We start from the raw sequence: 51,905 nt of genomic DNA on the forward strand, positions 1-51,905 counted from the left end.
TGCTTGATCAGTGTTGATCCATACACTGCATGCAGTCGATAGACATAGTGTATCTAACCTCGTGTAGACTAGTCAATTCTTAACTTAAAGACTTAAACTCAGGATTCTGTAAGTGGCTGTCAATCAAGACATGTGTTTACTTATAGCTTCCTTGTGCCAACCGGAAGTGCCTTTAATGATGTCACAGTGGCAGTTTTGAAGGGTTAGAAAAGTCACTTTTCAAAACTTCATATGTGTGACCAGGTAACCTCCTAAACTGTAAATCAGTCATTTCTCCCAGCAGATGTCAAAGAAAAAGCTCTCACACGCACACACAGCAAGGATGGAGTGAAAAAGTGTGGTTCTTAAAGACACAGAGAGCAGGCAATGGCATAAACATAATGTCTAGGCCGTGCCGAGTTCAACGAGATATCCCGCTGACCGTAGCTCGCCGGTCTGAGCGCAGCGACCATTAGAAAAGTAGGCCCAAATGAAGCCTGCCCTACAACGCCATTTGCTTTTGGGTGACAGTGAGAGAACCGTTAGGGTGAGAAGCACAATTCGACCTCAGGTATGTTCCTAAGGTCCTTCCGATCCGTGCAAGCCTAACGTTGACCGTGTGGCATTAACCCTTAATAGTTAAAAGAAGGTGTTTATCAAATAGTTTGCATTGATTTCTCTCCCATAGGAATACATTGCCTTTACTCCCTAAATTCAACCTGAAGTCTATATGGGTTATGAATGCTGTATGAACCTGTCTTTGGTAACAGTCCATCAGGCCAGTATGAGGTCTACCTGTGTTGATTCTAGGCTTCCTGGACCAACTGGAAGTGGTTAAAATCACCCTAAAAGTGTTTTTCCATTACCTGCCTGCAGTTTGATAGACATAGTGCATTCAACCCTGTGTAAATCAGTCAATTCTTAACGTAAGGACTTAAAACTCAGGATTCTGTAAGTTTCTATGTCAATCAAGACATGGGTTTACTTATAGCTTCCTGTGCCAACCGGAAGTGCCTTTAATGATGTCACAGTGGCAGTTTCCAAGGGTTAAAAAGGTCAGATCTTTTCAAAACTTCATATGTGTGACTAGGTAACCCTCATGAACTGTAAATCAGTCATTTCTCCCAACAGATGTCAAAGAAAAGCTCTCACACGCACACACAGCAAGGATGGAGTTGAAAAGTGGTTCTCAAAGACACAGAGAGCAGGCAATGGCATAAACATAATCTCTAGGTTAGGTGCCGAGTTCAACGAGATATCCCGCATTTGACCGATTTCGCCCGGGGACCTGAGCGCAGCGACCATTAGAAAAGTAGGCCCAAAATGAAGCCTGCCCCACAACGTCATTTGCTTTTGGGTGACAGTAGCAAGGAGAGAACCGTTAGGTGAGAAGCACAATTCGACCTCAGGTACGTTCCTAAGGTCCTTCCGATCCGTGCAAGCCTAACCTTGACCGTGTGGCATTAACCCTTAATAGTTAAAAGAAGGTGTTTACTTCAAATAGTTTGCATTGACTTCTCTCCCCATAGGAATACATTGCCTGCACCCCTAAATTCAACCTGAAGTCTATATGGGTTATGAATGCCGTATGAACCTGTCTTTGATAACAGTCCATCAGGCCAGTATGAGGTCTACCTGTGTTGATTCTAGGCTTCCTGGACCAACCGGAAGTGGTTAAAATCACCCTAAAAGTGTTTTTCCATTACCTGCCTGCAGTTTGATAGACATAGTGCATTCAACCCTGTGTAAATCAGTCAATTCTTAACGTAAGGACTTAAAACACAGGATTCTGTAAAAGCATAGCCCAGTGAGGATATGTGTTGACTTATAGCTTCCTGTGCCAACCGGAAGTGCCTTAATTGGTGTCTCAGGGGCTGTTTCGAGGGGTTAAAAAAGTCAGATCTGTCCAAAACTTCATATGTGTGATTAGGCAACCCCATGAACTGTAAATCAGTCATTTTTCCCATAAAATTTCAAAGGAAAACTAAATCACACAGACACACAACTTGGAAGGAGGGACGTATTGGGGTTGTAGAGACAGACAGTGCCTCCAATAGTTAGCTTTGTTCGAGCTAAAAAAGAACCGTCAGACCTAGAGTTCCGAAACTTTAGAAACCTGTTCTAGACCTCGGGTCGATAGTGTGGTGAGTTAGGTGGCTCTAGAAGGTTCTCGGACCGAGAAATAGCCTCGTACATTTGCAATGATTTCAATTCATTTTGACCATTACGAAAATGGCGACATTTAGAAAAAAGTCTCAGAGACACAAGACTAGGTGCATTGGAACCGGCTCGGCCCATAGAGACGGACCCCAACGTTTCGGTCCGATAGCTCATTCAAGGACCCCATAGCAAGGCATGGAAAAAAGTGGATTTTCAGCACCAATTAGGGTTTTACTCGGGCACCGAAGGACCTATCGAGCCGAAACTCGGGATTCGGGGTCGCCACATAGGCCTTCACATAATGTCTGACCTGACCCGCAGCTAGAACGTAACTATGTGTTTTACATTTTTTATTATGTTTTAAACTAAAGGCGCTGTGAATTATGGGCCTGCTCTGACATATATGATAGTTGGCTTCTAAATGAGTTGGAAAAAGTGGGTTTGGTGTCAATTGGTATCAGTTTGGTGTCAAAATGACATCTAATTGACTGATGGACACTGACTTGCTAGTTGACTTTTGTACATTAGCAGTATGTTTAAACGGAGAGGGACCATCACCAAAAGTGACATTCTGAAATCAACCCTAACGAGCCATGGAGATGAACCAGAATCACTGCCCAGCTATCCCGAGTTCATCGGGCCAGTCAATTTCACATTCCTGCAGGATTTTTATAGCATGACAAATTCGTGATGGTACCTGCCCATTGAACCATATTGCAAATGCACAGTGACTTTGCAAAAGTGAGAAAACATAAACAAATGGACATGATGAAATCAACACAACGAGTGATGGAAATGTACAACTATCACTGCTCAGCCATCCTGTGTTCATCAGACCAGTCAATTTTGCATTTTTGAGCATGTCAAATTTCATATGGTAAATGCATTGAAACATATTGCAAAATGCGCGCGCACTTGCAATATGATTCTATAGTGAAAAACATCACCTAATGGACATGATGAAATCAACACAACGAGTGATGGAAATGTACAACTATCACTGCTCGGCCATCCTGTGTCCATCAGACCAGTCAATTTTAGCATTTTTGAGCATTTCAAATTTCATATGGTAAATGCACATTGAAACATATTGCAAATGCGCGCACTTGCAATATGATTCTATAGTGTAAAACATCACCTAATGGACATGATGAAATCAACACAACGAGTGATGGAAATGTACAACTATCACTGCTCGGCCATCCTGTGTCCATCAGACCAGTCAATTTTGCATTTTTGAGCATTTCAAATTTCATATGGTAAATGCACATTGAAACATATTGCAAAATGCGCGCACTTGCAATATGATTCTATAGTGAAAACATCACCTAATGGACATGATGAAATCAACACAACGAGTGATGGAAATGTACAACTATCACTGCTCGGCCATCCTGTGTCCATCAGACCAGTCAATTTAGCATTTTGAGCATGTCAAATTTCATATGGTAAATGCACAGAAACATATTGCAAATGCGCGCGCACTTGCAATATGATTCTATAGTGTAAAAACATCACCTAATGGACATGATGAAATCAACACAACGAGTGATGGAAATGTACAACTATCACTGCCCGGCCATCCTGTGTTCCCATAGCGAGCATTAATATCAGAATGACCGGTAAATGCATATTTTTATTTTTGGGTTACCAGTTGCACAACAATGCACGTGCATTTGCAAATGATTCTATAGTGAAAACATCACCTAATGGACATGATGAAATCAACACAACGAGTGATGGAAATGTACAACTATCACTGCTCGGCCATCCTGTGTCCATCAGACCAGTCAATTTTGCATTTTTGAGCATTTCAAATTTCATATGGTAAATGCACATTGAAACATATTGCAAATGCGCGCGCACTTGCAATATGATTCTATAGTGTAAAAACATCACCTAATGGACATGATGAAATCAACACAACGAGTGATGGAAATGTACAACTATCACTGCTCGGCCATCCTGTGTCCATCAGACCAGTCAATTTTGCATTTTTGAGCATTTCAAATTTCATATGGTAAATGCACATTGAAACATATTGCAAATGCGCGCGCACTTGCAATATGATTCTATAGTGTAAAACATCACCTAATGGACATGATGAAATCAACACAACGAGTGATGGAAATGTACAACTATCACTGCTCGGCCATCCTGTGTTCCCATAGCGGGCATTAATATCAGAATGACCGGTAAATGCATTCACAACCATATTTTCATTTTTGGGTTACCAGGTGCCTATTTTCAATCACCAGTTGCACAACATGCGTATCCATCAGAATATTTTAAACAGTCCATAGCACTCAGGACTGCCCCATAGATAGAGGGCCGTAGTAGGGTACTCCCATAGCGGGCATGGATAATAGGAGTCCCGGTAAATGCATTTACAACCATATTTTAATTTTTGGGTTACCAGTTGCACAACAATGCACGTGCATTTGCAATATGATTCTATAGTGAAAAAACATCACCTAATGGACATGATGAAATCAACACAACAAGTGATGGAAATGTACAACTATCACTGCTCGGCCATCCTGTGTTCATCAGACCAGTCAATTTCACATTCCTGCAGGATTTTTATAGCATGACAAATTCGTGATGGTACCTGCCCATTGAACCATATTGCAAATGCACAGTGACTTTGCAAAAGTGAGAAAACATAAACAAATGGACATGATGAAATCAACACAACAGGTGATGGAAATGTACAACTATCACTGCTCAGCCATCCTGTGTTCATCAGACCAGTCAATTTTGCATTTTTGAGCATGTCAAATTTCATATGGTAATGCACATTGAAACATATTGCAAATGCGCGTGCACTTGCAATATGATTCTATAGTGAAAAACATCACCTAATGGACATGATGAAATCAACACAACGAGTGATGGAAATGTACAACTATCACTGCTCGGCCATCCTGTGTCCATCAGACCAGTCAATTTTGCATTTTTGAGCATGTCAAATTTCATATGGTAAATGCACATTGAAACATATTGCAAATGCGCGCGCACTTGCAATATGATTCTATAGTGTAAAAACATCACCTAATGGACATGATGAAATCAACACAACGAGTGATGGAAATGTACAACTATCACTGCCCGGCCATCCTGTGTTCCCATAGCGAGCATTAATATCAGAATGACCGGTAAATGCATTTACAACCATATTTTTATTTTTGGGTTACCAGTTGCACAACAATGCACGTGCATTTGCAATATGATTCTATAGTGTAAAAACATCACCTAACGGAGATGATGAAATCAACACAACGAGTGATGGAAATGTACAACTATCACTGCTCGGCCATCCTGTGTTCATCAGACCAGTCAATTTTGCATTTTTGAGCAAGGTCAAATTTCATATGGTAAATGCATTGAAACATATTGCAAATGCACGTGCACTTGCAATATGATTATATAGTGAAAAACATCACAAAATGGACATGATGAAGTCAACACAACGAGTGATGGAAAGGAACAACTATCACTGCCCGGCCATCCCGAGTTCATCAGGCCAGTCAATTTTGCATTTCTGCAGGATTTTTGAGCATGTCAAATTTCTTACGTCATTTGGCCCACAAAAATCCTTATGCACAATTTAAAAAAATATATAAAAAAAATATGATAATAAAATTGACAAAAGTATATTCATACAGTTCTTACACATGTGTAATTGACAAAAAAATTGAAAGAATTTCAAAAAACGGTCCAGAAAGCACTTTTTTAAGGGTGTGTGAAGTTTTTTTACAAAATTTTGACATTTTTGACTTTTGACTTTGACTTCCTATGAAATCATATTGGAATTGGACAAAACATATTCTTTATGCGCATGTAAAAAAAAAAAAATTATGATAATAAAATTGGACAAAAGTATATTCATACAGTTCTTACACATGTGTAATTGACAAAAATCGAAAGAATTTCAAAAACGGTCCAGAAAGCACTTTTTTATGGTGTGTGAAGTTTTTTACAAAATTTTGACATTTTTGACTTTTGACTTTTGACTTCCTATGAAATCATATTGGAATTGGACAAAACATATTCCTTATGCGCATATAAAAAAAATTAAAAAATTATGATAATAAAATTGGACAAAAAGTATATTCATACAGTTCTTACACATGTGTAATTGACAAAAAAATCGAAAGAATTTCGAAAAACGGTCCAGAAAGCACTTTTTAAGGGGTGATAAGTTTTTGAAAAAAGTTCATTTTTTCAAAATTTTACTTTTGGACATTAATTTGGGTTACATATCCAATATGAAAAACCCCGGTGGAGCGCATTTGCCCCCTGTTGAATTTTTAAAGTGTTACAACTGGCAATTACCATATGGCATTTGCAATACACTTTGGATGAATCAACGCCGAATTGGGTGGTATTGGCCAATGTGTATATGGTTTGTCCGATGCCAATGACATGCCATTCATTTTTGTCCAATACAGGGGGTATTCCCTTACTATCTGTCATGACTTGAGCTATTGCAACATTGTATCAAATAATCATTTGATCCATTTGGAAGCTGTCACTAGCAAACTTGCAACATTGTATCAATGGCTTATTCTGGGCCCTCAGAGTTTCCTGCGCCAGTGAGCTTGGGACAGAAATCTGTTTTTTAAGAGGTTTCCACTGGATATATGGGATCATCAGATTGTGATATTTTGCTCTTTCACACTGAGGCTTGGTGATTGGGAGTGTTGGAAAGATTTTTCAAATACTGAGGAACTATCATTTGCAATGGATGTTAAAAAACAGACTTCATCGACTTGTGTGAGGCAAAGAAAAAATGAGTGGCTTACATCGTGAGTTAAGACCAGTGGCAACCCGTCGTTGATGGCAAAAATATATATAAATATATACACTGCATTCGTAAAGTATTCAGACCCCTTGACTTTTCCAACATATAGTTAGTTATGTTAGTCTTATTTTAAAAATGTATTCCATTTTTTTTAACTCATCAATCTACACACAATACTCTCATAATGACAAAGCAAAAGCGTTTTTTTAAGACATTTCTTGCAGATTTCTTAAAAATAAAAATAGAAATACCTTATTTACATAAGTATTCAGACCCTTTGCTGTGAGACTTGAAATTGAGCTCAGATGCATCTTGTTTCCATTGATCTTCCTTGAGATGTTTCTACAACATGATTGGAGTCCACCTGTGGTAAATTCAATTGATTGGACATGATTTGGAAAGGTGCGCACATGTCTATATAAGGTCCCACAGTTGACAGTGCATTTCAGAGCAAAAACCAAGCCATGAGGTCGAAGGAATCGTCCGTAGAGCTCTGAGACAGGATTGTGTCGAGGCACAGATCTGGGGAAGGGTACCAACAAATGCCTGCAGCATTGAAGGTCTCCAAGAACACAGTGGCCTCCATCGTTCTTAAATGGAAGAAGTTTGGAACCACCAAGACTCTTCCAAGAGCTAGCCGCCCGGCCAAACTGAACAATCGGAGTAGAAGGGCCATAATCAGGGAGGAAACAAAATTCTCTGGTCTGATGAAACCAAGATTGAGCTCTTTTTGGCCTGAACCTGGCACCATCTCTACAGTGAAGCATGGTGGTGGCAGCATCATGCTGTGGGGATATTTTTCAGCGGCAGGGACTGGGAGGATCGAGGGAACGATGAACAGAGCAAAGTACAGAAAGATCCTTGATGAAAACCTGCTCCAGAGTGCTCAGTGCCTCAGACTGGGGCGAAGGCTGAACCTTCCAACAGGACAACGACACTAAGCACACAGCCAAGACAATGCATTAGGGGCTTCGGGACAAGTCTCTGAATGTCCTTGAGGGGCCCAGCCAGAGCCCGGACTTGAACCCGATTGAACATCTCTGGAGAGACCTGAAAATAGCTGTACAGCGACGCTCCCCATCCAACCTGACAGAGCTTGAGAGGGAAGAATAGGGGAAATTACACGAAAACAGTTGTGCCAAGCTTGTAGTGTCATACCCAAGAAAACTTGAGGCTGTAATCACTGCCAAAAGTGCTTCATCAAACTGCTGATTGGTTCCAGGTTTAGCAGTGTGGCAAATTTGCCTGAGCAGACAGTGTTTAAATATACTTTTTATGAGAAAATGTTCAATAATTGAAGGTGCCAACAGGTGTTATAGTCATCATAAGAATGTTTTACTGTCAAATATAAAATATCAGCTCCTCCCACGAATCGGGATCGATCAAGTTCACATTTTTTGGGCTTTGGCCCACCACCTAGTGTGCGTTGCCAGACTGGTCTCAAAGGTTTGACGTAACATAGCAAATGCAAATCCTCGGACACTCAAATTTGTAGGATATGTTATGTATGGTATGGTTACATAAGATAAAAGGTTACTTAAAGCAAAAATGAAAGGAGGGTGGGCGGTTGGAGGTTGGTTGGTGTGGATGGTAGGTGTATGTTTTATGTGTAATGTAATGTATGTAATGTGTACGCCTAACCAATTGTGCTATTATATGTTTTTGTTCGCGTTATTTGTAACTTATTTTGTACATAATGTTTCTGCCACCGTATCATAGGGCAAAAAAGAGCTTCTGGATATCAGGACAGCGATTACTCACCTCGGAACTTCAGATACCCGACAAGGCCAAAATCCCCATCATTGGCAAGAGAAAGACACGCAGGTATAGACACGCAGGGCGGGGTGCCTTGTAAGGATCCGCCGTTGGCGAGTGGGAAATCTGCTTGTTTCAAATCTTATGTTTCACCGAATCGTGGCTGAATGACGACATGGATAACAGTCAGCTGGCAGGATATAGGCTGCACCAATATAGGCTGCACCGGTCTGTGTCTATTTGTAAACAACAGCTGGTGCACGAAATCTAAGGAAGGCTCTAGATTTTGCTCGCCAGAAATAGAGTATCTCATGATAAGCTGTAGACCAGACTATTTGCCAAGATAGTTTTCATCTATATTTTTCGTGGCTGTTTATTTACCACCACAGATAGATCCTGGCACTAAGACCGCACTTCGTCAGCTGTATAAGGAAATAAGCAAACAGGAAACAGCTCACCGAGAGGCGGCATTCCTAGTGGCCGGGGACTTTAATGCAGCGAAACTTAAATCAGTTTTACCTAATTTCTATCAACATGTTAAATGCGCAACCAGAGGAAACATTTTTTAGATCACCTGTACTCCACACACAGAGACATGTACAAAGCTCTCCCTCGCCCTCCATTTGGCAAATCTGACCATAATTCCATCCTCTTTGATTCCTGCTGACAAGCAAAAATTAAAGCAGCAAGCACCAGTGACTCGGTCTATAAAAAGTGGTCAGATGAAGCAGATGCTAAACTACAGGACTGCTTTGCTAGCACAGATTGAAATATGTTCCGGGATTCTTCTTGATGGCATTGAGGAGTACACCACATCAGTCACTGGCTTTATCAATAAGTGCATCAAGGACGTCGTCCCCACAGTGATTGTACGTACATACCAAAAACCATGGAGTACAGGCAACATTCGCACTGAGCTAAAGGGCAGAGCTGCCACTTTCAAGGTGTGGGACTCTAACCCGGAAGCTTGTAAGAAATCCTGCTATGAATCAAATCTATTTTATTTACATAGTCCTTCTTACATCAGCTGATATATCAAAGTGCTGTACAGAAACCCAGCCTAAATCCCCAAACAGCAAGCAATGCAGGTGTAGTAGCACGGTGGCTTGGAAAAACTCCATAGAAAGGCCAAAAGAAACCTAGAGAGGAACCAGGCTATGAGGGGTGGCCAGTCCTCTTCTGGCTGTGCCGGGTGGAGATTATAAAAGAACATGGCCAAGATGTTCAAATGTTCATAAATGACCAGCATGGTCAAATAATAATAATCACAGTAGTTGTTGAAGGTGCAACAAGTCAGCACTTCAGGAGTAAATGTCAGTTGGCTTTTCATAGCCAATCATTGAGAGTATCTCTACCGCTCCTGCTGTCTCTAGAGAGTTGAAAACAGCAGGTCTGGGACAGGTAGCACGTCCGGTGAACAGGTCAGGGTTCCATAGCCGCAGGCAGAACAGTTGAAACTGGAGCAGCAGCACGGCCAGGTGGACTGGGGACAACAAGGACTCATCATGCCAGGTAGTCCTGAGGCATGGTCCTAGGGTTCAGGTCCTCCGAGAGAGAGAAAGAAATAATTAGAGAGAGCATACTTAAATTCACACAGGACACCGGATAAGACAGGAGAAATACTTCAGATATAACAGACTAACCCTAGCCCCCCGACACATAAACTACTGCAACATAAATAAATAAAATACTGGAGGTTTTGACAGGAGGGGTCAGGAGACACTGTGGCCCCATCCGATGATACCCCCGGACAGGGCCAAACAGGCAGGATATAACCCCACCCACTTTGCCAAAGCACAGCCCCCACACCACTAGAGGGATATCTTCAACCACCAACTTACCATCCTGAGACAAGGCTGAGTATAGCCCACAAAGATCTCCGCCACGGCACAACCTAAGAGGGGGCGCCAATGCTCTCCGAAGAACCATCAATCAGGCAAAGCGCCAATACAGGTCTAAGATTGAATCGTACTACACCGGCTCCGACGCTCGTCGGATGTGGCAGGGCCTGCAAACTATTACAGACTACAAGGGAAGCACAGCCGAGAGCTGCTCAGTGACACGAGCCTGAAAATAAAAGAGAGCCGCACACTCTAGGAGCTCAGATGCAAAAATGTAATTACCAACGTTTCGACAGCCATGATGATGAAGACAGCTTGGCTGTCGAAACGTTGGTAATTAAATTTTTGCATCTGAGCTCCTAGAGTGTGCGGCTCTCTTTTATTTTCAAGTTTTCTACTCCGCTAGCCAGCACCTCGTCTTAATAGGTGTGCGTTTAATTTTCTTCTAGAAAGTGACACGAGCCTACCAGACGAGCTAAATCACTTCTATGCTTGCTTCGAGGCAAGCAACACTGAGGCATGCATGAGAGCATCAGCTGTTCCAGACAAATGTGTGAGCTCTCCGTAGCCGACGTGAGTAAGACCTTTAAACAGGTCCACATTCACAAGGCTGCTAGGCCAGACGGATTACCAGGGCGTGTGCTCCGGGCATGTGCTGACCAACTGGCTGGTGTATTCACTGACATTTTCAACATGTCCCTGATTGAGTCTGTAATACCAACATGTTTCAAGCAGACCACCATAGTCCCTGTGCCTAAGAACACTAAGGTAACCTGCCTAAATTACTACAGACCCGTGGCACTGATGTCCGTAGCCATGAAGTGCTTTGAAAGGCTGGTAATGGCTCACATTAACACCATTATCCCAGAAACCCTCGACCCACTCTAATTTGCCTCTCAAACAGATGATGCAATCTCTATTGCACTCCACACTGCCCTTTTCGACCTGGACAAAAGGAACACCTACGTGACAATTCTATTAATTGACTACAACTCAGCGTTCAACACCATAGTGCCCTCAAAGCTCATCACTAAGCTAAGGATCCTGGGACTAAACACCTCCCTCTGCAACTGGATCCTGGACTTCCTGATGGGCCGCCCCCAGGTGGTGAGGGTAGGTAGCAACACATCTGCCATGCTGATTCTCAACACTGGAGCTCCTCAGGGGTGCGTGCTCAGTCTCCTACTGTACTCCCTGTTCATCTACGACTGCATGGCCAGGCACGACTCCAACACCATCATTAAGTTTGCATACGTCACAACAGTGGTATCGGGATCACCAACAACAACAAGACAGCCTATAGGGAGGAGGTCAGAGACGTGGCTGGGTGGCGCCAGAATACCACCCTATCATTCAACGTAATCAAGATAAAGGAGTTGATTGTGGACTACAGGAAAAGGAGGGCCAGGCACACCCCCATTCTCATCAGCAGGGCTGTAGTGGAGCAGGTTGACAGCTTCAAGTTCCTTGGTGTCCACATCCCCAACAAACTAGAATGGTCCAAACACACCAAGACAGTCATGAAGAGGGCACGACAAAACCTATTCCCCCTCCGGTGTCCTCTATATTGGATCTGTCATAGTCTTTATTTTGTCCAGAATTGTCTTCCCAAAAACTGGGCTGTATTTAGTCCATCCGTTTTGGTCCAAATATAACCGAAGGTCAGCTTGTGCTCATTGAAATGCATAACATACACGAACACAATTATTACATATAGTATACATTTGATACTTTTTTTGATATACACAATATAATAAAATATATTGATTTAACATTTATTTTTTTCAAATAGCTGGTTAGATGTTCTGATATAGACAGAATGACTGAAAATTACCTCTAATTTCAAATTTTACCTTAAATTTCAATCACTAGTTTACAATTTCACAACAGAATTGATTACAATTTCTAACTGTCATGCCTCAACTGGGAGAGGCAGAACGGGCAAGTCATGCACCTGACATTTGTTCCTCTAGACGTAACACAAGCGGCAACATTTCTGAAAACTTTTGTAATTTGATTAATTATCAGTTTGTGTACATGTCGCAAAATATTATTTTCTCTGGGCTAACGTTAGCAACTCTGCCTGGATGCTTGCATGCTAGCTAACACTAACTTAGTTGCTAGCTAGATAGTACAAGGCGGGAAAGCAGGGCTAACAGATTTGATGGTTGTACTAACTGTTAGCTAGCTTACTGTATTGGACTAGCTAACTACGGTTATCTATATTTTCTGGTAACGGGTGTGGAGTCTTTGTTTTTTGACAGGAACATTTTAGCTAGTGAGAGTCTAACATCGATGTTACTCTCTAGGTACCTGCAAATGCTAGCTAGCTAGTTAGGCGTGAAGCTGGTTGGTTTGCTTACTAACTGTAGTATGGGTTAACTAACATTAACTATCTATCTAGCTAAGAACATTAGCTCACAGGAGAGAGGGTGTTAATATGTTACAAATAAGACAGGAGAATGAGTGCAAAATGCATTGACCAAAATTAACTAGCGAAGAAGCCTGTCAAAATGTAGTTTAAGTTTGTCAAAATATAATTCAAACTTGCTCTCACCATATTTATTACTACACTATGTTTACTATTTACTTTTATGAACTTTTTTTCAGAAAATGAAAGAGTGAAGATTATAATTATATATCCACAACTGATCAAGACCAAAGCTGTATCCCATTAATAATGCCAGTAAGTGGATTGTTCCACAAAATGTGTGCCTTTTGATACTCTCTAATATTGTATGTATAAATTATGGGTTTTGATGTGCAGGGTAGCATTGATGGGATTTCCATTATTGTATCAGGCATCTCTGCCTGTTAGGATCATTATTTATACGGTACATATGCATTTTCCTATCCAAATCCTTGCTTTTAAGTTGTCCTGATCACACCCAAATTGGGTTTTTATTTGTGTTTCAGGGCAACCCAAGGATTCACCTGGCCATTCTAGATGCTGTCCTTTCCCATCTCACTTCAAACACAGTGGGTCAAGAGTACACCTTGCCAGACAAGTCCAGAAATCTTAATCAGCTAACCGGTCAAGTCCTTTAGGAAGGTTTATTAATTGGTTTTGAATGTTGCAGAATAATCCAGGCCTTCTACTAGCCAGTCCCACCTCCAGAGCAGAGAGCACAGACGTTCTTTATATCCATCCTGTTACTCTACCAGACAAGGTGAGGGCAGTTATGTAATAACTAAAGAGCACACACAGACAACATGCACACAATGGGGACACGTTCGCTCATCAGTGCTAGTTTCCTTACAATGAGCAGAAATGATACACATCATGTTCAGTCTTGATAACTGAAGATTAAAACTATCCTTAAAATATGTGTGTAGTGTGTAGGTTTACAAAAATCAGGTACTATTTATTTTTGCTGTTTACCTCTGGGTTGACACTGAGTTTGCTTTGGATTTTGCAGATTCATCCAGGGCTTCTTTCTACTTGCCAGTCCCAACGGAGCCAAGAGCATGCAGCTCTCACCCTCCCATTCCCTCCACTAGACCAGAGTTGTTTCCCATGAATAATGCCAGTAAGTGGATTGTTCCACGAAATGTGTGCCTTTTGATTCTCTCTGATCTTTTATGTATAAATTATGCACTAATTCAAAAGGCACCTATTTTGTGGAATGACACAAAATTGACTACAACATTGAAACTTGTGTTAAAGATAAACAATGAATCCATTAGAATACATGTCACTTTTATTTGCAGTCATAATCTTGTCTGTCAGGATCCTCTTGCGTGTGACAACCCCATAATTCCACAACTTCAGAATGGATCCAATAAGAAAGTCATTTTAAAGGTATCGTTAGTGATGCAAACTGTCTCCAACAAAGACAGTAAATCCAGCCTTATCTCCTCAGCAGTTTGAAAGTGTTCAATTCACAAAGTACATCCTATGTGTGCTTGACTTTCAGGCTCTTTGCCAATGGCCTGATGTCCTTGTTCAACTTCAATGGCCATCACGCAAGCGAAGATTAGGAAACACAACTGTGTACTCTGTTGTCAACAGTACCTACAAACATGTCATTATTCTGTAGTATATTTTGTATTAATAACTGGGTAGTTTGAGCCCTGAAAGCTGATTGGCTAACAGCCATGGTACATTTAAGCAATAATACATGAGAGCCCATGTGTTATGATGACATTTTTATCATGGCTGTGAGTGTCATAGCCATAAAAGCAAAGTCCTCTGGGTTTTGTGGTACCGTAACCACACAATACATGGTTAACATTCTGTATCCAGGCACCCTGAGTTGCGTTGTGCATAAGAAAAGCCTTTACTACACCTTCCCATTGTTTAAAGGGTCAGTAAGGTTGCGCAATCAAAATGACCTGCTCTGTCTGTTTTAATAGGCTAGATTATTATTTTGTCTTCTAAACCAATTATTCATTTGCATGGTGGTAATTTGTGTGGTTGTCACGTTCTGACCTTAGTTCTTTTGTTATTGTCTTTGTTTAGTATGATCAGGGCGTGAGTTGGGTGGGTTGTCTATGTTCCTTTTTCTATGATTTGTGATTTCTGTGTTTGGCCTGGTATGGTTCTCAATTAGAGGCAGGTGTCTATCGTTGTCCCTGATTGAGAACCATACTTAGGTAGCCTGGTTTCACTTTTGAGTTGTTATTTTCTGTGTTAGTGTTTGTGACACACGGGACTGTTTCGTTTGTTTCACTTTGTTATTTTGTAGTGTTCAGTTTTACATATTAAAATGGACACTTACCTCGTCAGAAGAAGAGGACGAGCGTTACAGTGGTCCCTTTTCGAGAAGAATGGTTTTAGGAGCTTGGCAATTTTGAATGAGGTGATCATGTGACCTTAATGGCCTTTTAACCTATTGACGCGCAAGTTCTAAAAATGTATAACGGTCCGCCCAGCGTGGCATTTTCTCAAATTCAGTGTTTTTTATTTTGCAATGCTGTAGCCCTAATAAATGCTTTACCATTTTTTATTCTTCGTTGGAGCAGACTCTAGTATGTCATTATGCTGGTTTTGTTTAGCTTTCTGGCCTGTTATCAATTAGGCCTTATTATTACTTAATTTCATCACACCACCTACTAGTCCTGCATTTAAATGCAGTCAAGCGTTCTCTTGAATAATTAGCCTATAGTTTTACAATGGCCTAAATAATAATAATAAAGGCTTTACAATTTTTTTCATTAGTTTCAGATTAACTCTCTGGTACACCTATAATTTATTTTGTGTTGTTTACACTGTAAACGCCCTGGTTCCATCCTCTTTCTATGAGCTCAAGTCAAATGTCTTCCGTACGTCTGACATTGCCTTTGTCTCCTGAGCAACCAGTCAGCTAAACATCTCCCTCATTTCAAGTTGAATTTTTACTTGCGATCTCTGCATACTGACAAATATATTAGGCTACAGTGTTCAGAGTTTACCAATGAATGTGATTATAATAGTCTATTAGGGAGGCGTGAGAGAGACAAATTGCGTCATACAAACAGGGCCTTGTCTTTTCTACACTGCGTGCAAGTTTGAGCCCGGCCCTAATCAATTGTCAGCCCCTCAGAAGGACAACTTATCTTGTAAATTGCTTTTTGTCTTTGATAGACACGGAAAAGTAAACACATTTATCCACTTCTAAATTATTACTGCACAACACAAAATAGCCACCATTGGTTAGTGATAAACCGGTGGTTTGAGCCCTGAATGCTGATTTAAGTGCCGTGGGGAACCTGTAAGACGTTCAATAACCATTAGTGTTTTCTATAACTTACTGTGTTTATTATGGTGTTACAGCTGCAGTCAAGAAATTGAACAGCAAGGCCAATGACCATGATGTTCGGAGAGCTGTGGCAGACCACCTCAAACATGCTCCTGGTAGAGCCAGGGGTGGTGGCTTCACGTCACCACCACAGGACCTTTGCTAACGCAGCGAAATATATCTATACTTTTGATGGATAATTATTCAGTGTATATAATTAATTATATTCATTTGAACTTAACTGTATTTTGTTTGTATGTCACTGTACTAGATAGTATTCTTTGACTGAATGTTTTGTGCAAATACTGGACTAATGTAACAAGTAGTGTGATTGTTAATTTTAAAAAAATACAACATTTTTTGGTTACTGCGTCCACGTGCATAGGCTACAAGTACATTGAAATGATGACATTTGAAAGTAGTTAAAACAACTACCTGAAAAAGACTTTCAACCAAAACAGGCTGTAGAAGGACGTATTTTTATAGGTGTCTTTTCAACAACACGAAAGTTGTCTTTTATACAGTGGGGCAAAAAAGTATTGAGTCAGTCACCAATTGTGCAACTTCTCCACTTAAAAGATGAGAGAGGCCTGTAATTTTCATCATAGGTACACTTCAACTATGACAGACAAAATTAGAAAAAAAATCCTGAAATCACATTGTAGGTTTTTCAATGCATTTATTTGCAAATTATGGTGGAAAATAAGTATTTGGTCATTAACAAAAGTTTATCTCAATACTTTGTTATATACCCTTTGTTGGCAATGACAGAGGTCAAACGTTTTCTGTAAGTCTTCACAAGGTTTTCACACTGTTGCTGGTATTTTGGCCCATTCCTCCATGCAGCTCTCATCTAGAGCAGTGATGTTTTGGGGCTGTTGCTGGGCAACAAGGACTTTCAACTCCATCCAAAGATTTTCTATGGGGTTGAGATCTGGAGGCCACTTCAGGACCTTGAAATGCTTTTTACGAAGCCACTCCTTCGTTGCCCGGGCGGTGTGTTTGGGATCATTGTCATGCTGAAAGACCCAGCCACGTTTCATCTTCAATGCCCTTGCTGATGGAAGGAGGTTTTCACTCAAAATCTCACGATACATGGCCCCATTCATTCTTTCCTTTACACGGATCAGTCGTCCTGGTCCCTTTGCAGAAAAACAGCCCCAAAGCACGATGTTTCCACCCCCATGCTTCACAGTAGGTATGGTGTTCTGTGGATGCAACTCAGCATTCTTTGTCCTCCAAACACGACGAGTTGAGTTTTGACCAAAAAGTTATATTTTGTTTCATCTGACCATATGACATTCTTCTAATCTTCTTCTGGATCATCCAAATGCTCTCTAGCTCTCTGGGCCTGGACATGTACTGGCTTAAGCAGGGGGACACGTCTGGCACTGCAGGATTTGAGTCCCTGGCGGCGTAGTGTGTTACTGATGGTAGGCTTTGTTACTTTTGTCCCAGCTCTCTGCAGGTCATTCACTAGGTCCCCCGTGTGGTTCTGGGATTTTTGCTCACCGTTCTTGTGATCATTTTAACACCACGGGTGAGATCTTGCATGGAGCCCCAGATCGAGGAGATTATCAGTGGTCTTGTATGTCTTCCATTTCCTAATAATTGCTCCCACAGTTGATTTCTTCAAACCAAGCTGCTTACCTATTGCAGATTCAGTCTTCCCAGCCTGGTGCAGATCTACAATTTTGTTTCTGGTGTCCTTTAACAGCTCTTTGGTCTTGGCCATAGTGGAGTTAGGAGTGTGACTGTTTGAGGTTGTGGACAGGTGTCTTTTATACTGATAACAAGTTCAAACAGATGCAATTAATACAGGTAACGAGTGGAGGACAGAGGAACCTCTTAAAGAAGAAGTTACAGGTCTGTGAGAGCCAGAAATACTTATTTTCCACCATAATTTGCAAATAAATTCATTAAAAATCATACAATGTGATTTTCTGGATTTTTTTCTAAATTCGTCTGTCAAAGTTGAAGTGTACCTATGATGAAAATTACAGGCCTCTCATCTTTTAAGTGGGAGAACTTGCACAATTGGTGGCTGACTAAATACCTTTTGCCCCACTATAATTATATATATTTTTACCCTTTTTCTCCCTAATTTAATGGTATCCAATTGGTAGTTACAGTCTTGTTTCATCGCTGCAACTCCCGTACGAACTCGGGAGAGGCGAAGGTCGAGAGCCGTGCTTCTTCCGAAACAACCAAACCAAGCCGCACTGCTTCTTGACACAATGGCCACTTAACCTGAAGCCAGCCGCACCAGTGTGTCGAAGGAAACACTGTTCACCTGGTGACCGTGTCAGCGTGCACTGCCACAGGAGTCACTAGTGCGCAATGGGACAAGGACATCCCTGCTGGCCCTCCCCTAACCCGGACGACGCTGGGCCAATTGTGCGCTGCCCCATGGGTCTCCCGGCTGCGACAGAGCCTGGACTCGAATCCAGAATCTAGTGGCAGAGCTAGCACTGCGATGCAGTGTCTTAGACCACCGCGGCACCGGAAGGCCCTTTTTCAATGTCTTTTTATCGACAGTTTGCTGGGTGGGAAGCTTCCCCAAACCTGAAACTCACACGCCACGTATGGTGTTTAATATAACACTCATACATAAAAATAAATTAAGAGTGGAAATCAGCCCTGGTGAGGCTTGACTCACATTCATATCACTTGTTCACTTGACAAGCTCAGCATTCTCCTTAATGGGTGAAGTGTCGGGCAGTGAATGTGAAAAGAAGCATTTTATGTGTTTGTTGCACTCACTGGTAGTGATTCTGTTGATATTTTCTAAAACATTTAAAAGAAAGGTCCTCTTGCAGTGACTGTGGTATGTTATTGGATTTCCCCACTAAATGACTGAAATGGGAAAATGGGAACCAAATCATACAGAAACCAAAGATACAGAAACCACAGATCCTCAAATTTGGAGGGATAGCGAGGTCACACCACTTCCCATTTCATGCAATGCCCTAGCCTAGACCCCCCCAACCCCCGCTGACTTCCTCCGATTCTCATGAAGGAGCCGTGTGGGAGGACACATGCAGAGAGAAAGAGAGTAAGACAGGGGACAATAAAGCCTGAGCATCACAGGGGAAACTTATTGTGTGTATTTGTCCGACAAAAGGTAACCCCTGAGACTGGAGAACACAAGGTCGTTATTGGAATATCAGTGGAAGGTCTGAGTAGCATCCTGTGTTGTCAGCAGTAAGAGAGATCCACCCACAGACAGGCAGACAGAGATACTCGACCATCCAACAGGACAGGAGCCGTGTCCTCTCATCACACAGCCAGGAGGTAGAGACCTCCACCACTTTTCCCCTCAGAGAATCTCTGTCCTGCTTGCTGAAGGTTAGTCTGTATCAGACTACTAAAACAAATATATAGGAACTGCCTTTCTATTTGTATAGAAGCTACTGGAGATAATAGTTTGTGGAGATATATGTCTATGTGTACTACTCCACATAACTTTGCTGTACATATGAAAGAGGTATGCAGATGCTAATTGTTACATAGCTAAATGCAAAAGGAATGTGTTAATTGTTCCCTTGTATGTTAACATTACACACGGACACGGTGCAGAATGTTTTATCTTTGTTTCACAGAGTTTTACTCATCTATAGCCCCATTTATACCCGGTGCTAACATGCCCCTTTTGTCCTGATCTTGTCTTCATTCTGTTTGTGCCCATGATTAAAATACACATTGTGATCTGATTTTCATCACATTTTCCTAACCACCTCCGGAGCTAGTCAGGCACACATTGTATCTGGATATGAATCAAGTGTAAACACATCTGGATGGTCAAACCATTTAAATCATCATTATACCGGCATCTAAAATCATTGACCGGTAGCACTATTGGCTTATGGCATCAGTAATTTTCTTCAAATAAATAAATTCCTATTATTTTGAAAGAAAATCTGTATACAGGGAGACATCAGCCAATCTGGTCATAATGCGGACACATTGAACGGATAAGACAGATTTTAATACAATGTGTAGACGTGACAAACCATGATCAGAAAGTGATTGGATCGTAGAATTCTGAAATAGAATACTAGAATGGACATGAACCTTCTTATGATGGGATAAAGGACAGACATTTTGGTCAGGGAGTTGATCAAACATGGTTTTGCCAGTAAGACAGGGGACAATAAAGCCTGAGCATTAAAGAATTTATCTGCACTGTATGTTTGTTAGCTAGCTAGCCAGACAACTTCAGAGGAATTATTCAAATTAACTGCCAATATGCCATCATTCCATTCAAACAATGCATTTAACCCACAGCCATACACTGACTGAAATCAGTTGATGATAGGACTTAGATAAGTTGTAAATGCAACAGATACTGATGTTGTATCAGATAATAGCTCTCACAGCTTCCCAAGAAAACAAAAAGGTAGACGTTTATGGCCTGTATACATATATTTTAGAGGCTATTTATACAGAAAATGTGTATAAAACCCATATGAACTGTATTTGTATATATATATATGTATATGTATATTACTATTTTATGCCTCTACTGCCATTAACTCCAATTAGACTGGTTTGGATTTGTCCCTGACCAATACAGCTGCCATTTTCATCACATTCTGTAACTTTGAGGGTTTATGACATATCCCCTTTAGTAATTTAATGGGATCTCTATGGATTGGATCATATTGTTCAGATCATGAAACACATATTGATGCAAAGGTGTAAAATAAGCTTCTGTGTGGGCTGAATAACTTGGCTGAATCATTCTTACTAAGCCTATTGTTTTATGTATTTTAAAAAACAAACACAAAAAACGAGTAGGGTTCAGCAGTTTATACGTTCATACTTGGGTGAAGTTGTACAAATGCTACAGAATGTAAAATGTTCTACCTTGATTTGGTTTTCTTTGACCACCCGTAATCCATATTTACAGCTATTGACTTTCTCTGCACTAAAGAGGCACATCTGTAACCAAATTCTAGTGACACCATTTTACGAGACTGTATGTACGTTGAAATCAACACTGTCTCTCTCAGGCATGGCCGGCAACTGGATCACTGGCCCATCCAATCAGACAACAGACTTCGGCAGCGTGTTCACTCACCAGGTACAGCGCTGATGATGTCGTAACATAAGGCACCTGTGCTTTTATGTTAATACCACACAAGAATGCAGTGAAATTATTTCGATATTGAAAATTAAAATATTTTATAATACCCTAAGCCTATGCTCTCTCATAATAATCTCATAATGATCCTGACTAAATACTGACAATAATACCAGTTATAATATCAGATGAAAAGTTAAACGTAGAAACATAGAAACAGCATATTATAAGCCTCATTATAAGACATTACAGGCTGTTACCCACCCCCAGTCCTATCCACCCCAAGTCAAAATGATCTTGGCTTACATGTCAGTCTACACTGACAAGTGGGCTTTGCTAATTGTCATGACACAAATTTGTCAGCTAGATGGATGCCTTAATCTAATGTAAGGCCAAAGAAAGTGTTGATTACCTCCCACTAGTTAAAAACGGATTGAATTAACATTGTTTCCACATAATTTAAACCCCCAAAATCTATGTGATTAAGTTCAATCAATGAAGAAAACTGATTGGATTTTAAAAAGTCATCAACATAAGGGCATTTCATTTTTTTTTTCTCACCAAACTTTTAACCTAAATGGTGACATCTTTTGTTGATTTCATGTTGAATTCACATTAGTTGAAAACTCAACCAATGTAAATCAAAACTAGAAGTTGAACTGATGTCTGATCTCTTTTTGTTTTCTTTTCTCATATCTGCGATGAGGCTCTGGCTCAAAGAATACAGCTATAGGTTTAAAAAGCAAACGTTATGTGCAAGAAAACTATATGAATGACTGATGTACATGTACACTAAAATGTTTGTACTGTATAGGCATGCATACACTCTTAGAGAACCCATCTAGAACCTAAAATTGTTATTTGGCTGTCCTCATAGGAGAACACTATAAAGGACCATTTTTGCTTCCGAGTAGAACCCTTTTTGGTTCTATATTATACAGTGCCTTGCAAAATGATTCACCCCCTCTGCGTTTTTTGTTGCATTACAACCTGTAATTAAAATGGATTTTTATTTGGATTTCATGTAATGGACATACACAAAATAGTCCAAATTGGTGAAGTGAAATAAATAAAATGTACGGAAAATAGGTACGTGCATATGTATTCACCCCTTTGCTATGAAGCCACTAAATAAGATCTGGTGCAACCAATTACCTTCAGAAGTCACATAATTAGTTAAATAAATTCCACCTGTGTGCAATCTAAGTGTCACATGATCTCGGTATATATACACCTGTTCTGAAAGGCACCAGAGTCTGCAACACCACTAAGCAAGGGGCACCACCAAGCAAGCAGCACCATGAAGACCAAGGAGCTCTCCAAACAGGTCAGGGACAAAGTTGTGGAGAAGTAAATGAGGGGGAAAAATGGAAAGAATATGACACCACAACAAACCTGCCAAGAGAGGGCTGCCCATCAAAACTCACAGACCAGGCAGAGACCAAAGATAACGCCGAAGGAGCTGCAAAGCTCCACAGCGGAGATTGGAGTATCTGTCCATAGGACCACTTAAGCTGTACACTCCACAGAGCTGGGTTTTACGGAGGAGTGGCCAGAAAAAAGCCATTGCTTAAAGAAAAAAATAAGCAAACATGTTTGGTGTTTGCCAAAAGGCATGTGGGAGACACCACAAACATATTGGAAGAAAGTACTCTTGTCAGATGAGACTAAAATTGAGCTTTTTGGCCATAAAGGAAAATGCTATGTCTGACACAAACTCAACACCTCTCATCACCCTGAGAACACCATCCCCACAGTGAAGCATGGTGTTGGCAGCATGCTGTGGGGATGTTTTCATCAGCAGGAACTGGGAAACTGGTCAGAATTGAAAAAATTATGGATGGCACTAATTGCTGGGAAATTCTTGAGGGACACCTGTTTCAGTCTTCCAGAGATTTGAGACCGGGACGGAGGTTCACCTTCCAGCAGGACAATGACCCTAAGCATACTGCTAAAGTAACACTCAAGTGGTTTAAGGGGAAACATTTAAATGTATTGGAATGGCCTAGTCAAAGCCCAGACCTCAATCCAATTGAGAATCTGTGGTATGACTTAAAGATTGCTGTACACCAGCGGAACCCATCCAACTTGAAGGAGCTTGAGCAGTTTTGCTATGAAGAATGGGCACAAATCCCAGTGGCTAGATGTGCCAAGCTTATAGAGACATATCCCAAGAGACATGCAGCTGTAATTGCTGCAAAAGGTGGCTCTACAAAGTATTGACTTTGGGGGGGGTGAATAATTATGCATGCTCAAGTTTTCATTTTTAAAATCTTATTTCTTGTTTGTTTCAAAATAAAAATATTTTTCATCTTCAAAGTGGTAGGCTTGTTGTGTAAATCAAATGATACTAACCCCCCAAAAATCTATTTTAATTCCAGGTTGTAAGGCAACAAAATAGGAAAAATGCCAAGGGGGGTGAATACTTTCTTAAGGCACTGTACATGGAACCCAAAAGTGTTCTACCTGGAACTCAAAAGGGTTCTCCGATGGGGACAGCAGAATAACCCTTTTGAAACCCTTTTTTTCTAAGGGTGGATAGGTGCAGTACACTTACACTGAGGCTGAGACATAGCAAACGCTTCTTCAACAAATGTGTTTGCGTTATCCTATTTTTATGTATCAACCACCTCTATTCGTATTCTCCAGCCAGACTCTCATCCTGCTTCTCCCCACCAGGTGCTCCCAGTTCTCTACGTGCTGATCGGCGGCGTGGGATTGGCTCTCAACAGCTTGGCTGCCTGGATCTTCTTCCGGGTGCCCAGCGACTCAGGCATGGTGGTCTACTTAAAAAACATGGTAGTGGCCGACCTGCTGATGCTACTCACCTTCCCCTGGCGCGTGGCCAGCGAGCTCGGCCTGGGCGGCTGGCAGATCCGCGTGGCCGTGTGCCGCTACAGCGCTGTGCTCTTCTACTCCTCCATGTATGTGGGCATAATCTTAATGGGCCTCATCAGCCTGGAGCGCTATGTCAAGGTCGTAAGACACTCGTCTCCCTGCACACACCCCCTGCAGCGAGTGGGGTTCACCCGGTCCTGGCCCTGCTGACGTGGAGCCTGCTGCTGCTTTCCGTACTCCCCAATGTCATGCTGACTAGCAAGCCTGCGGATGAGGAGAGCTCCAGGCACTGTGTGCAGCTAAAGACTCCCCTGGGTCAGCAGTGGCACAAGGTGTCCTCGTATTTCGGTGTGGCCCTGTTCTGGGCCACCGTACTGGTTCTAGCCTTCTGCTACTCTTCCATTGCCCACCACTTCTACAAGTCGTACCGCCGTGTTCGCCAGGACGACAGCGGGGTGTACAGCAAGTCCAACTGCAGTATCTTCAGCCTCCTGGCCGTGTTCTTCATCTGTTTCGTGCCCTACCACATCTGCCGCGTGACCTACACCCAAAGCCAGTTACCCGGCTCCGGCTTCAGCTGGCACAGCCGTTATATGCTGTTCCAGGCGAAGGAGGTCACCCTCTTCCTGTCAGCACTCAACGTGTGCCTGGACCCCGTCATCTACTTCTTGATGTGCACTAAGTTCCGCGAGTCACTACTGAAGAAACTGCCCAGAGGCAGGGGAGGGCCAAAGAGATGTTCCCTTACCACAGAACAGACTGTTAGTAATATGTGATGAGAAGAGGAAAGGAGAGAGAACAGGTGAGTTGAAAGAAGAAGCATATGTGGAAAAATAGTAAACCATCAAGAGGCAAGATTTCTAACACTTGATACAGTATGTGTTAATATATTGCAGAAAGTTCGACTGACCCTTTTGTAATGAACTCCGCTGAAGGCATGTCTGCACTGCATTAGAAATTATAACAACAGACATTTGTCTCTAGAAAACACCTTTACAGTATTAAAAATGCTTACATTCCATTGCTACTGATGCCATAGGATAAGACATGGGTTAAGACATTTTTTGTTGTTGCTTTAAATCATGTCAATGTTGTTTTGAGGTTTGATTTAATACAAATATTTTTTTGCTTTAATCATGTCAATGTTGTATTCAGTATCGTTCACACATTCTTAAGCCTTAGCCCCACCCATCTCTTTAAAGATTCACATTTGAGGCCATGTGGTAAACGCATGCTATATCAAATAAAATCTACGTTTATTTGTCACATGCACAGGATACAGAAGGTGTAAATGGTACGGTGAAGTGGTTACTTGCATGTCACGGACACCAACGTCTTGCTTCCAGACAAACTAAATACCTTCTTTGCTCGCTTTGAGGATAATACAGTGCCACATGCTTCAAGATGGCCACCATTGTTCCTGTACCCAAGAAGGCAAAGGTAACTGAAATGAATGACTATCACCCCGTGGCACTCACTTCTGTCATTGAGAAGTGCTTTGAGAGGCTAGTCAAGGATCATATCACCTCCACCTTACCCACTTCAATTTACTTACCGCCGCAAAGGTCCATAACACTGCACACTGCCCTATCCCACCTGGACAAGAGGAATACCCTATGTAAGAATGCTGTTCATTGACTATAGCTCAGCATTCAACACCATAGTAACCTCCAAGCTCATCATGAAGCTAGAGGCCCTGGGTCTCAACCCCGCCCTGTGCAATTGGGTCCTGGACTTCCTGACAGGCCGCCCCCAGGTGGTGAAGTTAGGAAACAACATCTCCACTTCGCTGATCCTCAACACTGGAGCCCCACAAGGGTGCGTGCTCAGCCCCCTTCTATACTCTCTGTTCACCCATGACTGCGTGGCCATGCACGCCTCCAACTCAATCATCAAGTTTGAGTTGGAGTAGTAGGCTTGATTACCAACAACGATGAGACAGCCTCCAAGAGGAGTTGAGGTCACTCGGAGTGTGGTGTAAGCAAAACAACCTCTCACTCAACATCAACAAAACATATGGAGATGATTGTGGACTTCAGCAAACAGCAGAGAGGGAGCACCCCCCTATCCACATCTACAAGACAGCAGTGGAGAAGGTGGCGTACACATCACGGACAAACACAGATCGGCTACATACCGTAGCTAGCTACACATCCATAGGCATTCAGTTATTTTTATCCTCCACTACACAATAAGCAAGTAAACAGTTAACTAGCTATGTTACTTCAGCTGCATTGCAAGGCAAGCTTACACAATTGTACATACAATTTGCAGTAAATGCTTTAGCTAGCTAGATTCTTTACATCCACTGTTTCCCAAGACGACAGCCTGGTGTGCTGGTTTTCTCAGGAGTCCCTAAAACATTAAACAACACGAATTACAATGTCATACTAATGTCATTAGCTAGGCAGCTAACTTGCTAAATAGCTATATTTGTAAATTAACTTTATGTCAAAAAAGATATGCTCAATTGTTTGTCTCTACATTAACTAACATATTCCTCTCAATTGTTGATTTTTTGCTTGACACATTATGACATAACTGCTGACAAAACATGTAAGTAGTTATAATGTCATATATATATATATATATATACATACATACACACATGTATATGGATATTTTGGATATTTTGCAGCAAAAAATAAAAGTTAAGAAAATTGAAAAAATGGTTTAATCCCCAAGTGGGGGCAGTGTACACATATACACAAACAAATCTCCTCTGTGGTTGTAATAGATAGAGATACATTTTCATGGCTGGAGGAATGTCTAGAAGAGAGGATGTCTCAGGAAACTAGAGGCCTGAACAACAGCATTCCAGAGTACCAGGCAGCCACCAACTCCTCCATAGGGCTCTGACGGGCCGCGCCCCCTCATTTCATGGTTGTGGTTCCAGAACTATCTAGAAGAAAAAGAAACGCACACCTATTAAGACGAGGTGCTGGCTAGCGGAGTAGAAAACTTGAAAATAAAATAAAAAGAGCCGCACACTCTAGGAGCTCAGATGCTAAAATTTAATTACCAATGTTTCGACAGCCAAGCTGTCTTCATCAGGGTATAATCACAAACACTGCGGGATGACTTGTTTATATAGTGTCAAAAGACACAGGTGTCTGTAATCATGGCCAAGAGTGGCCTAATATCATTGGTTTATAATCAAATAAAATGCCATACAAAGAACAGCATACAAACAACAAATGGATAGCATATGATCATAGATTAATTTGACTACACAAGCTTACAAACAATTACAATGGCAAAGTCACAATAATCACAAGAATGGCTTCAGATCAAAGTCTACGTTGAGACCGAAGGGCGCAAGGGTCTTTAAGTTAAAGATCCAGGCAGCCTCTCGTTTTAACAATCAAGGTCACCCCTTCTCCTAGGGTGGGTGACATGTTCGATGCCAATATAACGCAGAGACGAGATCGAGTGGCCTGCCTCCAAGAAGTGGGCCGCAACTGGATAAGTAAAGTTTTTACAATTAATGGTGCTACGATGCTCTTGAGACACGTACTTTTAATTCGCGCTTTGTTTTACCTACATAATTTTTACCACAAGGACAAGTTATAAGATAAATAACTGCCTTAGTGGAGCACGTAATAACACCTTTTATTGGGATCGATTTCCCTGTTTGTGGGTGTTTGAAGGATATACATTTATAAGTGCCATTGCATTGAGCACAGCCATTACGCAAATAGACGTTGTTCAGGAAAATCAGAGTTTACCAATTGATCTCTGAGATTTCTGCCCAGCGAGAATACGACCAAGGGAAGGTCCGAAAACACATTACCGAGACTATCATCGGATTTTAGGATGTGCCAATGTTTGTGAACAATTCCCTTAATTTGTTCAGAGCACTTTGAATAGCGGGTAGTTAGAACGCAAGAATGCGTCTTTTTCCGAGACTGACCATGAAAAAGGTCATATCTCGTTTTGTTTTGAATTTCTCAATGGCAATAATAATCTGATCATTCTTGTAGCCCCTCTCCTTGAACTTTCTTTGCGTCTCAGCCATATTTCTGTCGAAATCGGATTGTATTTTGCAAATTCTTTTGATTCGACAGAATTGGCTGTAGGGCAAACTATTTTTCAAGGGAAGTGGGTGACAACTATCAGCCCTCAACAAACTGTTACGATCAGTAGGCTTCCTGTGAAGATCAGTGTATAGAACATTATCTTCACACAAGATCAGAAGATCAAGGAAACTGATTTGACGTGTATCAGATTGCATAGTAAATCTCCCCTCCATAGAACACAAATATCATCAATATACCGTTTCTAAATAATGATGTGAGGCAAGAAAACATTTTTGAGAGGATTGAAAATAGACTGTTTCTCCATGTAACCCACATACAAATTAGCATAGTGAGGAGCCATGGGGGATCCCATAGCAGTACCTTTTGTCTGAATAAAGAAATCATTTAGGAACATGAAATAGTTATGCGTGAGTACTATTTCAGCCAATGTTACAATGCATGCACTGGAAGGTAGTTCATTCGGGTCACGTTGCAGAAGAAAATGTTCCATAGCTTCAATACCGCCCTCGTGTGGAATATTAGTGTATAATGACTCAACATCAAAAGTAACTAACAATGTATTCTCAGGGAGAGGATCAAGAGATTCAATGATAGAGATCCTACTACTGGTGTCCTTTACAAAGGAGGGGAGCTGTTCTGCGAGTGGTCTAATAAAAAAATCAACAAAAGTAGATAGAGGGGCCGTTACTGCATCAATGCCCGCTACAATAGGGCGCCCTGGAGGTTGTGTAACATTCTTGTGTAATTTCGGCAAAGTATAGAAAGTGGCAATTTTAGGGTGTTGAATAGCCAAAAAAGCATGTTCTTTTTAGTTATCTGACCAGAACTTAAATACCCATCTAGGACAGTAAAGATAGTATTCTGAAATTGGGAAGTGGGGTCACTTCTGAGTTTCTTGTAAAAGGTGTTGTCAAGCAGCTGTCTATGACACTCATGTACATAAACTGTCCTATCCATGAGTACAACCGACCCACCCTTATCAGCAGGACATATAAGGACTGACGTATCGGATTGTAAATCAAGCGAAGCTTGTTTTTTATTCTTAGGTAAATTATGGAAAGATTTGGATCCCTGTTTATTCTTAAGGAGATGTCCAACATCATTTTCCACAAGTCTGCAATATGTCTCGCTAGAGTGATTGCGATTGGCTGGAGGTATAAAATAACTCTTGCTTCTAAAAGGAGTCGGAGTATGTGCAGGAGAGCAACCTACTGGTTCAATTGAAGTGTCAGAATTAGGGGAGTTAAAGTATTCCCTTAAACGGATGTTTCTAAAAAAAAAAAAAACAGAGAGGGGGTGACCTTGATAATTTATTGTTAAAACGAGAGGCTGCCTGGATCTTTAATTTAAAGACCCTTGCTCCCTTCGGTCTCAACGTAGACTTTGATCTGAAGCCATTATTATGATTATTGTGACTTTGCCATTGTAAGTGTTGTAAGCTTGTGTAGTCAAATTAATCTATGATCGTATTCTATCCATTAGTTGTTTGTATGCTGTTCTTTGTATGACATTTTAATATTTGATTATTAACCAATGATATTAGGCCACTCTTGCTCTCCTGCACATACTCCGACTCCTTTCAGAAGCAAGAGTTATTTTATACCTCCAGCCAATCGCAATCACTCTATCCAGACATATTGCTATTGCTAATTTGTATGTGGGTTACATGGAGAAACCGTCTATTTTCAAGCCTCTCAAAAATGTTTTCTTGCCTCACATCATTATTTGGAAACGGTATATTGATGATATTTTTGTTCTATGGAGGGGTGATGCAAAACAGCTCCAGGCGTTTTATGCTTTTCTTAACTCCTGTTCTGAGTCTGAGCGTCTGAGATGTATTATGCAATCTGATGCACGTCAAATCAGTTTTCTTGATCTTCTGATCTTGTGTGAAGATAATGTTCTATACACTGATCTTTACAGGAAGCCTACTGATCGTAACAGTTTGTTGAGGGCTGATAGTTGTCACCCAAATGTAATGGCTGTGCTCAATGCAATGGCACTTATAAATGTAGATCCTTCAAACATCCACAAACAGGGAAATCGATCCCAATAAAAGGTGTTATTACGTGCTCCACTAAGGTAGTTATTTATCTTGTCCTTGTGGTAAAGATGATGTAGGTAAAACAAAGCGCGAATTAAAAGTACGTATCTCAGTGCATCGTAGCACCTATAAGTGTAAAAACTTTACTTATCCAGTTGCGGCCCACTTCTTGGAGGCAGGCCACTCGATCTCGTCTCTGCGTTATATTGGCATTGAACATGTCACCCTCCCTATGAGAGGGGGCGACCTTGACAATGTATTGTTAAAAAGGAGAGGCTGCCTGGATCTTTATTTTAAAGACCCTTGCGCCCTTCGGTCTAAACGTAGACTTTGATCTGAAGCCATTCTTGTGATTATTGTGACTTTGCCATTGTAATTGTTTGTAAGCTTGTGTAGTCAAATTAATCTATGATCGTATGCTATCCATTTTTTGTTTGTATGCTGTTCTTTGTATGGCATTTTAATATTTGATTATTAACCAATGATATTAGGCCACTCTTGGCCATGATTACAGACACCTGTGTCTTTTGACACTATATAAACGAGGCATCCCGCAGTGTTTGTGATTACACCCTGATGAAGACAGCTTGGCTGTCGAAACATTGGTAATTCAATTTTTGCATCTGAGCTCCTAGAGTGTGCGTCTCTCTTTTATTTTATTTTCATGTGGTTCCGGAACTGACATGGCCAGTCATTTTTAGCATACACATTTCAACAACATGCTGGTTAATGTTGAATAAAAAAACGGTGATATAAGAAGAAAAAGAGTCAAGAGTTCAAGACTGTACATACCGGTGTTGAGGGGAAACAAACTACTTATCCCATACAGCATTGAGGTATGTGTCGTCCAGTCACAGAGCAGATGCAAGTCACGTGATCTGCTGTCAGCTGCCGTTATGTATTCGCTCGCAGATCATGTGGCTTGTATCTGCTCTATGATTGGACAATACAACCCGCAAGGCTCACTACATCAACATACGAACGGTCTTGCAATCTTGGGGAGAAAATAGAATGAAAATAGAATGTTGCACAGTAATATCGCTATCGCTAATATTTATTATCACAACGGGTTCCAAGCATTGAGGATCCACTTCCTGGAAATGCTTGTCGGTGCCCTATCATCCTCCTCATGTTCACTCATTTCCCCATTCACCTTCAAGTTGCTGTATAAGGGGAAATAAAAACAACACCTGCTAGCTTGATATACCACTGGGGTATTTATGTGGTTCTTACTGAATTAAATGTATTGTTTAGATGTGTGTGAGTTGATGACAACTCCAGGCAGTGCTACAGCTTGTTTGTATCAAACTGCACAGACAAGGGCTGCGTTTCAAACACGTAAAAGACACATCCTCCTCCATTTACCCTCGCCTTATGCCCTTGGGGGAATCCCAGCAGCCATATTTGTCGTCGGTCCAAACAATTAGCCAAGCAAGGGAAGTTGGCAACGTAAGCCCCTTAGCCCTTGTTTGTGATCAAGTGCACAATTTCTGTTCACTCCGGGGCCTGAAACACCCAATAACTCAATTTGTGATGATTGTATTACATCCGCTCAGAAAAGTCAGACAAAACTTAAAACCAACATTAATATGGAGAAGTCAACATACAAGTGTAAGTAAAAACGAATGTAAATAAGTTATGCTACTAATGCGTATGACGGCACAAACACGTATCGTAAAAGTAAGGATGTTTTAGTGCATACAACTTTCCCGGACATGATCATTTCTGATTTACCAGATATTGTCGAATGGCTAGTACTCGATGTCTGCGGATGCATTGTCTTCCAGCCAATATATGAAATACAATCATAATTGACTGTAGCGCATATAAAACACACACAGCAGCTATGTGTGGTTCCATGATGACTGAAAACACAACCGTGGGACGAACGAGTGACGAATCTCCGGGCAAGGAATTTATTCCTCCCCCACCCATTGCCTGGCAAGTGTCAATTCGTCATACTTCATGATACGTCTTCTGAACTGTCCACTTAATTTGAGGGCTGAGGGGAGAGGGTGTGTCTTTCACTTGTTTGGAACACAGCCAAGTAGGGAATTCAAGAAGTGATGTTTCTGTGGATGCTCCAGATGACCTTATTACACCATCATAATGAACTCAATTCAGCGAGGAGAACTTCTACGGGGCAAAAAGTATATATTTGTCAAGCGACCTCTTGATTTGACTTCCAAATGCAGTATCTGAGACCTGCATTTATAGTATTGACTGATGACCTATTTAGCTATCACTACATCACTGTTTCTTGACTAGACACATATTTCCATGCGCCCTCTTCCTCTCTCTCTAGAACACATCCACGCTCACACACATGTACACACGTGCATTCAGGCATTCTTACTCTCGCTCTCTGTCTATCACCAACACACACAGACACACACACCCGCATTCATACGCATTCACACTACCTCATGAAAAAAGGAAGTTGTAGAGAATATAAAGAACATACTTTGATCTAACTAGGCGGTCCAGCTGACATACTGTATCTTTGGAACAGAAAGAAGGGTAAGAGATATATTCTCTGTTCTCTATTACATAGTGATAACTTAATAATTCTGCAACAAATGAGTGAAATATTTTTTTAAGTAACAGCTTAAGAGAGCAATAGTGGAGCGATGCAGATGAGCATATCTATTTCCCTGTCAGTTAAGTATTTTACATATCATGGTAGTACCACTTTCATGCATAAGCATGAATAAACGATGTATAGTTTACATTCTATTCATAAATGAGTATTTTCAAATGTATACTATTACTTATAAGCAGTTATAATGATTTATTGATGACTACTACAAAGCTTAACCAAGATCATTAATTAATTGTTGGAGATTGACAAAGATGCTGTAAGGAACTGAGGCAGAAGAACGTTGATATTCGAGGATCTGTATAACAGATAGATAGGAGGGTTGTTCCACAAATAGAGAGACATTTGTGTCCCTTTGATATTTTAATTAATTTGAACATAGGCCACATGGAAAATTCAATAAATATATATATTTTTTAATATGAATAATGACTTGCTGAAGTGCCAAAATGTATAATTTTGACATGCCCCTCTGTGCATCCTCTGTGACTTCTAGGAAGATTTTTAACCACTTAACACCAGACCTTTTCCAGGTTTTTCACCATTACTGTAAAGCCCTAGTTGTGTTATTGCTTTGACAAAGTCATTTCTGAAGAGTATTATATAATTCATGTGATTAGATGAATCACTAATCACATAAAAATAAATATTCTTAAGAATCCTGTCCCTCAATTTAAGGTCAACCTTGTTACGTGAACTGGCCTCCCTTTTTAATATGGTGCAACTTTAAAAATAAAAAGCTGGTTCTACTCTTTTTGGCCATTTTGTGGTGGAAAACTGAGCACGTCGAGCGTAACACGTCAACCCTGTTACCCATAGATAGACGGGCTAGAAATGTTTTAATGATTCAATTTTGGGAGGAATGGACAGCTATTTCAATACATCCTCTGTACAGACCATGAACTACACTGTGGGAAATGGTTCTGGGTCGGCCTCTTGCGGCTTGATGGAGATCTCCGCCCACCCATTCTTCACCGTAACCTACTCCCTGGTCTTCCTGGTGGGCGTGGTTCTCAACGGCTTCACGGTGCGGGTCTACTTCTGCCGAGCCCAGCGCCACCAATCCAGCGTGACAGTATATATGCAGAACCTGGCCGCGGCAGACTTCTTCCTCAGCCTGTGTCTGCCTCTCCGCATTGCCAACTACGCCACCCACAACTCGACCATCATGCGCCACGTGTACTGCAACTTTGGAGCCACGGCCTTCTACCTCAACATGTACGCCAGCATCCTCTTCATGGACTACATCGCAGCCAACAGGTATTTATTGATAACTGACAAGTCCATGTCTGTCAGCCTGTATGCCATGGATTTGGTTGTTCTGTCTGATAGCACAGGCAAGAGGTTCTATAAAGAGGGAAATAGCAGTGGAAAAAATTCATGAGAATGCCCCTGCTAGCCAGCATAAATGGTTGAGACATTTTCCCATTCTTTACAACAGATACTGTAGGTGTTGTGTATATATAATCTTTATCCATTACATTTTTGGGACTGTAAAAGAGAAAAGGCCAGCTGACCCTATCAAATTCCTTTCTCATGTCCAGTGACAAAACTACAGCAATCTTGTTTGATTTGTATATGTAAATCAAGTTGAATAGTCTTCTTGTGATGCTGCGTAAGTGTCGTCAGTGCTAGCTACCTTTCAAATGTATCTTTTTTTGTTGTTGCAAATTTCACCTTCAAAAGGTGCACATTTCACTGACACCATTCAGGTTGGCAGCCATGTTCATGAATACAACATCAGTAAGACTCAGTAATGAGTCAGTTCTCAATTCCTCTTACCCCTGCTAAGCCATCCTACTGCCTACAGGTACCTGAAGATCGTCCGTCCTCTGGAGACCCACACCCTGCAAACGGTGCGTGCTGCCCACTACATCTCCATGGCAACCTGGCTCACCCTTCTGGCCTCATCATCTGCGTACCTGACCGTATCCCTCCTCACCACTTGGGGTGCAGATCTCATCCCTGGTACCATAGGCTGCGACTCCTCCAAAGCACCCAGCTTCTACTGCTCTACAAGATAATCCACAGTTTCTCGGCCGCCATCTTCCTCTTTGTTCTGTTTTCCCTCGTCTTCTTCTACTGGGGCACCATCCTCAGGCTGCGACAGGCGCAGCTGAACCAGCAGAAACATCTTTCCTGTGGATCCGGAAGGAACCTCAGCCGCTCCAAGAGAAACATGCTAGTTCTGGTCACTGTGTTCTGCGTGTGCTTTGTGCCGTACCACCTGGTGCGCCTGCCCTACGCCTTCATCCGGCCCTTCTTGCACAGGTGTTACTGGCATCAGGCCTTCTACTACATGAAGGAGCTGGCAGTGCTGCTGTCAGTCCTCAATGCCTGCCTGGACCCACTCATCTACTTCATCTTCTGTAAGACCTTCAGGGCCCAGCTGGGCATGCAGAGGCGTCTTAGTATAACAATGGCACAGCCAGACAGTACAGCTCCACCGCCAGGAGCTAGGAGAATTAGCCAGGGGAACCTGACCACCCTGCCATGCACCCAGACAAGGACTTCGTTCAGCATGTCGAGACGGGCCAGTGTAATTTAGGACACACCGCACTTCCCTCCTCTGTTCTATCTACTAGAAATTATTTGAACTTTGTATTGGGGAAAAAAAGATAAACTGCCTAGAATGTCAATACTTGTTTTGTAGGCTAAAATGTGCTAATTTGATGTCTCTACTCAATACAGAATATGACATGGGTTACCTATGGGCATCCTTTGGTATAGATAGAACATACATTTGCCTATTTGCCTTGTACTGCTATTTTGCCCTGTTGAGAGCCTAGACCTCAGACTTAAATTTTCCTGAAAAACTCAGACGACAGCTTGACCTGACTGACTATATGTAACCTGTGGTTTACCTTAGTGATTTAGACGGGAAAATATATTGTTTGGCCTTGTTTCTGTCCCCAACCTCTCTATTCAACCTACCTGCACACACACTCTTAATAAATGGCTCTAGTATTGTTGTTGACAAAAGTACAGTATTAATCATTGTGCGTTCAATCAATCAAACCATGGCAACACGTACAGCCAGATAAAACACCAGGGTTAGTGTCTGTGCACTTCGTGTCTTATGTATTTATATCAAGCTCCAATAAATGATACACATTAGAAATGAGTACCTGTCATAATTTCCATGTGTGATCAAAAGCACAGATTAGGGAACAGAAATGACACTTCTCTATGGAGCACATGTTATTTCTGTGCATCAGTTCCTGTAGCAGATACAGACCGCCGAAACCCACCACAGAATTTCATGTCCTCAAAATGTAAAACCTTAAAAGCATAACATAATATAGCTAAAAGCTTTTTTGTTTTTGTGTGGTATGAGGAAGGCTTTTTTACAAGAGGAAGTCCAACATACAGAATGCCAAAACAATATTGTAGCAAATAAACCTAAAAATAAAATATGCAATTAAAGTGCATCCTCTTTTAAAGCGTTAGATTACACCTCAGTTTCTAATGCTAAATAGACGTGTCAAATAGGACATTTCAACAAAAAATAGGATTGTTTCAATCTACTGTACAAATGGTGAGATACTATCAAGCAAACGTAATCCTTGGGTATAATGGGATAAAAAAATATATTTTTTAAATGGTTAGATTGTTTACAAATTGGTGAGATTCAGAATGGAAATCTTTTTCTGGCTTCCTTTTACCGGTCAATGACTGTCTAGGATGTGTCTTCTGGGTATATACGCTAAAGAAGTTGAACGTGAAACTCATAGTGTTCACCACTTCCTGTAATCTCATTTTAAACAGACAGTGACTTCGGTGACTCAGCTGAAAACCAACAAACAGACACAACGGAGGAGTGACATTTTAGAGTAAGGTTCTCATTATTTATTTTTTTAAACAAGGTTCATAGGTGTTGTACTAAGATCACTGCAGTACACTTGTTTATGTTTTGCTGGCTGGTCTCAGTTTTCTAAACAAATCAAATTTGTATGAATTAACCACATGTGGATTTTTTTTTTCAGTCAAAGGTGCATGTTGTGTTAGACTATCTACTCCCCAATTGATGATGACGCTTCCCACAAACTCCACCGATGACACCCTCCCTCAGTGTGTTGTCAATGACCAGATGGAGCCTTTCAGCGTGCTCTACATCCTGGTCTTTCTCACCAGCATAGCTGCCAACCTGGTGGCTCTGTGGGTGTTCATACACAGCTACAATGACAAGAAGAGCATCAATGTCTACCTGGTCAATCTCCTGACCGCTGACCTCCTGCTCACCCTGGCCCTGCCCTTCAAGGTGGCCAAAGACCTGGGTGTGGCACCCTGGGGCTTCATGGTCTTCCACTGCCAGGTGAGCGCCGTGGTAGTCTACATCAGCATGTATGTGTCCATCTTCTTCCTCACCTTCGTCAGCATTGACTGCTACATGCAGATCAGGTATTATTATGGTTTTGAAACTGTCTTTTGAACTTATTTTAATGTTGTACTATTGTTAATTATTGTGTAAGGATTATTAGCATTTTTTGGGGTTAAATGTTTTGCTGGAATTAGAGGCACTTTAAACAGTGATTGATTGATTTATTGATTGATTGACCAGCCAGAGCTCCAGACTGTTCCGTATACAAGAAGTGGGCTTCGCCAGGCTGATGTCAGTGACGGTGTGGCTACTTGTGCTCCTCATCATGGTGCCCAACATGGCCCTGCCCATCCAGGACGTCCCAGAGAGGAAGTTCCTGAGCTGCTCCAAGCTGAAGCAGGAGGTGGGACTCCACTGGCACGGCCTCTCAGTCTTCCTCTGTACCTTCCTGTTCCTCAACACGTCCACGGCTGTCCTCGTCTCCAACGGTCTGGTGCTAAAGAGGTTGCTGGCGAGCAGGAATGACCCTGAACAGTGGCGCCATGCTCGCCGTGCAACCGTCAATGTTACGGTGGTGACGGCAGCGTACGTGGTGTGCTTCGTGCCATACCACGTGGTACGGACGCCCTATACGCTGGCACAGACCGAGGTCATCACTCCAGACTGCCAGACCAAGAGGCACCTCTTCCTGGCCAAGGAGTCCACATTACTGCTGGTGGTGCTGCATCTCTGCCTGGACCCCGTGCTCTACTACTACTTCTCCAAGGCATTCAGACAGAGCGTCAGGAAGGTGTTCACGAGTAGGAGGAGCAGACGGGATTCGAACACCATCCCAAGCCAGTGAAGACTTGAAGCTACAGCCAATAACTGCCAAGGAGTAGGAGAGAGAGAGGGGGTGACAGAGATAAAGAAACAGAGAATGACCGCCGTATGAAAAACATTTTACAAACCACTTTACAATAGTGGTTGTGGTTGTCTAGGCCTGTAGGACTAGACAAAAAATATTCTTCGCTGTGAGGTGTTTTATGCAGTGCCATGATGTTGTGATGTTATGATTGCATTGTTTTACATTTCACTGTTGCATGATCACACTGAATTAAAGTAACAGATGATTGCTTCTTTTTTCGCTAAATTCCTGCATTTCAACACATTTTGACACAGTGCAGAGAAAAATGTCTAGTTTTATAATGGTATTCTACACATTTTGTCATTAGATTAAGAGAAAATGTTTCAGTTTTAAAGCTAATTTCCTGCAATTCTACACTTTTTTTGTTATGGGGCAGGATCCCACCCCCTAAGTTTTATAGCTCATCTCATGCTTTTGTTCATATTTTGCTAGCACACGGTGTCCCTGACTAGCAAGCTAGCTAGTTAGCTAACACACAATGTCGCTCTAGCCTCTCATCTGCTGTGCTAGCGGGAGGCGGGGGCGACCGGTAGACAGTGTCCTTCTCCCACGCCTGTCTGGCATGATTTTCTCCGGTATGCAGCAGACGAGAGGTGTGGGTGACACCGTGTACTAACTAACTAAAAGTAGCACAAAGTGTTGCTAACTAGCTAGTTAGCCCCACCCTAGCTTATTAGTTAGCTAGCACATGGTGTCGCCCCAGCCTCCGGTAGACAGTGTCCTTCGCCACCTGTTGTCCCGCAGTTCTGTTAACAAAGGTGGGGACAGGTGTTTGGCAGGTGGGAGCGAATGACAGTCTACTGGTTAATAATTTTATTTCCCTTTTGACCTGCATTCAAAAGTGTTGCAAGCATGAACCTGGCCCTGCTTTTGTGCAGTGTGTCATGTGGTCAATTTAACTTCCATCAATCCAAAATCAAGCGCAATCAACTTGACATTCAGGACTCTGCTTGAAGAACACGTGAGAACATGTCTGGAGAAGGATTGGCAGGGGTGGTAGCAGAGAGAAACTGCAATTCGATTGAAGGGGAATGGGCAAACAATCAAACTTTTCTCGGCGTGATGGCAGTTCAGCCCAGCTGTAACTGGGTCAGAGACGGTAGGAGATAGTGACTGAGAAGAAAGCAAAGCAAGTACGGGCATAGCGGTACAAATAAAGGGAGAGAGGGAAAAATAAAAAACAAAGCAGGAGAGAAAGGGAGTAGGGTTTGAAGGGGAGCACGAGGAGTATGGAGGATATGAAGAAAAGGATGATTGAGGAAAGCAACAGAGTTTCCAACGTCAGAGGCAGTTCAGTGGTAGAGTGCTGAGGAGGAAGGGCAAGATAAGTTGCGAGGGGATCATGGAGGTCAAGAGGAGCTTAAAGTGATTCTGAGGTTCAGGGAGGAAGGGGGAGTTGGGGCAATGAGTCCGGTAAGGTTGACTGACGGCTGTGATAAAACAGTTGATTGGGGAAGTTGTCAATACAATAGGGTTAAGAGATGGGAGCTTGTTTGTGCTCTGTAAAGACATGGGGTGGAGGCAAAAACCTCAGAGTGAAGCAAATAGGGAACTGTACAGTGGTGTTGAGCAGCTGGACTGTTTCATTGGGGTGATAACAGGACTGCCTGTGAGTGTTATAGCACTAAAGAGGTAAGTGAAATGTTGAGAGGAAGCGTTCTAGTGAATTTTCAAAGATGGCAAGCAACAAGGGATGAAGTGAGGGTAGATAGCCCGTCTATTCTGTTACATTTCACGGACAGGATACTTCCAAATAAAGTCACCACAGGATATATGAGTTATTATGTGAGGGCTTATGTACCCAAGCCTTTAAGATGTTCTAACTGTCAGAGGTTTGGGCATGTGGCAACAGCCTGTAAAGAGAGAAAGAGGCTTGCCAGGTGTGGAGGGGAGCATGAGTATGGGAACTGTGTCAATGGTGTACAACCAAAGTGCTACAGCTGTGGGGGTGGTCATAGTGTGGTGTATGGTGGGTTTTGAGGCAATGAAGCAGGCAGTGGAGGTGCAACAAGTGAGAGAAGGGTGTCATATGGTGAGGCAGTGAGGGAGGTTCAGGTCCAGGGAGATACAGGTTCAAGGAAGAGATGGGTTGGAGCATCTAGACCAGGGATAACGGGGCAGGTGGGCAGATATCTCATATACAGTTGAAGTCGGAAGTTAACTGTACATACAAATACATATAAACTCAGCTTTTCACAATTCATTACAATTAATCCCAGTAGAAATGATCTGTCTTAGGTCAGTTAGGATCACCACTTTATTTTAAGAATGTGAAATGCCAGAATAATAGTAGAGATAATGATTTCTTTCAGCTTTTATTTCATCACATTCCCAATGGGTCAAAAGTTTACGTACACTCAATTAATATTTGGTAGCATTGCATTTAAATTGTTTAAGGACACACCGCACTGCCCTCCTTCTGGATCATGTGCCAGTACAGTTGAATCTGTTGAAAATGGCAGTTGTAAAGGAACTTCTGAATGTAATTTATTGCCACAAATTCATCGGATGCTATACACGTAAAACTGTTTTCCTTTGCTAATCTGTTTACTCTAACTATTTCTGTATATATTGTACATTGTCTATCTACTGTATATATTTTTTCCAGCATCTCTTCCACATACCTAGAAATGATTAGAACTTTGTATTGGGGGGAAAAAAATGGAACTGCCTGGAACATAAATAAATATATATTATAAAATACATATTGAGGCTAAAATTGGCTAACTAAAAATGTGATGTCTCTACTCAATACAGAATAGGAAATGGGTTACCTATGGGCTTCCTTTGGTCTAGATAGAACATTTGCCTATTTTCCTTGTACCGCTATCTTGCCCGGCTGAGAGCCTCGACCTCAGCTATCATTTTTCCTTTAATAATAAACTCAGACGACAGCTTGACCTGACTATATGTAACCTGTGGTTTACCTTAGTGATTTAGACGGAGAAATATACTGCTTGGCATTGTTTCTGTCCCCAACCTCTCTATTCAACCAACCTGCTCACTCATTGTCCTCTTAGTCAATGGCTCTAGTATTGTTTTTGACAAAAGTACAATATTAATCATTGTGCTTTCAATCAATCAAACCATGGCAACACGTACAGCCAGATAAAACACCAGGGTTAGTGTCTGTGCACTTCGTGTCTTATGTATTTATATCAAGCTCCAATAAATGATACACATTAGAAATGAGTACCTGTCATAATTTCCATGTGTGATCAAAAGCACAGATTAGGGAACAGAAATGACACTTCTCTATGGAGCACATCTTATTTCTGTGCATCAGTTCCTGTAGCAGATACAGACCGCCGAAACCCACCACAGAATTTCATGTCCTCAAAATGTAAAACCTTAAAAGCATAACATAATATAGCTAAAAGCGTTTTGTTTTTGTGTGGTATGAGGAAGGCTTTTACAAGAGGAAGTCCAACATACAGAATGCCAAAACAATATTGGAGCAAATAGTAACACCTAAATATAAAATATGCAATTGTGCATCTTTTAAAGCATTAGATTATATCTCAGTTTCTAATGCTAAATAGACCTGTCAAATAGGACATTTCAACCAAAAATAGGACTTGTTTCAATCTGCTTTACAAATGGTGAGATACTATCAAGCAAACGTATTCCTTAGGTACACTGAGATAAAAAATAAAATGAAAAATGGTTAGACTGTTTTTCAAACTACAAAATGGTGGGATTCAGAATGGAAATCTTTTTGGGCTTCCTTCTACAGGTCACTGACTGTCTAGGATGTGTCGTCTGGGTGTATACGCTAAAGAAATTGAACATGAAACTCATTGTGTTCACCACTTCCTGTAATGTCATTTTAAACAGACAGTGACTTCGGTGTCTCAGCTGAAAACCAACAAACAGACACAACGAAAGAGTGACATCTGAAGTAAGTATTATTTTTTAAACAAGGTTCATAGGTGTTGTTCTAAGATCACTGCAGTACACTTGTTTATGTTTTGCTGGCTGGCCTCAGTTTTCTAAACAAATCAAATTTGTATGACCTAACCACATGTGGATTTTTTTGTTGTCAGTGCCATGGAAATTTGTTTAATTAAGTAAAATCAACACCTAAAATAAACAATAAACAGTAACAAATAAACAAACCCCTTTAATCAGCAATCTATTAATTTCAACCTGTTGATATAAATTTAGTAAAAACTATCCTGATTTTTAACAAATCTAAAATCTTTCAAAAGTCATCAGTGTAAAAATCAAAACAAACTTTTTTCCACTCATATCCACAAAGTTTTCATTCCCCAAAGGTCAATACTGTTCAGCATGTACATTAATGATCTTCCTTCTGTCTGTACAGGGTCTGAAGTTCCAATGTATGCAGATGATACTGTGATAAATTCATGCAAATAACAAACAAACTACACAAGAACTCACTACTCACAAAGGCATATTTTTAAAAACTTGACTTCAAGTGTGTGTGGTTCGCTCACCTCTTTCTTTAAAAAAAACTCAGTTCGAGATGTGGTATCCACTCTGCTCGCTTCCTCTCAGATCAAAGGTTGGTCCATCTACTTCGTTCCCGAAGTGTGGTTTCCCTAAGATGCCAATTTTGAGGGATCCCTCGTGCACGATTTATTTACCTAGATTGTCAGGAATGGTCACAGAGTGAAGATTCACATCCCTTCCTCGTCGCCAAATGTCTTGGAAATTTCCTGTATTACCAAATCATGAGAGAGTAAACCACACACAAGTCAGAGTTATCATAACGTCCATCTCTAATTATATGAGCTTCACCATAGCCCTGTGACTCTCAGATCAATTCAGTGTCTATAAATGAATTCTCTGAGAGTGCTTACAAAACAGTTCTTAGTATCATTTATAGCCAAGACACACCCATCAAAACTCACATGACGTATAACAGATCTTAGGAACATTACACAAAGAACCTTTTACCAGAAAAAAAGAGTATCATATTGCCAGACAGCATTAGCTATAAATTATCGTTCAGTTTGCCCTCTTAGACTATGTTCTACTTCTCGTTCTTGGTACCACCACCTTACTGTGAAATGCTTACTTACAAGCCCTTAGGATCAGACCCTTTTTTTCCACTTTTTCGCCTAAAATGACATACCCAAATCTAACTGCCTGTAGCTCAGGACCTGAAGCAAGAATATGCATTTTCTTGATACCATTTCAAAAGGAAACACTTTGAAGTTTGTGGAAATGTGAAATGAATATAGGAGAATATAACACATTAGATCTGGTCAAAGCGAATACAAATAAAAAACATTTGTACCATAATTTTAGAAATGCAAGAGAAAGGCCATAATGTATTATTCCAGCCCAGGTGCAATTTTGAATTTGGCCACTAGATGGCTGCAGTGTAAGTGCAACGTTTTAGACTTATCCAAAGAACCATTGCATTTCTGTTCAACGTTTTGTATCAAGACTGCCCAAATGTGCCTAATTGGTTTATTAATAACTTTTCAAGTTCATAAATGTGCACTCTCCTCAAACAACATCATGGTATTATTTTACTGTAATAGCTACTGTAAATTGGACAGTGAAGTTATATTAACAAGAATTTAAGCTTTCTGCCAATATCAGATATGTCTATGTCCTGGGAAATGTTCTTGTTACTTACAACCTCTTGCTAATCGCATTAGCCCACGTTAGCTCAACCGTCCTGTGTGGGACCCACCGATCCTGTAGAGGTTTTAACCAACAATGCAATTCAAGAAATAGAGTTAAGAAAATATTTAATAAATAAAGGACAAAAAACACACAAAAAACAATAACAAGGCAATATATATATATAGGGACTACCGACACTGTTTCAATGAGCGGGGGAACAAGTTAGTCGACTTTTGGAGAATGACCTGGTGTCAACAAGGGCAGCAAAGAAGCCACTTCTCTCCAGGAAAAACATCAGGGATAGACTGATATTCTGCAAAAGGTACAGGGATTGGACGGCTGAGGACTGGGGTAAAGTCATTTTCTCTGACAAATCCCCTTTCCGATTGTTTGGGGCATCCGGAAAAAAGCTTGTCCGGAGAAGACAAGGAAGAAGACTACCATCAGTCCTGTGTCATGCCAACAGTAAAGCATCTTGAGACCAATCATGTGTGGGGTTGCTTCTAAGGCAAGGGAGTGGGCTCACTCACAATTTTGCCTAAGAAAATAGCCATGAATAAAGAATGGTACCAACACATCCTCCGAGAGCAACTTCTCCCAACCACCCAGGAACAGTTTGGTGATGAACAATGCATTTTCCAGCATGATGGAGCAACTAAGTGGCTCGGGGAACAAAACATTGATATTTTGGGTCCATGGCCAGGAAACTCCCAAGACCTTAATCCCATTGAGATATTGTGGTCAATCCTCAAGAGGCGGGTGGACAAACAAAAACCCACAAATTCTGACAAACTCCAAGCATTGATTTTGCAAGAATGGGCTGCCATCAGTCAGGATGTAGCCCAGAAGTTAATTGACAGCATGCCAGGGCGGATTGCAGAGGTCTTGAAAAAGAAGGGTCAACACTGCAAATATTTACTCTTTGCATCAACTTCATGTAATTGTCAATAAAAGTCTTTGACACTTATGAAATGCTTGTAATTATACTTCAGTATTCCATAGTGTCATCTGACAAAAATATCTAAAGACACTGAAGCAGCAGACTGTGAAAATTAATATTTGTGTCATTCTCAAAACTTTTGGCCACGACTGTACATGTAGGTAGGGTTTATTAAACAGTGAGTAGCAGCAGTGCAAAAACAAAGTGTGTGTGTGTGTGTGGGAGGGGGGGGGGTGTATCTATGCAAATAGTCCAGATGGCCATTTGATTAATTGGTCAGCAGTCTTATGGCTTGGGGGTAGAAGCTGTTAAGGAGCCTTTTGGTCCTTGACTTGGCACTCCGGTACCGCTTGCCGTGTGGTAGCAGAGAGAACAGTGACTGGAGTCTTTGACATTTTCTTGGGCCTTCCTCTGACATGCCTAGTATATACACTACCGTTCCAAAGTTTAGGGTCATTAGAAATGTCCTTGTTTTTAAAAGAAGAGCACTTTTTTTTGTCCATTAAAATAACATAAAATTATCAGAAATACAGTGTAGACATTGTTAATGTTGTAAATTACTATTGTTGCTGGAAACGGCAGATTTTTTATGGAATATCTACATAGGCCCATTATCAGCAACCATCACTTCTGTGTTCCAAAGCCACATTGTGTTAGCTAATCCAAGTTTATCATTTTAAAAGGATAATTGATACCTTTACAAGTCCTCAACTGCCTTACAAGTCCTCAACTGGCAGCTTCATTAAATAGTACCCGCAAAACACCAGTCTCAACGTCAACAGTGAAGAGGCGACTCCGTGATGCTGGTCTTCTAGGCAGAGTTCCTCTGACCCGTGTCTGTATTCTTTTGCCAGCATCCCAGAGTCGCCTCTTCACTTTTGACGTTGAGACTGGTGTTTTACAGGTACTCTTTAATGAAGCTGCCAGTTGAGGACTTGTGAGAAGACTGTTTCTCAAACTAGATACTCTAATGTACTTGTCCTCTTGCTCAGTTGTGCAACGGGTGGCCCTGGTGGCCCTTTGGGTGTTCCTACACAACTACAATGACAAGAAGAGCATCAATGTCTACCTGGTCAATCTCCTGACCTCCTGCTCACCCTGGCCCTGCCCTTCAAGGTGGCCAAAGACCTGGGTGTGGCGCCCTGGGGCCTCATGGTCTTCCACTGCCAGGTGAGCGCCGTGGTAATCTACATCAGCATGTATGTGTCCATCTTCTTCCTCACCTTCGTCAGCGTTGACTGCTACATGCAGATCAGGTATTATTATGGTTTTGAAACTGTCTTTTGAACTTATTTTAATGTTGTACTATTATTAATTATTGTGTAAGGAGTATTAGCATTATTTTGGTTAAATGTTTTTCTAGAATTAGAGGCACTTTAAACAGTGACTGATTGATTGATTGACCAGCCAGAGCTCCAGACTGTTCCGTATGGCACATAGGCAAAAATCTCTCAGAGTCAAGCAAATGTTCAAGGGAGAGATGGGTAGGCACATCTAGACCGGGGATTACGGGGCAGGTGGGTGGAGATATGACATGAGAAGAGGTTTGAGATTACCTCAATGTATTACTGGATGTTAGTTATGGTGGTAATACTACAATGGAATGGAATGCTCGAAGCTTGTTGGCTAATGGGCAGTAGTTCCAGCAGTTCGTTGTGGATATGCCAGCTCAGCCAGCTAAACCGACTTTGGGGTTTATCATACAGGGTATGTAGTGGTTCGTAATGGACAGAGATGTAGGGGGAGTGGATTTTAATGCCCACAACACACTCTGGGGAGGGAAACGAATAGATGGAAATAGCCAAGTGATGTAAAATCTGATTTAAATTACATTTACATTTACATTTAAGTCATTTAGCAGACGCTCTTATCCAGAGCGACTTACAAATTGGTGCATTCATCTTATGACATCCAGTGGAACAGCCACTTTACAATAGTGCATCTAAATCTTTTAAGGGGGGTGAGAAGGATTACTTTATCCTATCCTAGGTATTCCTTAAAGAGGTGGGGTTTCAGGTGTCTCCGGAAGGTGGTGATTGACTCCGCTGTCCTGGCGTCGTGAGGGAGTGTGTTCCACCATTGGGGAGCCAGAGCAGCGAACAGTTTTGACTGGGCTGAGCGGGAACTGTACTTCCTCAGTGGTAGGGAGGCGAGCAGGCCAGAGGTGGATGAACGCAGTGCCCTTGTTTGGGTGTAGGGCCTGATCAGAGCCTGGAGGTACTGAGGTGCCGTTCCCCTCACAGCTCCGTAGGCAAGCACCATGGTCTTGTAGCGGATGCGAGCTTCAACTGGAAGCCAGTGGAGAGAGCGGAGGAGCGGGGTGACGTGAGAGAACTTGGGAAGGTTGAACACCAGACGGGCTGCGGCGTTCTGGATGAGTTGTAGGGGTTTAATGGCACAGGCAGGAGCCCAGCCAACAGCGAGTTGCAGTAATCCAGACGGGAGATGACAAGTGCCTGGATTAGGACCTGCGCCGCTTCCTGTGTGAGGCAGGGTCGTACTCTGCGGATGTTGTAGAGCATGAACCTACAGGAACGGGCCACCGCCTTGATGTTAGTTGAGAACGACAGGGTGTTGTCCAGGATCACGCCAAGGTTCTTAGCGCTCTGGGAGGAGGACACAATGGAGTTGTCAACCGTGATGGCGAGATCATGGAACGGGCAGTCCTTCCCCGGGAGGAAGAGCAGCTCCGTCTTGCCGAGGTTCAGCTTGAGGTGGTGATCCGTCATCCACACTGATATGTCTGCCAGACATGCAGAGATGCGATTCGCCACCTGGTCATCAGAAGGGGGAAAGGAGAAGATTAATTGTGTGTCGTCTGCATAGCAATGATAGGAGATGAAAAATGAAAAAAATGAAAGTGAAATGAAAGACCAGGATTGATGGAGCCACAAGAAAAGAGTCTACGTTGGACCTCACTCTGGTATCTAATGCAACGGCAGGAATCTGTCTGTGGGAGGTATGGGAGGATTTGACAGTAGGGAGTGATCAAGCCTGACCTGCTGAGGAGTGACGGACTCCATCCTAGCTGGAGGGGTGCTCTCATCTTATCTGCCAACATAGACAGGGCTCTAACTCCTCTAGCTCCACAATGAAATAGGGTGCAGGCCAGGCAGCAGGCTATTAGCCAGCCTGCCAGCATAGTGGAGTCTGCCACTAGCATAGTCAGTGTAGTCAGCTCAGCTATCACCATTGAGACCGTGTCTGTGCCTCGACCTAGGTTGGGCAAAACTAAACATGGCGGTGTTCGCCTTAGCAATCTCACTAGGATAAAGACCACCTCCATTCCTGTCATTACTGAAAGAGATCATGATACCTCACATCTCAAAATAGGGCTACTTAATGTTAGATCCCTTACTTCAAAGGCAATTATAGTCAATGAACTAATCACTGATCATAATCTTGATGTGATTGGCCTGACTGAAACATGGCTTAAGCCTGATGAATTTACTGTGTTAAATGAGGCCTCACCTCCTGGCTACACTAGTGACCATATCCCCCGTGCATCCCGCAAAAGGCGGAGGTGTTGCTAACATTTACGATAGCAAATTTCAATTTAAAAAAAAAAAATGACGTTTTCGTCTTTTGAGCTTCTAGTCATGAAATCTATGCAGCCTACTCAATCACTTTTTATAGCTACTGTTTACAGGCCTCCTGGGCCATATACAGCGTTTCTCACTGAGTTCCCTGAATTCCTATCAGACCTTGTAGTCATTGCAGATAATATTCTAATCTTTGGTGACTTTAATATTCACATGGAAAAGTCCACAGACCCACTCCAAAAGGCTTTTGGAGCCATCATCGACTCAGTGGGTTTTGTCCAACATGTCTCTGGACCCACTCACTGTCACAGTCATACGCTGGACCTAGTTTTGTCCCATGGAATAAATGTTGTGGATCTTAATGTTTTTCCTCATAATCCTGGACTATCGGACCACCATTTTATTACGTTTGCAATTGCAACAAATAATCTGCTCAGACCCCAACCAAGGAACATCAAAAGTCGTGCTATAAATTCACAGACAACACAAAGATTCCTTGATGCCCTTCCAGACTCCCTCTGCCTACCCAAGGACGCCAGAGGACAAAAATCCGTTAACCACCTAACTGAGGATCTCAATTTAACCTTGCGCAATACCTAGATGCAGTTGCACCCCTAAAAACTAAAAAAATGTCTCATAAGAAACTAGCTCCCTGGTACACAGAAAATACCCGAGCTCTGAAGCAAGCTTCCAGAAAATTGGAACGGAAATGGCGCCACACCAAACTGGAAGTCTTCCGACTAGCTTGGAAGGACGGTACCGTGCAGTACCGAAGAGCCCTTACTGCTGCTCGATCGTCCTATTTTTCTAACTTAATTGAGGAAAATAAGAACAATCCGAAATTCCTTTTTGATACTGTGGCAAAGCTAACTAAAAAGCAGCATTCCCAGAGAGGATGACTTTCACTTTAGCAGTGATAAATTCATGAACTTCTTTGAGGAAAAGATTATGATTATTAGAAAGCAAATTACGGACTCCTCTTTAAACCTGCGTATTCCTCCAAACCTCAGTTGTCCTGAGTCTGCACAACTCTGCCAGGACCTAGGATCAAGAGAGACGCTCAAGTGTTTTAGTACTATATCTCTTGACACAATGATGAAAATAATCATGGCCTCTAAACCTTCAAGCTGTATACTGGACCCTATTCCAACTAAACTACTGAAAGAGCTGCTTCCTGTGCTTGGCCCTCCTATGTTGAACATAATAAACGGCTCTCTATCCACTGGATGTGTACCAAACTCACTAAAAGTGGCAGTAATAAAGCCTCTCTTGAAAAAGCCAAACCTTGACCCAGAAAATATAAAAACTATCGGCCTATATCGAATCTTCCATTCCTCTCAAAGATTTTAGAGAAGGCTGTTGCGCAGCAACTCACTGCCTTCCTGAAGACAAACAATGTATACGAAATGCTTCAGTCTGGTTTTAGACCCCATCATAGCACTGAGACGGCACTTGTGAAGGTGGTAAATGACATTTTAATGGCATCGGACCGAGGCTCTGCATCTGTCCTCGTGCTCCTAGACCTTAGTGCTGCTTTTGATACCATCGATCACCACATTCTTTTGGAGAGATTGGAAACCCAAATTGGTCTACACGGACAAGTTCTGGCCTGGTTTAGATCTTATCTGTCGGAAAGATATCAGTTTGTCTCTGTGAATGGTTTGTCCTCTGACAAATCAACTGTACATTTCGGTGTTCCTCAAGGTTCTGTTTTAGGACCACTATTGTTTTCACTATATATTTTACCTCTTGGGGATGTTATTCGAAAACATAATGTAAACTTTCACTGCTATGCGGATGACACACAGCTGTACATTTCAATGAAACATGGTGAAGCCCCAAAATTGCCCTCGCTAGAAGCATGTGTTTCAGACATAAGGAAGTGGATGGCTGCAAACTTTCTACTATTAAACTCGGACAAAACAGAGATGCTTGTTCTAGGTCCCAGAAACAAAGAGATCTTCTGTTGAATCTGACAATTAATCTTAATGGTTGTACAGTCGTCTCAAATAAAACTGTGAAGGACCTCGGCGTTACTCTGGACCCTGATCTCTCTTTTGAAGAACATATCAAGACCATTTTCGAGGACAGCTTTTTTTCCATCTACGTAACATTGCAAAAATCAGAAACTTTCTGTCCAAAATGATGCAGAAAAATTAATCCATGCTTTTGTCACTTCTAGGTTAGACTACTGCAATGCTCTATTTTCCGGCTACCCGGATAAAGCACTAAATAAACTTCAGTTAGTGCTAAATACGGCTGCTAGAATCCTGACTAGAACCAAAAAATTTTATCATATTACTCCAGTGCTAGCCTCTCTACACTGGCTTCCTGTCAAAGCAAGGGCTGATTTCAAGGTTTTACTGCTAACCTACAAAGCATTACATGGGCTTGCTCCTACCTACCTCTCTGATTTGGTCCTGCCGTACATACCTACACGTACGCTACGGTCAAGGCATGAGCCTCCTAATTGTCCCTAGAATTTCTAAGCAAACAGCTGGAGGCAGGGCTTTCTCCTATAGAGCTCCATTTTTATGGAACGGTCTGCCTACCCATGTCAGAGACGCAAACTCGGTCTCAACCTTTAAGTCTTTACTGAAGACTCATCTCTTCAGTGGGTCATATGATTGAGTGTAGTCTGGCCCAGGAGTGGGAAGGTGAACGGAAGGCTCTGGAGCAACGAACCGCCCTTGCTGTCTCTGCCTGGCCGGTTCCCCTCTTTCCACTGGGATTCTCTGCCTCTAACCCTGTTACGGGGCTGAGTCACTGGCTTGCTGGGGCTCTCTCGTGCCGTCCCCTGGGGGGGGGTGCGTCACCTGGGTGGGTTGATTCACTGTTGTGGTCGGCCTGTCTGGGTTGCCCCCCTTGGGTTGTACCGTGGCGGAGATCTTTGTGGGCTATACTCGGCCTTGTCTCAGGATGGTAAGTTGGTGGTTGAAGATATCCCTCTAGTGGTGTGGGGGATGTGCTTTGGCAAAGTGGGTGGGGTTATATCCTTCCTGTTTGGCCCTGTCAGTGGTGTCCTCGGATGGGGGCCACAGTGTCTCCCTGACCCCTCCTGTCTCAGCCTCCAGTATTTATGCTGCAGTAGTTTATGTGTCGGGGGCTAGGGTCAGTTTTGTTATATCTGGAGTACTTCTCCTGTCCTATTCGGTGTCCTGTGTGAATCTAAGTGTACGTTCTCTAATTCTCTCCTTCTCTCTTTCTTTTCTCTCTCTCGGAGGACCTGAGCCCTAGGACCATGTCCCAGGACTACCTGACATGAGGACTCCTTGCTGTCCCCAGTCCACCTGGCCATGCTCCTGCTCCAGTTTCAACTGACCTGAGCCCTAGGACCGTGCCCCAGGACTACCTGACATGAAGGCTCCTTGCTGTCCCCAGTCCACCTGACTGTGCTGCTGCTCCAGTTTCAACTGTTCTGCCCTTATTATTCGACCATGCTGGTCATTTATGAACATTTGAACATCTTGGTCATGTTCTGTTATAATCTCTACCCGGCACAGGGAAAGGGGACTGGCCACCCCACATAGCCCGGTTCCTCTCTAGGTTTCTTCCTAGGTTTGGCCTTTCTAGAGTTTTCCCTAGCCACCGTGCTTTTACACCTGCATTGTTTGCTGTTTGGGGTTTTAGGCTGGGTTTCTGTACAGCACTTTGAGATATCAGCTGATGTACGAAGGGCTATATAAATAAATTTGATTTGATTTGATTTGATCCTTATCCTT

At 42.0% G+C, this 51,905-nt stretch overlaps 3 protein-coding genes across 6 annotated transcripts; all 3 read left to right on the plus strand.

The window, feature by feature from the left end:
• Nucleotides 1-19,325: 19,325 nt before the first annotated feature.
• Nucleotides 19,326-25,738, plus strand: LOC118396919 (P2Y purinoceptor 14). The gene is given in 4 exon segments (XM_035791310.2): nt 19,326-19,610; nt 21,278-21,348; nt 24,028-24,367; nt 24,370-25,738. Coding segments are annotated over 3 exon segments (1,002 nt in total). The 5' UTR covers nt 19,326-19,610; nt 21,278-21,279; the 3' UTR covers nt 24,963-25,738.
• A 5,962-nt stretch (nt 25,739-31,700) lies between these two features.
• Nucleotides 31,701-38,312, plus strand: LOC118397051 (G-protein coupled receptor 171). Of its 4 annotated transcripts, none has more exons than XM_035791461.2 (4): nt 31,701-31,881; nt 36,638-36,702; nt 36,856-37,270; nt 37,431-38,312. In XM_035791461.2, exons 3-4 carry the CDS (start codon nt 36,897-36,899, stop codon nt 38,032-38,034), a joined length of 978 nt encoding a protein of 325 aa, XP_035647354.1. In that variant the 5' UTR covers nt 31,701-31,881; nt 36,638-36,702; nt 36,856-36,896; the 3' UTR covers nt 38,035-38,312. The 4 variants fall into 4 exon arrangements, with proteins under 4 accessions (XP_035647354.1, XP_035647356.1, XP_035647353.1 ...); XM_035791463.2 differs by lacking the exon at nt 31,701-31,881 and adding an exon at nt 32,006-32,790 and having other exon boundaries at nt 36,856-37,184; nt 37,435-38,312; XM_035791460.2 differs by lacking the exon at nt 31,701-31,881 and adding an exon at nt 32,443-32,790.
• Nucleotides 33,732-35,417, plus strand: LOC127905982 (P2Y purinoceptor 14-like). The gene is made up of 3 exons (XM_052512410.1): nt 33,732-34,129; nt 34,680-34,787; nt 34,847-35,417. The coding sequence occupies exons 1-3, from the start codon at nt 33,732-33,734 to the stop codon at nt 35,415-35,417; spliced, it is 1,077 nt and encodes a 358-aa protein (XP_052368370.1).
• Nucleotides 38,313-51,905: the final 13,593 nt, after the last annotated feature.

This window comes from Oncorhynchus keta, unplaced genomic scaffold, assembly GCF_023373465.1.
Source record: "Oncorhynchus keta strain PuntledgeMale-10-30-2019 unplaced genomic scaffold, Oket_V2 Un_contig_828_pilon_pilon, whole genome shotgun sequence".
Lineage (NCBI taxonomy): Eukaryota > Metazoa > Chordata > Actinopteri > Salmoniformes > Salmonidae > Oncorhynchus > Oncorhynchus keta.

What these genes read in the sequence shown, in the direction of transcription:
- LOC127905982 (XM_052512410.1), top strand. Translation starts at nt 33,732, where the DNA reads ATGGACAGCTATTTCAATACATCCTCTGTACAGACCATGAACTACACT. An exon ending in GACTACATCGCAGCCAACAG is followed by an intron (nt 34,130 to 34,679) that starts GTATTTATTGAT and finishes TACTGCCTACAG; the next exon opens with GTACCTGAAGATCGTCCGTC. An exon ending in CTTCTGGCCTCATCATCTGC is followed by an intron (nt 34,788 to 34,846) that starts GTACCTGACCGT and finishes CTGGTACCATAG; the next exon opens with GCTGCGACTCCTCCAAAGCA.
- LOC118397051 (XM_035791461.2), top strand. Translation starts at nt 36,897, where the DNA reads ATGATGACGCTTCCCACAAACTCCACCGATGACACCCTCCCTCAGTGT. An exon ending in GACTGCTACATGCAGATCAG is followed by an intron (nt 37,271 to 37,430) that starts GTATTATTATGG and finishes TTGATTGACCAG; the next exon opens with CCAGAGCTCCAGACTGTTCC.